The sequence below is a fragment of the Raphanus sativus genome, chromosome 6 (genome assembly GCF_000801105.2).
Source record: "Raphanus sativus cultivar WK10039 chromosome 6, ASM80110v3, whole genome shotgun sequence".
Classification (NCBI taxonomy): Eukaryota; Viridiplantae; Streptophyta; class Magnoliopsida; order Brassicales; family Brassicaceae; genus Raphanus; species Raphanus sativus.
In genome coordinates, this window is record NC_079516.1 from 27,213,838 (window position 1) to 27,284,027 (window position 70,190).

A 70,190-nucleotide genomic window follows, 5' to 3' on the forward strand; every position below is an offset into this window, starting at 1 on the left:
TGTTGATGCTCTTAGAATGATGGTTCCGAGAGATGAGAAGTGGACTCAAGTAAAAAAGGTAGGACAAACACATTCTCATACACAAGTTCAAACATTGTTTGGACCTATTGAACAGTTGTTTGATTGCTAGTATTCTATCCAACATTTATCTTTAGGGAGTTTAACTGACACACTTATGGTATTATGCTAGAATGTTTTAGTGTAAAAAGAGAGGGAACTGTTAAATCAAACTACTTCTCTGTTTTCAGAAAACTTTATTCTTGGACTAGAAAGTAAAGTAAATCATTGGAGATGTTCAAAAAGGATTCTGAGCAGCTTTCTTTTGCTATGGGAAGGCAGAAATAGTATTCTAGCAAAGTGAAGAATGCAAAAAGAATTTGAACTCATCCCATATCCATATCTTCCAAAGCTAATCTAATATTGTGTTTTATTCTGCGTCAATTTAGTGAAAATTTCAGATGTTAAAGTTGTCCAAAAACCAAACTCTTATTTTTTTTTAAAGGGAGCTTCTTAATACAGTATGTGGTGTCATGTTCTTGAAGCCTAGCAATTAGTCAAGAACACTCCTATTGCAAGGGAATCAAGTCCATAAAGTCTTATTATTTGTTCCAACCAGTATGTCAATAAGTAATGCCATAGAACTCAACGTGAGAGTAATAATCCAAGAAGCATCACATTCAACGGACAAGCCAATTAGGAGAAAAGAAAAAAAAAACAATAATTAAGACAGAGAGAACGAAGTAGTAGACTTACTAGGAGGACTAACCACAAATGACACCAAATAAAATGGTTTTATGATTGAATCAGAAGTCAAGCTTAACCGGGTATCGGTCAATGCAGTGTTCCCAAGGACTACTAACCGAAGGCTTGACATTGTGCAGAGCAACCCAAACCGCACTGTTACACTTAAACCCACTTCCAAAAGCAATCTGCCAAACCCTGTTCCCTTTCTTCATCCTGCCTTTGGCTTCTATGTAAGCCAGCTCATACCAAATAGAGCTCGAAGAAGTATTCCCAAATCTGTGCAAGGTCATCCTGGACGCCTCGACATGTGTTTGAGAAAGCTGCAGATTCTTCTCAAGCTCATCGATCACAGCTCTACCACCAGCATGGATACAGAAATGATCAAATGCAAGCTTGAAGTCAGGGATATAAGGCTTCATCTTAGCATTAAACAACTTCTTCCAAACCAAAGTCACAAAAAACAGAATCTGCTCACTTATAGGAAGAACCAAAGGACCCAAAGTAGTGATGTTCGCCTTAAGCGCTTCCCCAGCGATAGCCATAAGATCTTTCGACAAAGAAACTCCGGTTTGACCATTATCATCCTGTTCTTGATAAACACAATTGAAAGCCTTCTCATTAGCTCCTTTGTGAGTCCTCACCGTGTGAACCATCTTGTACTTGGACCGTCTACGATCACTAGCCTTGTTGGAAAGCAAAACCGCCGTTCCACCGACCCGGAACAAGCAATTAGGGATCAGCATTGCCTTCTTATTACCGAAATACCAGTTCTGAGTAATGTTCTCAGTGCTAACCACAACAGCATAAGTGTTCCTATGAACTTGCAACATATCTTTAGCTAAATCAATAGAGATAACACCAGCACTACACCCCATCCCACCAAGATTGAAACTCTTAACGTTCCCTCTAAGCTTATACTTGTTAACAATCATGGCGGACAAAGAAGGAGTCGGGTTAAACAAGCTACAGTTCACCACCAACACACCGATATCCCTAGGGTTAATCTTGGTATTCTCGAAAAGTTTGTCGAGACAACCAAACATAACCTGCTCAGCCTCCTCGCGCGCCGCCGCCATCGTGGTACGAGGCGGGACGCAGTGCAAACCCTCGGGGAGATACGTCTCTTCTCCCAAACCGGATCTCTCGAGAATCTTGCGCTGAAACTCGAGAGAAGAGTCGTTGAAAGCTTCGATGAGGGCAGAGTGATCCATGAACTTCTTGTAAGGGACTTGGAGACTCTCTTGAGGGAGGTAACAAGAGTAGTCGACGAGGTAAACGGATCTGGGTCGGGTCATGATGTAGACGGTGGAGCCGAAGACGGCTAAAGCGGAGAGGAGGATGAACGCGACGAGGTTGTATTGGAGATGAAGCCAAATCTGGTGAAAGTCGTCTGGGGTTAGACGAGAGATCTCGGTGATTAGGACAGCCATTAACGGAACCAGACAGAGCTTGAGGAGATGAGTGATCAGGTAATGGTAACCGAGCTTGACGTATTTCATGTTCACGCTCTGTAAGAAATTGGGAAGCTTTCGAGACCCATTCTCGCTCTGGATCTGTACGGATCCTCCATTGACGGGTTCCATGGTGTGTTGTGCATATAAATGTAGAAGAAACTGGACAAGTGGGTTTAGTGACAAGACGCCACTGATGAACACGTATTTGGAGAAAAGAGGAAAACAGTTGATCTGCCGAGAACTCGTGTTGTGTCTTTTGGTAGATTTGTTTTGTAGCTGTTTGTGTGTTTGTGTTTGTGTTGTGTATGAAGATGTATTTATATATAGCTAAAAGGGTCTGTGACAAAAAGAAAATATATGTATAGCTAAAAGGGTATTGGTCACAAGTCACGTTAGCGATATGGTTAGAGGGTAATGAGTGATTGCAATCAAGGACAGAGAGAGATAACGCTTTGCATTAAAGTTTGAGGGTCAAGTCCAAGTAGAAAGTGGGAAACCGTTATTAAGTTTGACAACTCGACAAAATCTTTTGGGTATCAAAATGAATTTATTTCCATTTATTTTGCTTTTGGGTAGAGACTAGTCATATATGTACTGCAGTTCTGTAGTGGGCCTATCATACTTTTCTTTAAGCCTTACTAATACAAAAGTAAAAATTTGTTTTAGGGAAAATAGCATTTTAATAAAGGAAGTTCCGGGTGCTGCGACCAATTCACCAATTGGTAATGGGAATACATATGTTTGATGATACGATACCTGATGCAATTGGGAATGAGCTAATGGTTGTAAAAGAGGATGACTTGCTACTTGCTAGGGATGATTATAAATCCCTGCATCCAATGGAGGAAGATACCAACAATGATCAAATTTGTGATATGATTACAAAAGATAGCAAAGCCATTGTGTTGTTTAGTGGGGACTCGGATTTGATATTAAATATCGCCGTCTGGGCAATTTTAGTCGGGTTTACCCAGAATCTGTTATACAATTATATATTTTCCACAAATCTTTAATATCTAATAAAATTTTAATATTTTTTTATAATGAAGGTGATTGGTTGGATTAATATATCTCTACTTTAGTTTTATTTATTTTTAAAGTACTAAATTTTATTAATCAAATTGTAGTTTTATTTTTAAAGTTAAAGCTTACAAAAATACACATGACACACACGTAACAAATCATTTTTTAGCCTTTTTGAAGCACTCTTAACTGTGTTATTAGGATAAGTCACCTTGTTATGACCTTCGACATGACAATTTGAGCATGTGATGACTCTCTTGTCTCGTGTCATCTTGGTAGCCTTGGATGAAGTTTCATTAAGGCATTTATTTCTATCATAATTACTTGGCCTTCCTCGATTCCCTATTCTAAATGGCGGTGGCAAAACTCTTAACCTATTTAACCGAGGCCATAACTTCATACCTTGGACATGTGTAATCCCACGAGAATATGTATGTCCCCAAATTTTGGCTGTGTAATAGCCAGCAACATAAGCAACATGTACACAAGGGATCCCACTGAGCTGCCATTTTATACACCCACATGTTTTGAGATCCATGTCCACACAATAAGAAACACTATGATCATCAATCTCATGCACGTTTTCACAAGCAATATACCCAGGCCCAGTTCTGACCCAATACCTAAGACACATTGATATGGAGCCTATGATTTTTACCCATGATTTTTACATCTTATAAACCTTTTTTGTTGTTGTTATCAGTAAAACAAAATATAAAATGGATTCTAAAAAGTATTTCAAACATTTTATAAAATAAATTTTGGAGTTTTGTTTCTAATTATAAACAAATAAATAGAAAATTAACTTTTAAAGCTGATAGACATGTATTAGTTTCAAAAAAAATTATAGTTTTAATCGTAAATTATTTTAAATTTTATTTATTTAATGATTTAGAGCCTGTAATTTTCATTTTGTATTGGACCCATAATATCTCAGGACCAGCACTGAATATACCTTCTCAATTCTTTGGCTTTCTCTTTGTTGAGTTCAATCTCAATGTGCACTTTCTTAGTAAAATGTGTTTTCAAACTATTTGCAAGAATATCTCTCTTTGCATTACAAACCATACATTGCCTCCTAATATCCTCTAGTATGTCAATTAATGTTTTTTGCTTCTTTAATGGTTTTATTGAAAGACTTACAGAGGTTGTTGAAGTTATCATTGCAAAATGACTCAACTCTAAAGAATCCCTTGCTTCATGTTTTTGGGTTCTGTAGTTGAAAGTGTCCCATGCACCTTTATTATATTTCTTCAGTATCTCTAAAGCATCTTCAAACACTCTTATGGTGTAGCAAACAGCTATTATCCAAAACATACGTTCTAAATCAGGATCCTTGTTGTCTCTTTTCCAATTCACTACAAGAAAACACGCTGATCCTGAGGGACTTTTCCTCGGTATGTCGTCGGAATAACCGTATTCCGACGACATACCGAGGAAAAAGTCCCTCGAAAAAAATTCCTCGAAATTTCATTTTCTCTCGAAATTTTCTCGAAATTTTGTGACGGAATTTCGAGGAACAACAATTCCGAGGAGATTTAGAGGACAAGCGTTCGTCGAAGTGGTCGTCGATATATATTGAGGAACCATTCCCTCGGTATATACCGAGGATTATACCGAGGGAATAGCCCTCCGAAAATTTTCGAGGAAACTGTCCCTCGGAATATTCCGAGGAAAACTTCCCTCGGTATATACCGAGGACAGCTGTTCCTCGGAATACATTGAATATAATTTTTTTTTTAAAACTATTTTTGAAAAAAAAAATATTTTAAAAATTTAAATTCGAAAATATAAAATTAAAATTTAAATTGAAAACATATTATCTAAATTTCAAAGTCATACAAATCAAAATAAAACATTTCGAGTTTTTGAAAGAAATTAAACTACGGGCTTTGGACGTTCGGGTCTGGCATGGTCGGGAGCTCCACGTTGGCGTTCGGGTTCATGCTCCTCATCATCACCATCATTTGCTCGTTCAGCTTCCTTTGTGCCTCCCAGCCCGCCTCTTGACTCGCCACCATGGACTCCAACGCAGATATGCGAGCATCCTTGTCCCTCATCTGACTCAGAAGGACTTCTTGATCAACAAAGGACGGTGGTGCAGAAGCAGACGGAACCGAGTTGGACCGACGAGTCAAACCGAACAAACGGCCTTTCTTCTTTGGAACCGACTGAAAAAGAAAGTGTCAAATTTAAATAATATAAAAATGAATTGAACTTTAAAAAAAGAACTTACCGCTTCAACGATTTGGTTGATCCGAACCCGAGGCAAGCCGGTCGATCCCGTCGAATTGTCATCCTCGGTTTGAAGCTGAGACACTTCCTCTTCCATCTGACTGTCGATGAGGGTGACCACATCCCTCACAAGACCATCATCAATCTCGCCGGTCTTCTTGTTGGTATACGCCGTCTTTATTAGGGTGAGATGATCAACCGGCTCCCCCTCATTTTCTTCTGCCTTGAAAAAAACATAAATTAAACAAACATTAGTAATTAAAAGAAATGCACAAAAAAATTAGAATCTTAAATAATATAATAAAAACCGACAAGTTTACCAAGCGATCCCCCAGACTGGCTAAAGATTGAGCACCCAAGTTATGGATGTACATGCCCTTCCCCTTACGGTCGCTCTTGCAGTTGGTGGAGTTGGTGGAAGAAGTTGCTCTCACTTCGTTCTTACTCCAATGCACACCCAACTTCCGCCAGACGTCGGGGTACATCCCCTTTGGAACCTTTAAAAACAAATTGTTAAATAAATAAAAAAATATTTTAATAAATTAAAAAATTGTTTCACAAATAAAAACCAACCTTGTTTATTTCCCACTTCTTCTTCCACGTGTGGATCTGCTTCCCATAGTTGTCCATAACTTTATGGACGAAGTGGTAATAGATAAACAACATATCATCGGCATTCCAGTTGAATTCTTGCTGAAAATAAAACACAATTAGTAGAAAATTAATATTAAAGATTAAAAAAATAAGTAAAAAATAGAATACTTACCGCAAACTGTTGAAAAACCACATATGCTACTTCTCGAGAGGGAAGTCGGTGAAAGTCGGATGTCCATTGTCGAGGGTCGAGTACATCATACGGTTGATCAATCCGCTGATCCCGTTCCCGGATCAGTCGAACCTAATAAAAAGAACTAATTATTTAAAATGAATCAAATTTTAATGAAAAAAAATAGGTTTAATTACCATGTCTGACCCCGTCCACATGGATACTGAGTGAGATATGGAAGATAGTCACGACCCAGCTGTCGAACAAACTCCGCAACTCTCAGAATTGCTGGATGAGCAGGAGCAGGAGCAGGAGCAGGAGCAGGAGTGGGTGCCACACCGGGAGCGGGAGGAGAATGAGAGGGAAATGGAGAGGGAGATGTATGGTAGAAGCTGTGGAGCGATGCGGAACCCGAAATGGAGCCGCTCCCCGTACCACCACGACCACGACGCTGTCGAGAGCGGATCTGTTCCTCTTAAGACCTTTATATAAATAATTTTTTTTTAATATATACAATTTTTTTTTAATTTGTTAATATATTAAAATTGTTTAATAATAACAAAAAAAAAGTTTAAATATATAAAAAATAGTTTAAATATTTAAAAATTATTAAATGATTACAAAAAAGTTTAAATATATTAAAAATATTTTTAATATTTAAAAATTGTTTAATAATTACAAAAAAAAGTTTTAATATATTAAAAATATTTTAATATTTACAAAAATAGTTTTAATATATTAAAAATAGTTTAATAATTAAAAAAATAGTTTTAATATATAAAAAATAGTTTTAAAAATCAAAAAACGTTTTAAAAAAATCAAAAAACGTTTTAAAAAATAAAAAAACGTTTTAAAAAATTAAAAAAACGTTTTAAAAAATCATATACACATTTTAAAAAATCAAAAAACGTTTTCAATTTTAACCAAAACACAAAAAAAAAAAAAATATAACAACAATCCAAACAACAATCCAAACATGCAAATCCTAAGCTATCCATTCAATCCTAGAATTTCCTTTCTAACAACCTAAATTTCGAGATCTATGAAGAGAGGAAGAGAAGAGAGATGAACTTACATGGGAAGAGAGGAGAGGAAGAGAGGAGAGGAAGGAGGCCGAGAGGAAGAGAGGAGAGGAGAGGAAGAGAGCCGCCGCGCAGGAGAGGAGAGGAAGGAGGCCGAGAGGAAGAGAGGAGAGAAATGGGGAAGAGAAGAATGAAAACCTAATTTATGAGGGGTCCGACGGAAAGGGTCCGTCGAAATTTCCTCACAAATTTTAATGTTGGTCGTCGAAATTTCCTCGAAATTCTCTTATCTGATTTTCGCGAAAAGTTTGGCGGCTAGGGTTGCCGGGTTAATGAAAAATAGTCCGAGGACAATCTTCCTCGAAATTTCCTCACAATATTGTGAGGAAATTTCGAGGAAAAAAGGTTTGGGGTTTTGAAAACATCAATTTTTTCCCCTATGTCATTTCTTATACAAATGTAATTTATAATAATAAGGTTTCTTTGTATAGATGATCATAAACAATGAAACAACACAATTACAAAAATTATTGTAAGTATTTCCTTTAACGTTTATTAAAATGTATAAGTGTTTATCTTATGTTGTGTGGTTTTCGTCTCAATCCGCAAAAACATTGTTTTCGGTTTAAAACCCTAAAGTTGGACTTCATAATCTGGCTAAGACACTTAATGAAGGTTATAGACGTGTTATTCAATCGACAAAACATCGTTTTCGGTTTAAAACCCCTTGTTCCTCGAAATTCCCTCGAAATATTGTGAGGGAATTTCGAGGAACTACCAAAAATTATGTTGGTCGTCGAAATATCCTCGAAATCTTTCGAGGAAATTTCGAGGAAATTCAAAAAACTATGTGTTCCCTCGAAATTTCCTCGAAATATTTCGAGGGAATTTCGAGGAACAAGGTGTTTTAAATCAAACCCCTAAACCGTTAAGGGTCATTCCGAGGAAATTTCGAGGAAATACAAAAAACTATGTGTTCCCTCGAAATTTCCTCGAAATATTTCGAGGGAATTTCGAGGAACAAAATGTTTTAAATCAAACACCTAAACCGTTAAAGGTCATTCCGAGGAAATTTCGAGGAAACCCTATTTTCCCTCGGTATTTCCTCGAAATTCATAAAAAAAAAAATCTACTCTGATTCCGAGTCATCATCACCAGATGAATCTGAATCTGGATCTTGGTGAAACTCTCCAATAATTGGTTCATCCTGTGCGTGAACGACAGCTTCCTCTGCGAAGTCGGTGAAATCTACTATAAGGCCAACTCATGCTACATCTTCTGCTGCACTTAAGTTACTGGATGTGATTGGTTGTAGTGGGTCTTCCAGCTCAGAACTCCCCTGAACTCGGCCTCTCGGGTTGAGTCTGGTAACAGTAACCCATGGATCATCTCTGTTCCTTACCCGGGGGTACTTGATATAACAAACCTGTAACATTTTAAAAAAATTTAGTACAAGTTTAAATTATTACACATGATGACCAATCATTCTGAATAATTAACATTTACTTACCTGGATCGGCCTGAGAAGCAAGAATGAAAGGATCATAATATTGCAGCTTTCGTCTCGAATTTACTAATGTAACACCAAATGCATATGTTCTCACACCTCGATCTGGAGTGATGTCTGAAATTTCTTCATTGATCATCTGTGCGACTATAGAACCTTCCACCCTATTTAGATTTTTCACCATCTTCTTCAAATGGAACATATACCGCTCATACAGATACATCCATCTATACTGCACAGGACCACCAAGTTCCAATTCTCTTGCCAGGTGAATAACAAGATGCTCCATAACATCAAAAAATGAGGGAGGAAATATCTTCTCAAGGTTGCACTGAATCACGGCTATGTTAGTCTTCAGATTTTCAATACCTTCAAGAGTCACTGATCTGGCGCATAAATCGCGGAAGAGAGCATTTATCCCTGCAATTGCTTCATGAACATTTCGTGGTAATAGTTCCTTGAAAGCAAACGGAAGTAAGCGCTGCATCAACACATGACAATCGTGACTTTTTAAGCCAATAAACTTTCCTTCCTTTCTGTCGACACAGTTACGCAAATTAGATGCGTAACCGTCTGGAAACTCCACATCGTTTGAAATCCAATCAAAGAACGCATCTTTTCCTTCTGCATCAAGTCGGTATATGGGAAAAGGAGCCCTACCATTCTCATCAACTTGAAGTTCTGAACGAGCACATATATCTACTAAATCCAGTTTTGACTTCAAGTTATCCTTTGTTTTACCTTGAACGTTAAGGATCGTGTTCATGAGATTGTCAAAAAAGTTCTTCTCAATATGCATGACATCTAAATTATGCCTTAGCAAATGATCCTCCCAGTATGGCAGATCCCAGAATATACTTTTGTGCCAGTTATGTAGGTTTCCAACAGCATCTACCGGAAAATGCGCATGTCCACCGATGTCTGGCGTCCTTTCTGCACCAAAATCTCTTAGTTGTGTCTTCAAACATTTCCCACTAATTTTCGCAGGTGGACTGTCAAACACCCTCTTGTTCTTCGTAAACAAATTCCTACTCCTACGATATGGATGATCAGGTGGTAGGAATCTCCTGTGACAGTCAAACCAACACGTTTTCCTTCCGTGTTTTAGTTGGAAAGCATCAGTGTTATCTTGACAATATGGACATGATAGCCTTCCATGCGTTGTCCATCCAGATAACATACCATATGCTGGAAAATCACTTATTGTCCACATTAGTACTGCCTGCATTTGAAAATTTTCTTTACACGAAATATCGTATGTTTCAGCACCTTCAGCCCATAGTTGTTGCAACTCATATATTAGTGGCTGAAGAAACACATCAAGTGATCTCTTAGGATGCTCTGGTCCGGGAACGAGAATGGAGAGAAACAAAAACTCTCGTCGCAAGCACAAGTTTGGGGGTAAGTTGTATGGTGTAACAATGACTGGCCATAGAGAATATTGTCTTCCACTCTTCCCATACGGGCTGAAACCATCAGTACATAATCCAAGGTAGACATTTCTTCTCTCATACGCAAAGTCGGGATACTTTGATTGGAAATGTTTCCACGCTTTTGCATCTGAAGGATGTCTAATCTCACCATCTGTTGAGTGCTCCGCATGTCATCTCATTTGTTGCGCTGTGCGTTCCGAAAGATACAACCTCTGCAACCTTTCCGTCAAAGGCAAATACCACATCCTTTTATATGGTACTGGAACTCTTCCACTCGTATCTTTATAACGAGGCTTCCCACAAAATTTGCATGTAGTCCGCTGGTCATCCGCCCTCCAATAAATCATGCAGTTATCGCTGCATATATCTATTACCTGATAAGATAAACCAACCCCAGCTACAAGTTTTTGAACCTCGTAGTATGAACCTGGAGCTACATTATCCTCAGGTAGAATACCTTTAACAAAATTAGCTATCGCATCCACACAGTCTTCAGCCAAGTTATAATCTGTTTTAATGCCCATCAGTCTCATAGCAGATGATAAAGCTGAATGACCATCTCTGCAACCTTCGTACAATGGTTGCTTTCCAGCATCCAACATTTCATAAAATCTCCTAGCTTCTGCATTGGGTAAATCTTCCCCTCTAAAATGATAATTTATCATCTGCTCAGTACCTACACCATAATCTACATCCGCTCTAATTGGTTCTTCTAATCTAACCGCCGGCTGAGGTTCACTAGTACTACCAAGTTCATAATCAGTTTCCCCATGATGATACCAAATTTTGTAACTTCGTGTAAACCCACTCAATAATATATGAGTCCAAACATCCCACTCTTTAATAACTTTTCTATTTTTACAATTAGAGCAAGGACATCTTAACTTACTTGTTTCTGCTTCCGGTTGTCGGCGAGCTACCCTCATGAACTCGATTATACCTTGATGGTATTCTTCCGTAAGCAATCTCGTGTCCGGATCCAAATGAGGTCGATCGATCCAAGAACGAAAATAATTTGAAGAAGACATGTTTTTTTGGAATCAAATTCGTGAGACTATGAGAGAAGAAGAAGAAATGGAGTGAATGAAGAGGAAGAAGGGTGGCTGTATTTATAGATGAAATCCTCCCGGCATACTGAGGAAATTCTGAGGAAATTCCGAGGGAAACCGACATTTCCTCGAAATTTCCTCGGAATTTTTAAAATCCCCCAACGGTTCTCTAACGGCTACAAGATGTCGTCGAAATATTAGAAATATCCGTCGGTTTTTCCGACGAACGAGGTTTCCTCGGTATTCCCTCGAAAAATACCGAGGAAGTTGGTCTTCCTCGAAATTTCCTCAAAAAATAGTGAGGAAATTTCGAGGAAACCACATTTCTTGGTTTCCTCGGTATCTCCTCAATATTTGGTCAGAAATTTCCGAGGAACTCATTTTCCCTCGGTATTTCCCTCACAATCAGCGTGTTTTCTTGTAGTGGTTTGACAATATGTGTTTCACACATTCGATGTTCTGCTCCTGGTAATTCATTTTTAACAGCATTCACTAAGCCCTACATAAATTATATATTAAGTATACATTCAATGCATTAATTAGAGAAAACAAAATAAAGTAACCTTTTAACCTTTTGTTTGTCTAAAATGATGGTGAATATGGAGCCATCTTGTAGTCTCAAATCTTCCTTCAACAATCTCACAAACCACTCCAAATTTATGTTTTTCTCGACCTCCACTACAGCCCAAGCAATTGGAACTATTCTATTGTCACCATCTCTTCCAACAGCAATGATGGGTCTACAAGTTCCAATACAGGTGTCTCTTTGAGCTGTAAAACACATGTAGGACGATCAAATCTCTGTTTGCTTACAGGCCCTAGAACAGTCTAAATCTTCATAGTAGATACTGATTAGATTTTAGGACCTCAGTTTGATAGTCCCAAATCCGAGAAAAGTGAGCTTCATGGCTGGCTTTCCTTTCTCTATAAAGCTTAGACTTCGCTTTTCCACACTGCTCCTCAGTGATGGTGAGATTATATTATGTATGTATCTCATCCGTCATCTCTATCCTAGTAAATTTTGGATTTATTCGTAGTCTTTCCTCAAAGAGCATGGCAATAGAAAATGTCTTCAACATCTTCGAGTACCATGACCTAATGCAACAATGCTCTTTCACAAATACCTTCACTTGCATCTTATGTCTTCTTCTTTCATATGAACAAAATTTTCTAAAGACTTTTAGACTCTACATCAGAGCATTTTGCACCAAGCGCCTTAGCACAAGATTTATAGAGCTTGATATCACACCTTGATCGAAGAGAATACCTAAGCAAGGCCACTTTAAAATCAGACGCAAAGATCTTCACAACCAAGTATATTTGCAACCTCTTCTCTACGCTCAAACTCTTCTTCATCGTCATCAGATGACAATGGGTCTGAGATTTTATCATCATCCGAAATACCATCACTACTGTCTCCATTACTCACATCACCCTCGTTTTGTACATCATCTCCAAAGTGAGCGCTTAAACCCTCGACAACTTCTTCTTCGACACCAATACCATTCTGATCAGCCTCATTGTCATCTTCTTCATCGGCTTGAGTCTGTTGCTCATTCTGTTCTTCTCTAGGTTCCTTAATACTTTCGCCTTCTGGTCCCTCAGTACGAAGAGCCCGGAGTAACCCCATCGTCCTAGCCATCCTCTGCGTCGTCAATTTCTTTGGATTTCGGAAATTACAAAACTGAAAGATTAGAGAACTAGGGTTTTTAATTTGAGAGCTATGTTTTTTTTATCTGTCTTGAAAGAGAAGAAGAAGAGATGAGAAAAAAAATATGGAAGAGATGCAAAACGACATAGGTTCATTAATTTTGAATCAATTTTTTTAAAAAAAAAACGTTGTTTAGTTACTTAATAGACGTTTATGAGTTTAACTATTGACTATTCTGAATTTCTAATCTGGTCTACTCAAAAAATATATGAGATTTAAAATAGCCATTATCTAAAAATTGATAATTTTTGCTCAAATACAAGTTTAAGGTTTTTTGGTTTAAATTTGAAAGTTCTATTTTTTGGCATTTTCTCTTAATTTTTTATATTTTCTAATTTATATATAATTTTAATCATTATTTTTTTTATGAAGGTAGTTATGTTTAAAACTGATCAAGTAATACAAAGGTATATATTAAGGCCCATATACATTTTTTATTATGATCTATTTTGTCAATTTCTCACAAAAAAAAATATTTGATTGAGCAGACGCCTAACTCTTTTTTTAAGTATTCCTCCAACGGTCAAAAATATGGAAAGCCGTCGTTTAAAATCCTCAGATCCGTCTTTCCAAACATAAGCAAGTAGCCGTTACGATTCTCTTTCCACAATCTCTCCCTCTTTCAAAATCCTCAGATCTGTGTTTCTTGATCTCGCGATTTCTAGGTCTAAATTCTTTTACTTGAACGAACAACAAAAAGATCTCTCATGGCTTCTCCTCCAATCCCAAACAGACCAAACCCTAAACCCAGAAACTCCGAGGCCGGTGATCCTTTGCGCCGGAGTTTCGGAGGCAACCCATTTCCGGTCAACTCTAAAGTCAACGTCCCCTCAGGTCAGGGTTTCTTTTCTCGTTTTGAAGTTTTCTTGGCTACTGAGTATTGTGTTGCTCAGATTAGGATTTAGCTTCCGAAATTTGTGGAAAGTCCTTAGCTTTGTGTCTCTTCAGAGAAAGTTTTCATTTCGAGTGTTGTGTTTCTCACATTAGGGTTTAACTTAGTGTTTTAAATCTAACTGTTTAGTTCACTATGATTCTTGATTGCTGAGTGTTTGTGATGATTGTGAGTTCCTCAGATGTTTCGCGGAGGAACTCTTTTGGTGGCAGAGAAAACAGTCGGCTTGACTTTAGCGACAAAGAGAACGAGACCAAAGCTTTTCCTCCAACTACTCCAAAAGGTTCCAAGAACTTCATGTCCCCAACAATCTCAGCTGTTTCCAAAATCAACCCATCTCCAAGGAAGAGAGTGATCTTGTCTGATAAAAACCAAGTCTCTCGTTCGCTATCTGATGTTAAAGGCTTAACCTTTGAGGAGGATACCAAAAGCCATCAGTCATGCGTTTCGTTTTCAGATGATGAAAAGAAGAAGCGGTTTGAGCGACCACATGACATGACTGTCACTGATTTCGATGAGAGTGAAGTTCTTGACGACAAGGGGATTGTTTATTCTGATCCAAGGTTCAGGATTAGCCCTCGCCCTTGTCTTCCCTACACATCTCCTGAGTTTCCAGCTGCTCCATCGTTGTTGCCTCCTTATGATCCCAAGAAGAACTATCTGTCGCCAAGGCCTCAGTTCCTTCATTATAGGCCTAATCCAAGAGTTGAGAAGCATTTCGATGAGTGTAAGCAGCTGGAGGAGCTTTTCATCTCTGAAAGCTCTTCTTCCGACACTGAACTGTCTGCCGAGGAACAAGAGAAGGATGTTTCTCATGAAGGTGGAGACGAGGCAGTAGCAGGAGAAAAGACTGAAGATGTGGAGCAAGTGGAATCAGAGAGTGATGAAGAAATGGTCTGTGAGAGCATTGAAGTGACGAGTCAAGTTCCAAAACAGTCAGGTTCCAGACCATTCAGGTTCATTGGTTGGTTTCTGGCTCTGTCTTTGGGGTATCTGTTGGTTTCAGCGTCATTTTCTGGACCCACCGGACTTTCAATTCTTATGGAATCACCTTTACACGAGTTCCATCTCCCAAACGGCATCAAAGAGTTTGCAGAAGGTAACAAGTTGGAGGAGTTGAGTGAAAGGCTCTGGACTTTGACAGAAGCATCGCTTGTGTACGTGAGTAAGATGATGTCACGGCTAGGAGGAGTAACCGAGGAATATGCTCCATTGCAGTTTCATAACTTGACGTATAGTTTGGAAGAGAGTACTGTTTTCCAGCCAACAAGAGTTGAAATCAATGGAGAACCATTACACGAGAAGGTCAGAGGTGAAGACAGTCTTGAGGATGACTATGAACATGAATTTGAGGAGGAGAGTGGCGAAGAGGAAAACTCAGAAATAGAAGATGGTAAAGTTGATGAGGAGACTGAGATGCCACCAGGCACAGACATAGAGTTGAAGGAAGGTGAAAAGAAATTGGAAGCTATTGTGATTGAAGAACCTGAGGTGATTCTTGCTGAAGTAAACAATGATGCAGAAGGTCTTGAATCTCAAGAAAATCTTGAAACTGGATCAATCAAAAAGGACCAGGTTGAGATAGAAGCTGATACTGAAGCTATCTACATTGACCAGCATGATGTTGAAACCGCTGCCATTAAAGCGCACCAGCAAATAGACAGTGTGTTGGCTGATGCTGAAAGTGGAGCAGAAGAAGGTTTCAGAGATATAACAGCTGAAACTAGTGATGATCTTCATCCTGAAGTGGCTGGTGCTGAAAGTGAACCAGAAGAAACTGTTAGAGAAATTGCAGCAGAAACTAGTGAAGATGTGCATCCTGAAGCAAGATCATTTAACAAGGCAATGATAGTATTGTCCTCGACCGTGATGGTTCTACTTGCAGCGGTTGCTTTCTTGTTCACTAAGAAGGCAAAGCATGTGACTGTATCTGCTTCTGAACCAGCACCTGAGCCAGTGGAGAATCTGGTGAAAGAAAAGCTATCTTCATTGAATATCCAGGCAGAAGTAGAAGAAGAAGTTGATGACAGAATAAGTAACAGTGTCCATAAAAAGAGCTCATCCCTCAGCAACAACAAAGGACCTAAAGAACAGGAAAGCTTAGGAGGCAACAACAGCAAGCTGAGGAGAGAATCAATGGCATCATCAGCATCAGAATACTCCGTAGGCTCTTTCTCATATGGAAGTTTCACAACTTACGAGAAAATACCCATCAAAAGTGTAAGTAAAAAAGCTTTTCACCGAAGGTTTCTTGCATCGTCTTAGCTAACACCAACCAATTTATATTATCTGCAGGGAGATGGAGAGGAAGAGATGATAACACCTGTGAGACGTTCAAGCCGAATCAGGAAACACCTCCAACCTTCTTCTATGCTATGAGAAAGAGATACGCAGGCTTGTCACTGCACTACTCTGCAATCTTTAGTTTCACATTGCACCACTCTGCAATCTTTAGTTTCATATGAATTTAGAATTAGCTTTCTTATGAGTGTTCTAATCTCTTGGATTGTAACTGAACTTGTTTGGATATGGAGTTTGTTTCCTTGTGTTGTCAATCACAATCGTTATGTGTGGAAGTTGGATGAGAGGCCTCTCATCCTACACCCATGAGGTTTTTATCGTTTTGACCGATCATTTGTTCACATTGGAAATTCGAGTAAAAGTGAGTTCTAGCGAGCTTATCTTTGTGTTCAAAGTTGACGGAGACAAATGGGAGATACGAGAATGCGGTGTAGATGAACATGTGGATGTCCTTCATTTTGATGAGTAGAAACTGTGATTTTAAAAACTCTATGGAGACGGAAGACTTGTGAGTTGTTATCACCGTTGATAGGTTTGAAAGTTGCTCCCTTCTTGTCTCTACAAACATTACTTACTTAGTTCAAGCGTTTCCAGAGGCCTTATGAAGAAGATTATGTGTAATGTTCGTCTTTGTTATGTTGTGTTTTGTAGAATACATAAAAGTGTATTTATTGTGTTGTAACAAAGTTGATTCAATCTAAAGATTGTTTCTCTGTGTCAGTTCCCTTCGTTCTCAGAGCAATCCAACAAAGCATCAAACGTTTTATTGTATTTGTTTTTACATATGGAGACCAAATAAACAAAAGATCAAAACCAGAGCCAAAAGCAAACAGAGTACAAATACAGGGCTCATTCTCTCCAGTTTCCACTGTCGGCTCGGCCACCGTAACCTCCGTCTCCGCCACCACCATAACCACCCTCACGACGCCCACCTCCATAACCACCACCTCCGTATCCACCTTGATCACGCCTTCCTCCGTAACCACCCCCACCACTTCCATAACCACCACCACCTCCTCGGTTATATCCACCGCTGTTACCACCGCGACTACTACGAGCTTGAGCCTCGTTGACAGTGATGTTGCGACCATCAAGTTCTTGACCGTTCATCCTTTCAATCGCAGTTCTCATCGATTCTTCATCTTTAAAAGTCACGAACCCGAACCCTTTAGACCTCCCTGTCTCACGATCAATAATGATCTGATCCAACAATAAACATAAAATCTTTAAATCAAACGTATTACACAAAACACAAGAATCGGATACGAAGAAGATGAAACATACAGACTGATGTAAAAACAGAGTAAAAGATTCAACAAAACTAGAAACAGAGTAAAAAAAGTTAACACCAAAAAAAAAAACAGAGCCGGGTCAGATAATTCCGATCCGGGTCGTCTTAAACGGACCTTGGAGTCGAGAACTTCTCCGAATTCACTGAAAGTTCTTCCAAGAGATTGCTCGTCGGTGGCCCAAGCTAAGCCTCCAACGAAACACCTGTACTCGCCCTCTGCCGAATCCATCTTCAAATTATCTAAGCTTTCTTTTTTTTTTCTGTCACACAAAAATTATCTAAGGCTTCTAAGCTCAAAATGAAGACAGGGAAACAAAACTCTTGGTGGTTCGGTAAGAAGAAGATTTGAAAGATTTTGGTGGTTCGGTAATTACGAGGACGATGACGTGTCCGAAGCATAGAGTGCAGACGTCGTTTCTAAATAGATAGAGGCGCCAATGACACGGCTTCCGTGCATCATAACATATGTGTTTGGTTACATGTTCAAAGATTTCTCGAGATATATTTATATCCGAATCCAAACATAAGTGTTGCTGTCACTTTTGATGCGGAGATTGTTGTTGTGCGTGTGTGGGTGACGATTCGCACCGCATGACTTCTTCCACGTCACCACGATCAAAATTAATATGTTGCCTGATCAAATGGTTCGTGTTTACTTTACATTTTTAAAAAGAAATCAAATTGTTTGAAATGAAATAAAAAATTATCTGAAACTATTTTTCTAAAAACTTGTATATATTTTCATAAAATGATAAAATAAAAAAATTATAGTAATTTTAAAAGTAAAAAATATAATTTAAATAAATGTTTAAAATTCTTAAAAAACTTCAAAAATTCCGAAATTTTCTCAAGTATTGATTTTTTTATTTAGGAGTGAGGGAGGGAATTAATAGGAGACAAATTTAGGTAGAGTTGATTGATTTTAAGAATCAATAAATTTGTTAAATTTATAAAAAATTCTAGTGAGTGTTTCATATTTAAAAAGTCTATAAAATTATTCCACTACAATAATTTTAAGAATCTTGAGTATAAATGCAAAACTTTGAAAGTTTTATTTCATGAGCTAAATATTAAGAATTCAACTTCCATAACAATATATTTTAATAGAATTATAGAATTATTAAAACTCAAATTTTTTGAAGAACAATGTATTGTATATGTCATTAAGGAATCATCAAACCAATAACACGGATCATCGGTTTGCTTGGATATTATGGTATATTTGGAAAGCAAGGAATAATAAGGTTTTTAGCAATTTGGATGTTGAACCTATGGATACTCTAAAACTAGCAGACACAGAATCAAAGCTTTGGAAGGAGGCACAAATTCCTCCTACACTAGTAATAGGTCAACAAAATTCGGATCTTCCGTCTGTTCCAGGACGGTGGTGTTTTATTGATGGATCCTGGAAGGATAAAAAAATCTTCTCGGGACAGAGGTAGTATAGTATACTTGAGGGATATGATGGTCTTATGGAAGCACGGAATGTCAGAGCTTCCCTATCTCCTCTCCACTCAGAGATAGAAGCTTTAATATGCGCAATGGAGTGTATGCGGAATCTGAAGCAGTACAGGGTTACATTTGCGACAGATTGTTCTCAATTGGTGAAGATGGTTTCGGAACCAGAAGAATGGCCTGCTTTTGCACCCTATTTAGCAGATATCGAGACTTTAAAAGGAAACTTTCATAGTTCAGATATTATTTATGTATCTCGCACGAAGAATCAAAAGGCCGACAGCCTCGCTAGAAATGATAGGAATCAACCGATTTTTGTCGTGCATATGGATGCAGAGTTACCCGTTTGGTTTACAGAGTCGTTTTGAGTCTGTAAAAGTCGATGACAAAAAAAAAAAAAATAAGAATGTTAGAATAAATTAACCAATGACTATATAATTTTAAAATTCAAACAATTATTATAAACGTATCTCCCTCTCACACTCCTTGCATAAATTTTGAATTTTCTCAAATCAAATCCCCTTTAAAGATCTTACTGGATCAAAAATTTGAGAAGATTTTCACCTTTTTTTATCAAATGCCCTCTTATTGTATTTAGAATTTATAAATTTTATATGAAATTCAAGTTTATTAATAAATATGGATTTTGTTAATATAATATATCAAGTGGGATTTGGTTAGAGTTTGGATGATATAAGCAATAAATCGAAACACCACCCCTATAATGATACAGTGAAACCTCTATAAATTAGTAACGTTGAGACTACACCAAAACTATAATTTTTTATTAATTTATAGAAATTATTAATTTATCGATATATTAATTGAACTAAAAATTCAATTTGAGGACTATAAAATTATATTGTTTTATAGAAGTTCTTAGTGTATATTAATTTACAAAGTATTAATTTAAAGATGTTATACTGTATTTGAAATTTGGGATCGTTTGCAAAAATGACTCAAAACTAACAATCAAATGCAAAACTAACTCATGATTTTTTTGGAACTTTCGTTTGTCATATTTATTCCAAAAATTTGGATTATTCACGAATATAATATTTTTAAATGTTTTTTTACTCAATCATCCTCATCCTCGGAAGATAAATGTCAAGTCTCCAAGATAATGATAACGATCAAGAAGAAAAAGAAATATTTCTGCGAAGCGATAAACTTGACCTATGGGCAAAAAGGAGAAAAGGGAACCGACTAATAAAGCATATATAAGGGGAGCTAAAGCTAAAAGCGGAAGGAGAGAGCTAGGAAAATACGGCTAGCTGAAGAACTTAGAATTTAGGCGGCTTGATTTTACTTAGACTCTTTTTGTCTGTGTTCTTAGATTGACTCGGCTAGCGTAACTCTGTTCATTTCGTCTTTCGGAAACTCTATAATCTGGAATCTCTGGGAAAGTCGAGTTGACTTTACTTTCCTTACGGAAAATTGATAGTGTGAATCTCGGTTCTCAGAATCACAATCAAATGCAAAACTAACTCATGATTTTTTTAGAACTTTTGTTTGTCATATTCACCCCAGAAATTTGGATTTCTCACGAAAATACCATTTTAAATGTTTTTTTACTCAATCATGCTTTTTATTTACAACATTGCAATTATCATCAATATACCAACCACCATGAACAACCAATTTCAAGCTTTAAATGCACGAAAAATCAACATTTACATCTTCATATTCTTATTTCTTCACATACAAACCATTTCCCTTTCATTTCCTCTCTTATTTCATCCCCAAATCCCAATTTTTTATTTCAAAATTCATAAACTTATTAGAGATACTCAAGTTCATGATTTCTGGTCAAGAACGAGTAGGTAACTTTCATTAAGAAGTGATGTGTACTTGGAGAAGTTAATCATGAACCTCATTAGATCTAAGAATGATTTTTGAATTTTTTCAGATCTGTTCGCCAACGAAAACTTCTGTATAAGTCTTCTTCAGAAGACTTATAGAGAAGTCTTCTGGTCAACGCACATGTTAGTTTTGTAATTAAATTTTTGTGTGTTTTTAGAGACGACTTCTCTGTAAATCTTCCAATTTTTCTTTGTTAACAAAAATATGAAAAGACTTTTCGGATAAACATGTTAGTTTTGCAATTGACCGAATTGTGTTAGTTTTCAGATAAAAAATGAGAAGACTTTTCGGATAAACATGTTGGTATCGTCGATTGTCATCAGAATTTTAGTATTGAAAATTTGATCCTGATATTTTTAATCTTAATGCTTTTAATCTCAATATTTTGTTCCTTAACTCTTTTCAGCTTTTCGGGAGAGTGAGTAGCCCTAGGCATTCGGGTGTTCGGTTCGGTTTCGGATAGAAACCATTCGGTTTCGGTTATCTCGAATATATCATTACTATACCCAATCAGTACTTATGAGATTTCGATTCGGTTTCGGTTCGGTTTCGGTTCGGTTATGCTTCAGTTTCGGGTCGATTTCGGATATCCGTTTAATATGTGAATCAAATATATATAGATAAAATATTTTAGTTAACATGTTAATCTAAGTGGTCTAATGGTTACATAGTTGCATAATCATTAATCCAAATAAAGTTCGAGTTTCTAAAATGTCAATTTTATAAGTATTTACTCTATTTTAATATAAAAATATCATATATATTTATAATATAAGGGAATAGATGAAAGATAATATAGTTTTGTGGTAACAATGTTCTCATCCTTCCTATTCAATTCAGGTTCGAGTGGTATTGATGACATTTTATCTTAGAGCAAAAAGGTTAAACTTAATTTTTCGGATATTCAGATATCCATTCAGTTATCGGTTCGGTTTCAGTTCGGTTTCGGTTTTTCGGTTACAGAAACATAGGAACCATTCGGGTATTTTAGGATTTCGGTCCAGTTTCGGTTTCAGGTATTTTGGTTCGGTTTCGGTTCGGTTTTTTGGATCCGGTTTTTTTGCCCAGGGCTAAGAGTGAGCTTAGGTAATTTTATAGCAACCGTTGTTTTAATTTATGAGTATTTACTTTGACAAAAAAAGAAAAAAAAGATAACAAGTTAAAAACCGTATAGAGAAACTTTTTAAGATGACTCAAAAAAATTTATATCACTAATATAGTATTCACGAGTCAAAATAACAAAATGAAGTTTCAATAAAAGGTAAATATATACTTATACATCTAGAGTTAAATAATCTAGATTTAGTACACTACTGGTTTTTCTGCTACCATTCGCAAATGTAAACTTTTGATTGGTAGCGTTTGATATCATTTCAAAACAATTATATAAACTGAATCACTTGTTACCGCTCAAAGTAAAAAATTTATGGACGGTTACAGTGAGATAAAAAATATGAGCTTTATATGAAATTTAGATTTCCTATATCCTTATTAATCACGTATAAACTAATCTAATCTATTTCGTTTATATATATGAAAATATACCATTCACGAAAACTCTAATTTAGTTTTTATCTATGAAATCATGGCTTTGATACAAGAATAAAGTTAAGAAACCAACATAAGTATATTACTATTTTCCATTACAGCTTTATTTTTTATGATTTTTGTTTATAATACGAAGATGTCTAGTGGACCGAAACTCAACCGGTTAATTTTATGTGGGTTTAACCATCGACGCAAGATAAACTCGGTTATTACTAGGAATTATATATCTATGTCGTGTCGCCATACAAACGGATAAATATGAGTTTGTGGGTGGATGTGAGATTAATGATTTTAATAAATAAATACTAAAAATTAAAACAAAAGTTTGAAAAATAGTTTTTTTTTTTTTTGTCATCAACAACACAGACTCATATAGACTCTGCACACCAAACTGGTAGCTCCGCATCCATGTGAACGACGAAAGACGATTGTTGTCTGGCACTGCGTGCTAAACGATCCGCCTTGTATTCTCCGTTTGTGGTACATGAATAAGCTGTGAACTTTGGAAGCTACTTTGTAGACTCTTAATATCCTCCAGATAACTTGCAAACGCTGGCCACTCCTCTGGTTCCGAAACCATCTTCACCAACCGAGAATAGTCCGTTGCAAACGTAACCTGAAACTGTCGCAAATTTCTCATACACTCCATTGCCCAAACCAAAGCTTCCACCTCGAGTGTAGGGGTGATATACTGGCTCGAACATTTCGTGCCCCCATTAATCCCTCGAATCCCTCTAAAGTGCTATACCAACCCTGTCCCGAGAAAGAATCCTTATCCTTCCACGAACCATCAATGAAACACCATCTTCCTGGAATTGTGATAGGTTGATGTACCTGGTGCGGAAGATTTCTTCTTACATCTAATTCTTGTGCCGCAGCCCACATGGTAGATTCCGTTTCTGCCAATTTTAGTGTATCCAATGCATCCACATCCAGATTACTAAACACCTTATTGTTCCGTGCCTTCCAAATATACCATAGTATCCATACAAATTGATGATCATTCATCTTTGGGAGAACTCGCCAGAACAAATGATCCATATTTGTGAACAGTGCTTCCGTAGGAAAGATATCTGGATTTATTGGTATCTTTGATAGTGCCCATACCTGCCGAGCTGGAGGACACTAAAAAAATACGTGGTTTAATGATTCCTCAGCGTGCCCACATCTATCACACCCAATATCCCCATGCAACCCTCGGGCTTTAAGATTCTTTTTCACCGCAATACACCCTGATACAATCTGCCATAAAAAGTGCTTCATTTTTGGTGGGCACCTCACCTGCCAACAATGGGCTTTCAAGCCATCCACTGTCGGGCCAAAGAGAAGTGGCGGTTTTCCTTTATCTGGGTAGACCCTTTCCACCTCGTAGCCTGATTTAACCGTATATCTTCCATTATTAGTAAAATGCCAACCATCCTTATCTTCCATGTTATTTTTGCTGAGTGGTATACTCTCAATAATCTTCGCATCCTGCGGGTCTACCAAAGCCCGAATGGCTTGAGAATTCCAAGTCATAGAACCTGGAATAATAAAAGAATCCACCGTAAGTTCCGGAAACAGATTGTGTTGATTTTTGTTTGTTGGTCTCGGCAGGACCGGCCCAGAGGGGAAGCCATCGAAGCCATCGATTGGGGCATCCGATTTAAAAAGGCATATTTCAAAAAAAATTTATTAATGTTTATAAAAAAAATTAATAAGATTTTGTAACACTAACATTTTTGTTATAATAATTTAAAATCATAATATTTAAACTTGAAAACTCCAAAATGATATGCATTAAAAAAATAATTGATGATAATATGTTTAGAGGATTAAAATTTTTATGAGAATCAATATAAAAAAAAATTACAAAGCCTAGTAAAGTATTTTTGTTAAAAAATGGAAGATTTTTATCAAACACAGTATTGCTAACTATTCTAATATCGATTATCATAGCTAAAACAGTTGCGGAGATTAAAATTGATATATATATTGATTAAACATGAGATTAAATGGATTAATTAAGACTGATATGATTAAAGATTTATTAAATTACTAAATGATTTTGCAAGAAAAATGTAATTATATTTTTAGTTTGTTTACTGTTTTTTAAAAAAATTGATGTGATTTGATTATTTTATAAAATTTTAGTTATTTTTATATTAATGTTTGTAATTTTGGATAAAACATAGAAATGCATAATTTAAAAGTTGGATTAGGGTAGTGTAAAATGTTAGACCGGCACTGGGTCTCGGGCGAGAGTTTGAAAAATAGTTTCAATTAAATGTTTTGGACTTTAAAACAAAATTTTGAAAAAAAATGTTGAATTTTTTTAATTTTCTTCCTAAAAGTACGAATTCAAAAACAAAATTATTAAAATATAAACAATTTTTTTTTCTATTATTTATTTAAATAATTATGTATATTTAAATATCTATGAAGTAAAAATATAAAGTTTCTTTTATTTTTAATGAAATATCTTTTGGTCATTTTTGTGGGTTCTTTTTAGTAAAAAAAATATTTAATAGATTTGTCCAAACGAGTATTGGTCTGATTTTTTTGTCAAAAGAATTGTATGCATTATCAGTTCAAAAAGGCCAAAAAATGTTTATTCCCTATTATAGATGTTTACTTCTTTCAGGCAAAGCTGAATTTACGACATGAATTATATATATCTTTGAAACGGCAAAACATTGAGTTTGATATAATAATTATAAAAAAAAAAACTAAGAAAAAATAACTCTGGTTCCCAAACTCTTTTAGAATATTAATTGCGGCGCTTAGCTGGCTTCCGGCGGGATCACCGGGAAGGTCAAACCAACCATAAAATGAAAGTTTCTTAAAATATCTAAAATCTTAAAATTTCAAATTAATTTAAACAAGATTTTCTCTGTCATTTATGCACAACGATAATTACTTGATTTTGTCCTTAATTCTTTCTCTTTTTTAATTTTTGAAGTTTAGAGGAGAGAGAGAGAGAGAGTGACAGTGTTTTCTCAACCATCTCAATCTTCTCTCTCTAATTTCAGTTCTAGTTTTAAGGACTAACTCCCTAATGATTTTCTCTGAGATTAGTAATTAGGATTTTGTGAGAGAGAGAGAGAGAGAGAGAAGGAGAGAGGGAGGAGGGGTTGGTTAATTAATGTATGTGAAGGTAGGAACCGTATCTGTCTTTGTTCGATATCTGTCTCTGTCTTCTCCAAACCATCTCTTAGGGTTTTAATTCTTCTGCTTACAAAATCTAGGGTTAGTTTTTCTTCTGTCAGTTGATATATATTATTATTATGATGATGGTGTGTGAGAGTGGAAGATGAGTGAAGAACAATGGTGGATCGAAGAAGCGCATTGTGTTATGTCTCATCCTTCTTCTTCTTCTCTTTGTTACTCTTCGACTGTGTTGCCGTTGCGAAACCACGGACTCGATTCGACGAGCTGCTCACTCTGCTTCGCCTCAGGTCCACTCTCGGTTTAAAAGGAACCGATTGGCCAATCAAAGGCGATCCCTGTCGTGTCTGGAGAGGGATACGGTGCGACGACAAAGGGAGCATCGTCGGGATCAACATTTCGGGTTTCAAGAGGACGAGGATCGGTAAGCAGAACCCTCAGTTCTCCGTTGATCCCCTCCTTAACCTCACTCGCTTAGCTTATTTCAACGCCTCTGGATTCGCGTTACCTGGTCCCGTTCCCGATTGGTTTGGTGTTAGTTTGACGACGTTGCGTGTCTTGGATCTTAGTTCTTGCTCCGTCAATGGTGTGCTCCCCGTTACACTCGGTAATCTCACCAGCTTGGTGAGTTTGAACCTGTCTAGTAACGGTCTCACCGGTGCTCTTCCGAGCGGTTTAGGGGAGTTGTCGAGTCTTTCGGAGCTTGATCTCTCTAGGAACACGCTCACCGGTGCTCTTCCTCCTTCTTTCAGCTCGTTGCTGAACCTGACGAGTCTTGATGTTTCTTCCAATTACCTAACCGGTCCAATCCCTCCTGGTCTCGGATTGCTGTCTAAGCTTCTCTACTTGAACTTCTCAAGCAATAGCTTCTCCTCTTCTATTCCTCCGGAGCTTGGAGATCTTGTCAATCTTGTCGATCTTGATCTCAGCATCAACTCATTGTCTGGTTCAGTTCCTCTGGAGTTTCGAAAGTTGACGAATCTGCGGAACTTGGTGATTAGTGACAACCTCATGAGTGGAGCTTTGCCAGCTGATCTGTTTGGTGCTAATAGCCAGCTTCAGAGTTTAGTTCTTAGAGAAAACGGTTTCTCCGGTAACTTACCTGATGCGTATTGGTCTTTGCCTAAGTTACGGATCCTCGACATTGCTAAGAACAACTTCACTGGAATGCTACCTAACTCTAGTTCTGGGATCAATGCAGATGTGGTGGACATCTCCTCGAACATGTTCTACGGTCAGCTCACGAGGATTCTCTCAAGGTTCAGTGCCATGTACCTCTCTGGTAACTACTTTGAAGGTAAGGTTCCAGATTACGTCCTCAGAGCAGTGAACGCGTCTCTTACCAGAAACTGTCTTCAAAACGAGAAGAGACAGAAGTCTTCTGAAGATTGTTCGTCGTTCTACGCAGCTAAAGGGTTAGACTTTGACGATTTTGGACGTCCTAACTCAACGCAACCTACTTCGGGAAAGGCTTCTTCAGGGTTAAGCCGCAGGACTGTGATTATATTAGCATCAGTCGGTGGTGGAATTGGTTTTATTCTGATTTTCATTCTCTTGCCTATTCTTGTGGCTCTATGGATGCGTAGAAGAGGCAGAGAGGCGCAGAGAGGGGGCAGTGACAGGCCTAAACCTGTAACCGAAGCTTCTCAGCCACCTAAAGGAGCACAGACCTTTGATTTGTCGCGTCTTGGGAATGCGTTTACGTATGAGCACCTTCTCCAAGCAACAGGGGACTTTAATGACGCTAATCTGATGAAACGTGGACATTCAGGTAGCTTGTTCCGTGGTTTCTTGGATAACGGGACGCCCATTGTTATAAAAAAGATGGATACGAAGGAGGGTAAAAACGAAGGAGGGTATATAGCGGAGCTTGAGCTTTTGAGTAAAGCTGGACACCAGAGGCTGGTTCCATGTCTTGGACACTGCTTGGAGAGTGAGGGACAGAAGCTATTGGTGTACAAGTATATGAGGAACGGAGATTTGGCTAGCGCTTTGTTTAGGAAGTCGGACAACGAAGGTGATGGGTTGAAGTCTTTGGATTGGATTACGAGGTTGAAGATTGCTCTTGGTGCAGCTGAGGGACTAGCTTATTTGCATCACGAGTGTTCTCCACCTCTTGTTCATAGGTACTCTAACTTCTCGTAAATAAACTCTTGGTTAGAATTAGCTTCATAGATGGAAGCAACACCTTGATTACTTGTTGCTCTATCTCATGTGTGTTTGTCAATGTGATAATAGGGATGTACAAGCAAGTAGTATACTTCTTGATGATAAGTTTGAGGTACGTCTTGGAAGCTTAAGCGAGGCATATGCTCAAGGTGATGCTTATCAAAGCAAGATTTCTCGTTTACTTCGTTTACCTCAGTAAGTACTCATGACATCAACCAACACTCTGTACGCTGTATCGTCACAACAATATTTTAAAAAAGAGATTTCGAGTTTACTAATGCTTCTTCCTCTTCCTTTCTTATTCTTGCAGATCGACTGAAGCATCCTCGTCAGGTATGTATGCTTTGGATCATAAAACTTCCATTACAAATAAACTTTAGTTTAAATCTTTGGAGTCTGATCTGTCTGTATATGAGAGTGCAGCTTCTTTTCTAGTACAATATTTAATAACAATGTAACATGTGTTTTAATGAAGCCGGTTCATGGATAGGAGACTTGTAGTTAAGTGTCTGAACCAAAGGAGTATTGCTTTGTAAAATTAACCAATAAGGTTTGTGATTCTTTGAAGCTATCTGATTGCTTTTCATCTCTTCTTCAGGTGCAGCAAATGCAACATGCTCCTATGATGTCTACTGTTTCGGCAAAGTCTTACTTGAGCTAGTCACGGGGAAGCTTGGAATCAGCTCGCCAGACAATGCAGAAGCAAAAGCATACATGGAAGAAGCTTTGCAATACATCAGCACAAGCGAGAAGGAACTGGTGACCAAGATCCTAGACCCGTCGCTATTGGTAGACGAGGACCTTCTAGAAGAAGTATGGGCGATGGCCATCATCGCAAAGTCATGCCTAAACCCAAAACCAACAAAAAGGCCGTTAATGAGACACATAGTGAACGCACTTGAGAATCCGTTGAAAGTGGTGAGAGAGGATACCAACTCGGGCTCAGGCTCTTCACGTTTGAGGACAAACTCGTCGAGAGGGTCTTGGAACGCTGCTATATTCGGGAGCTGGAGGCAAAGCGCGTCGGATGCAACAGCTGTTCAAGCTGTAGGAACAACAAGTGGTGGTGGTGGTGGTTTGATAAACTCGGGGTCGCAAGGGAGCAGTGGAAGGAATAATAACAACAATGGGAACTCGTCTTCGAGAAGAAGGCAGTCTAGTGAGATTGTGCCGGAACCTGCAGCTTATGGGGAAGATTTATAGGATAAAACATTTTATGATTGGTTCATCGATTCTTTGTGTCGTTTAATAACCGGAGAGGCAAAGAGAGTCCTCTCTGGTAGCAGCATAGAATATGTTTTTTTTCAAGATTATCATTTTTCTTCACTTTCCTTATTTTATTTTGTCTTTTTAATTTTTTTTTTCTTTAATTTTGGGTTAGGATTGGCGGGGGTTAGAATTGTAATTCACATTTTTCTAGATCTTTGTAAATTTTTATTCTTGGAGATTGAGTTTTCCTCGGCTGGTTAAAAGGGAAGATTGGTTTCGTTTAAATGTTTCAGTTCCACTTTCTTCGTTTTGATTCCATCTGATCTGATATCGCACGTGTGAATTAAAATGAACGTTCACAACTTGATTTCCGCAGTGTTGTTAAACCCGGACCGGACCGGCGGTCGGACCGGGTTCAACCGCGAACCGGACACCTATCCGGGTTGGTTTAATGTCAAAACCTAACTAAAGTTGAACCGGTTAAAAATCCATGTTGAACCGCTAAAAACCCGGGAACCGAGTGACCCAACGAACCGACGAAACCCTGGTTCGTATAAAAATCAAAATTTTGTTAATAAAATAATTATTTTTTTCTCCTTTTTTAACATATATACTATTTTGTTTGTCACAAATTGCAACCAAAATAGAGTTTTGTAACTAATGTGTATATAATTTTTATAGGTGATGAAGATTTAGAAGGACAAAGATTTGGAGAATAAACTTTAAATGTTTTTTTCCTATTGACTTTAGATTTGAACTATTAATTTTTTTATTATTTTTATCACATTTCAATTTGTTATTTTTGAAAGTTTTCTAAACATTATAACTATTTTTTGAAAAAATATATATAATATTTATAAAATAATAAATTAAGTTTAATCTAATCGACCCCGGTCGAACTAGGTGGAACCACAATGACCCGTGACCCAAAATATTTCCGGTTCGCTCGCCGGTCCGGTTTTAAAAACACTGGATTTCCGAAGCTTCGCATTATATTTGTACAAAAAGACAATTTAAAAGAAAAAATGTAGGTTCTACCGAGAATTGAACTCGGGTTACTGGATTCAGAGTCCAATGTCCTAACCGCTAGACCATAGAACCACGTTGTCTAATTCACTACTTGCTCTCTTCTTTAACAATCTGAGGGAAAATATCCATAATTGTTTATGTTTTGTTGATTTTTAATGGGAAATCGGCCAGAAAAACACTGAACTTTGCAGGAATTGCCAAAACAAACCTGGACATATTGGCTAGCCAAAAAAACATTGAACTTGCTTTGACTTTTTCGGTTTATTAAGGACGTTACGATTGACTTTCCAGATTAGCACACCGTTAACCGGGTTAACAGATAATTAAGATGACGTTAATTTTGGGTGTTAAATCATACGACGTCGTTTTGTCTCTTTGTCTGATTAAAAAAAAAATTAAAAATATGTGCTTCCATCGGGTATCGAACCTGTGTACTCAAGTTAAATTGAACGGGTTTTTACCACTGAGCTAGTGGACTTTACAATAGATTGACAAACATCATTCTTTATATTGGCTTTAATCCTAGTTAAATGAATCAAAAAGAAACGACGTCCTTTTCTCCTCATAAACCCTAAATTCCCAAATCATAAAATCGATTCTCCATTGACGAACAGAGCTCGATTCTCTTCCATTTCTTCCTTAAGAAGCTCGATTCTCTTCCATTTCTTCGAGTGTCACACGATGAGTTCGGGTTGTGAGGATTCGTCGGTGAATACGATGGGTATTCGTGGTATCCCAGAGCAATGCGGATGTGGTCGAAGAACTGAGATTTACACATCAAAAACGAAGGAAAATCCAGGAAGAACTTTCTTTAGATGCCCAACGTTTCGAAATGTAAGTGTTTAATTGTTTGTGTTTCTGTAACCTTGTTGTGTTCTGAAATGTAAAGCTTCAATGTTTAGGTAGTGAGAAATTGTCTGACAATAGATTGTGTTCATGATTTGTGTCCAGGATCACTTGTACAAATGGGTAGATGAAGCTGTCTACGAAGAGGTTCACGATGCATTGCCTAAAGTTGATTGCTTTGCATCGGATTTGAGGAAGCTAAAAATGGAGATCGACAACCTCAAAAATGTGGAGGAACAGCTGAAAGAAGATGTCAAAAAGGCTAGCAATGAAGTTAAGAAGCTGAATGTGATCATCAAAGTGGGTTTTCTAGTGGCATCAGTTTCATGTATTGTGTTCATCATGAGAAAATAAGCACTAGGAATGGGTTGTCTTTGAAATGAGTTGTCTTTGAATATGTCTTGTGTTTGATTTGTGTGTTTGTGTAATTCTAATGGTTTCAAGACTCTTTATGTTATGGTTAATGTAAGACTTGTTTACTTCTTGATCATCAACACAGCAAAACAGAACAAAATAAGTAAAAGAAAAAGATAACATCACACAACCATCATCATTGTTTAAGAAAACAGCAAAGAGAGAGACAATATCACACAACCATCATCATTGTTTAAGAAAACAGCTAAACAAAAGAAAAAGAAGTACATCATCCATCATACAACAAAACATAAATCCGAGAGAGACAACATCACACAACAAACAAAAGAGTAGTTCTAAGAGAACCATCTTCCCCACGCTCCAGTCTGTGATGCTTGGGTAGATTGAGGAACTTCCCATCGTGATGCTTCAGTTTGTGAGGAGTGAGCTTGGGAAGCTTGTGATGAGTGAGGTTGTGAGGATTGAGCTTGGGAGGTTTGAGCTTGTGACTCTTCAAAATGTAGTCCCTGTATCATCCCAAATGAATTGTCAATAACCTCAAAAAATCTCAGAAACATTACCAATAGCTACAAAACTAAAAACCTTACCTGATATTTCCTTGGTCTGCCTCTTGGTTTCTTAGGTGAGCTCGGGACAAAAGCCTTCCGACATGTATTCTTGTAGTGCCCTTCTTCTTTGCAATTAGAGCATGTCATTATCCTGTTCGCACGGCTCAGCTTGGTAGTAGACACTGTCTCATTGGTTCCCTTCTTTCGATCATGGTTTTTAGGCCTACCAGGCTTGCCATTTCGATTAGGTGGTGGAATCACACCTAATCTATTGGTCTGAGGCCACTCTATCATCCCATTTAAAGGACTGATCCCATAACTGTAGGTTTCACGCCACTGGTTTGTTGTGTAGCAAGGAGCAACAAACTCAGAAAGCTTCCTTTTCGCACCAAGGATGACCTTAGCAGCATGGATGCATGGAATACCATTCATTTGCCAGCTTCGACATGCACAAGTCTCCCTCTCCAAACTCACAACATACGTCTGCTCTTGGTCCTCCACCTCAGTCTCTGGCCCAATTGCCCAACGCAGTGTACACTCTTTAGACTTCTCCTCAACCCTGGCTAACTCTTTCTGTGTCTTCTCCGTGAACCTAGTCTTCCTGGCCGTAGCCATCTTAGACCTTAAGTAGTTCCTAGTCATACATTGGCGCCTTATCTCCTCTAACATGTCGAGCAGAGGCTTCTTCCTAGCCTCCCTGATGGTCTTGTTGAAGGACTCACACAAGTTGTTCAGATTATCATTGCAGTTGGAGCCTATCTTGAAGAAAGCTCTAGACCAAGTCTCTGGCTTTGTCTTAACCAGAGATGCATGTGCGCCTGGATCATATCTCTTAAGCTCATCCATGTTGTAGTTGAACATACCAGGAGTGTAGCACCTTGCAATGTACCAGAAGAACTTCTGTAACCTTAGATCTTTTCCACCTTTCCTCCAGTTCTCGTAAATATGGCGACAACACTGCCTATGCTCAGCTTCTGGAAGGAGGTTATGAACTGCCTTCACTAGTCCCTACAGAAACACAAGAATCACAAAAAGGAATCAGAAAATATAAGAATCACAAGAATCACAAAAATATAAGAATCACAAGAATCACAAAAAGAATCAGAAACTCGTTTACCTTTTGTTTGTCAGACATTACAACAAAGCCTTTCCCAAGTTCCAATCCCAAATCCATGGCCAAATGCTGCACAAACCAATCCCAGTTTGTATCATTTTCTATCTCCACTACAGCCCAAGCAATAGGGACAATCCTATTGTCTCCATCTCTTCCAACCGCAGCCAACAACTGTCCCTTGATGTCCCACTTCAGAAAAGCTCCGTCTAAGCCAATAACTGGCCTACAAGTCTTCTTCCATGATTCCTTTTGTGCTTGGAAACACATGTAGAGCCTGTAGAACCTCTGCTTGCTTCCAACTGTGGCTCCTGGTATGGTCTCAATGTCCATGGTGGATCCAGGATTGCTCCTGAAGATCTCTGCTTGGTAATCCAAGATTTTATCAAAATGCTCCTCATGGGTCTTCCTCCTTTCTCTCATCAATTTCGTCTTGGCCTTAATGCATGAGTTTTCTTTGACTTCCATCTTATACTCCCTCAAGATCTCCGCCTGTATCTCCTTTGCTGTGATCTTCGGATTCAGCCTTAACCGCTCAGCAAATAAACTTGCAATTGCTGACCTCTTAAGTATCCTTGAGTGCCCTGTCTTCTCACACCTATGGTCATTGACGTATGTCTTTACCATCAATTTCTGCTTCCTCCTATCATAAGAACAGTACACCATCCAAGGACATGGAGACTCATCGTCTCTCATCTCAGCAGCACATTTTGCACCCATCTTCAAGCTACTGGATCGGTAGAATTTGATGTTGTATCTGGTTTTGAGGGTATACCTGAGACAAGTATGTTTGAAGTCCTCAGCATCTGAAAATACTTTGCCAAGCAGAAGTAGTTCCTCTGGATCAGTGTCTGCTCTGTAAGCTTCCGCAGGTATCATCTCCTCTTCATTCTCATCATCTGAAGACATCGGATCAGGGATTTTATCTTCATCCCAAGCATAATCATCCCCTTCGTCTTCATCAACCTCACAGTCATCATTTCTTGCTTCCTCACCAAAATGAAGACCCAAATCTCCGCAGTTTCCTTCTTCGATGCCAGCAAAACCATCATCTTCTTCTACATCAAGCCTACCATCTTCTAATGCTAACATACCATCTTCTAATGCTAGCGTACCATCATCACCTATATCTCCAAATTCCTCTTCTTCACTTCGAGGATTCAGCTCTTTTGTCTCTTTCTGTGGACATTCTTCTCTATCATCAACATCATCAACATCATCATCTTTTGTCTTCGAGTTTCGAGTTGACCCACCAGTAACCTTCTGCTTCTTCATTTGTCTAGGAGAAGGAGTAGAACCACCATATGGTGTCCCACGCCTTGTAACCTTCTCCGGAGATGCCACAGGCGACCCATATGGTGTCCCACGCCTCGTAACCTTCTCTGGAGATGCCACCATCGTCTTCGCTTCAACTCTTTTACTCTTCCTCGATCTCCCCGGCGATGACTGACTCACAGAGGCACCGCGATTTCCACCTTCCTTCGCCGATTTCTTTGGTTCAGAGACACTCCCTTCACCCTTCTTCGACGGCTGAACCACTTCTTCACTCTCATTCTTCTTCGACTGAACCGCTTCTTCGCTCCCGTACTCGAAATTCCTCATCCCTCCAAAGATCGTTACCGTTTTTCCGTTCCTTGTGAACTTCGTCCTTGCCATCCACAAGAAATCCCCAAATCGATTTGGGTTCTGAGAAATTAGGGTTACGCGTTTTGTTTTAACTGAGTCATCCACATCTTTTGAACAATAAAAATAAACATGTAGAGTAATCTTCCGAGAAGTCCACTAGCTTAGTGGCAAATAACCCCTTTCCAGAAACACGAGTGCCTGAGTTCGAATCCCACAACCAACATCCTTTTAATTAAATAAAACGACGTCGTCTTGGGTTTTCGTCTTAAACAAAACATCCAGATCTTTTAATCAATAAAGAAAAATAAGTAGAGTAATATTTCGAAAAGTCCACCAGCTCAGTGGCAAAAACATCTACCTGGAACCCCGAGTGCATGGGTTCGAGCCCAACCAAAAACCATTTTCATTAAGTTAAACGACGTCGTTTTGAGATTTTGTCTTCACAAAGATCTTGATGAAAACGACGTCATTTCGTTAAACGGCAATAATTAACGGTGAGCTAACACTGTCTTAACTCTCTGTTAACGGTGTGTTAATTTGGAAAGTCAATCATAATTCTTTTAATATACTGAAAAAGTCAATGATAGTTCAGTGTTTTTTTGGCCAGGCTCGAGTATAGGTTTGTTTTGGCAATTCCTGCAAAGTTCAGTGTTTTTCTGGTCGATTTCCCGATTTTTAATAGGAATTGTTTATTATTTCTACCACACGCATAGATGTTTTTACATTTTTTTTTTCTAAAAATTTCTCATCAACAAGTTAGTTTGATACTTTTTTTCTGTTTTAATTTTATCAAATGTCTAAGATTAAATACAAAATCATAGATAACAAGTGTCAAATGATCGAAATCAAGTTTTTCTTTACAAACTAACACATATTGTCCAAAATGGTTCACTTAGGCCATGATTACGGCACGTCCCACACTTCGTCCTTAGGTGATTCGGCGTGGATCCCAGACATAATGTCCCAGACTTTTTTCATTTGTCCTTAGATTAGATACGTTCCATACTTCCTCTCTCTCACTCTCTCTCTCTCTCTTTCTCTCTCTCTCGCTTAACAGAAAACAAAAGAAAAAAGAAAAAATTTAAAGACTTTTAAAAGTCTTATCGATGCAGATGCTGTTAGATTTCATTAAATAGGTAAATGACCATTGTGTCTCTCTCGAAACTTTTTAGTTACATCAGAGCATTAGCATTTACAAGAGCTTATATTACTGTCTTTTATGCATAAAATATTCATATAAATTAATTTTTCAATTATTTTTTTTAAAGTTGTATAAACAATATAGTGACATATGTGAAAGAAAGCTCTTGAGTTTATGTGAAGTATTTTCAAAGAAGAGCACTTTCTTATTTTTTCTCTTAAAATCTATTTAATTTCATTATTTTTAATATAAAACACATGTGAGAACACATGCATTACTGATGTTCTTATATTTAATTACGCTTAAAAATTTTAAGTTTGAATATTTGATAATTGTACTCTCGTTTTCATTCGTCATCACCGAACAAGATTGCCATAGTCTTCCTCTTCACTAGGACATCTTTTTAATCATCACGTCAGCTCGTCGCCATCCGACTATATAATTCAGATCATCGTCGTCATGTGATCTTTGTTGACATCAGAGAAATCGTCCAATGAATAGATCATTGGTGATTACATCATATGACTTTTCGAATCATTTGTATCTATTACTATATCAATTCACAGCTCAGATGTCACCAGGTCTGTCATCACCGGACAAGATTGTCATAGTCTTCCTCTTCATCGGAACATATTTTTCATCATTATGTCAGTTCGTCGTCGGATGATACTATATATATCTTTCAGATCATCATCGTCATGTGATCTTTGTTTACATCAAAGAAATCGCCAATGAATAGATCATAGGTGCTTCCATCATATGACTTTTCGATTCATTTGTATCCATTATTATATTGATAATGGATTTGCAATTAGGAATCAAATGAAAGTTCTCAATTTTGATGGAATTGTTTGTTTTAGTCAGATTGATTATATTGTGTGTTAATAGATTTAATAGTGTTGTCAAAATCTTCTGTTTTGTAGTCAAGACCTTTATTTACAAATTTGTAGCTAATGATCTATTTAATAGATTTCTATTTATAGCCGACGATCTCTTTCTGGTTAAAATTACCTGTAAGCATTTGAGTTGTTTTCATTTACTTTACTAGTTGTTTTGATCTAATATACAATAGATTTGGATTAGCTAAGTGATGAACTGATTATTGTTGATTGTTTCTCGTACTCTTTTATTTCGTTTTTGTAGGTTTTTAAAGATGATTGATATATATTGTTTGCAGAGAATGAACTTCAAAAACAAATTTTTAATGGGAGTTCTTTGTGGACACAGATAGAAACACATTTATTTTTCCTTACAAAATGATGTGCAATATGAAAACTTAATTAAAATGATTACTGAATATTCTGTTATTCAAGAAAAAAATATCACTTTTAGCTACGATATTACCTTCGGATGAAATAATAGCAGAAGATGTTCCACTTGTTTCTTTATAATATAGTCACCAGGTAAATATATTCATCACCAAAATAAAAAGATATACTGAAATTAGTCATTGTTTTGTAAATATTAGCTTTAACCCTTGTTCGGAACTATGTTAGGGTTAGTAGGACGGTAATTTCGGACCTAACGAGTTATTAAAAACTAGTATTATCATCCATGCTCCGCATGGATCAGTTTTTGTTGCATTAATATTATTTTGTTTTAACCAAATTTTAGTGTTCATTTTAATATAACAAAAAATAACCAGTGAAACTTCAATTAAATATAAACTATAAAAAATTAAACTTTTATTGAATTCTTTCTGTTCAGAAGTTTTTAAAATTACGAATCTTTGTTTAAAGAACACTGATAAATGCCTGATTAAAAATAAAAGATAACACATTTTGGTTGAACTTACTTTTTGGGATTCTTCTCCATGGCCTTTTTTTTGTAGCCATCACTAATCTTGAAAATCAACAGTAAGACAAAAAAAAACAGATGAATAATATATAGACTCATAACCAGAATTTCAAATAGTTGTAAAATAGGTAAACCATTACAAACAGATTAGTAATATTCAATTTGTATATAGCAGATTCAGATGTACATATTATTACCTAAAATTGCTGACAAAATTCTGAGTTTTCATTTCTTGCTTGAAGAAAGCTTTGAAAGGAGTACATTTAAAAAGAATGAGCGAGAAAGATGAAATGAAAATGGAAGAAAATTAAATCTGAAATAAAAACGTGTACACACTTTTTACTGCACTCAAAACAAAAGAAAAAAAACAGAGAGGAAGAAGAGTAGACGATGATTGTAAAAGAAATAGACTGGGAGAATAAATTAGTTGCTTGAGTTTATGTAAGAGTTAGTTAAAACTTTTTGAAACCGTGACATGATTTTTTTAATTACAAATGACAGTTTTTAAGAAACATGAACGTGGTAGTGGCATGCGAAGATTTAGGATTTCTTTTTTTTTCTATATATAATTTTTGGAAAATTGTAATATAGAAAACTATTTTAATTAATTTTTTAAATTCTACATGTCAAATTCTGATTGCACAAGTGACTTGTGCTTTAGTATATAGGGGATCAGGAATTAATCGAAGATTATTTTTGTACTTTATTATATTTATGTGTATATATATTAATATATGCATAGTAAAACAAGGAAGCCGATGTTTCCCACTGAATCTTGACCCTTGTGTTTATATATCTATGCCCAAAAGAATGGAAAACAAAAGAAAAGTAAACCAAACTGAAAATCTAATGACCCGAGATAATATAATATATAAGACTAATTAGATCTTGACCTGCCCAACCGAGCGGGTATTTATTTTATGTTTTTAGTTTTTTTTATTTATAAATGATATAATATTTATTTTATGTTTTTAGTTTTTTTATTTATAAATAATATATTTGTAATATTTAAACATAAATTTAGATTGAAAATTAACATTTGTAGTTATAATAAAAATTAAAAGTTTTAAAAAATATTTTGATATAAATTTTAAATTCCTAATTAAAATAATATAGAGATGGATCATAATTTTCTCCAATTCTAAAATCATAGCATTATTAATAAAAAATAAAATAATTTATAAATAAATAAAATATATAAACATATTTGAAGTTAAAATAATTTTGTTAAAAAAAATCTTACGCCATTGTTGTTTATTTTTATTGTTTGACCCGTGGCCGTATAAATATTTGCTTTCACTTCAATTTTTTTCTTTGTTCTAATGATAATATGATGTGCTTCTACAAAAGAATATGTTGTTTTATGCATTGACAGCTCTATGCATGTGCCTAAGGTGCAAATGCATAGGGTCCAATTTTTTCACCTCTTTTTACTTCATAATTAAGGGTTCAATTTAAATAAACTTCAATAGCTTTTGCAGCAAAATCTGAAAAATACACATAAACTTAGGGTGGTCCACTTTATAAATGGAACAGGGACAATTGGAACTTGAAGCAATGAAATTGTGTGCATCTCCATAAATATTGAAGGAGTTACATGAAGCTTTTACTATTGGAATATTTTTCAGCTACTGAATCTCATCGAACAACTTCGTAGTCAATATATAATTAAGAAAACTTGTCTAATCAACGAAAGAAAGAACGATGACTATAATTCAAAAGAATATTTATACTAATGTTAACAATAGCATTAATCCAAAAACTGTTGAGAAAAAATGAACCACCATCAAAAGACCAAAAGGGCAAAACGTTGCCAACAAATCTGAATGAAAGGATAGTTATGACTCTCAATGTATTTGATCGGTCGCAAGAACACTTTTAGCCGCCAGAAACAATGGCGTGAATGGCTTCGCTGACAGATTGATCATCTGCTCTAACAGCCAGTTTCATTGCAATTTCCTTTCTGTTGTCCATTCCAAACTGCGCCTTCACCAAGACTTTCACGTTCCCTATGTACAAACCTGACAGTAAACTTGTGTGTGACCTTGCGTTACTTGCAACTGTCTCCGTCCCCTGAACACAAATAAAACAATGCATTAAGAAGGACAACTCGAGAATTGTATTCAGAGTAGGGAGAAGCTCGCCTAACCTCACAAGACTGCATGCCAAGAACATCAATTACAGCTTTTACTGCTTCGGCCAAGCTCTCTCTTGGCCCAAGCCCATACTCATCTTCAAGCTCGTTCTCTGGGTCCATGTTCTCCCATGCATTCCTGAAATTTGAAACACCGACGTTCACCATGTAGTCAGCAGGGACAATCTCAAGGTCCTCGAGCTGGTACTCATCTTCCACACCATCGTCCTCTGCTTCACCTGTGTTTGGGTCAACCTGTTCATACATTGAACATGTGATTATTTACACTAGTCAACCAAAAGTGGGCGAAACTGAAAGCTTATGAGGCATGTACGTACCTCCTTGACAACGAAAGTCAATGTGTTTGAGAACTTTCCAACAGCGGGGACTCCTTCTGGCTTCTCAAACGCCACAAAGGCCTGACCAGGAGAATCGTAAGGGAGCGAGTTTAGTGGCTTCGAAGATAGTTCACTGAACTCCTCTGCTTCTGAAGCATCTACAATGACATTGACCTGCAAAACAAGGGACGAAGAAAGGAATTGTCAAGGAGAAAGGCTTCAAGTAGCTTTCAACTAATATATTATTATGCTCATTACCCTCTCCAACAATTGCTCTGGTACTGTGTTTGTACAGTTATACTGAAAGACAACGTGACTCTCGAAGATATGCTTTACAACATTGACTGAGTATTCTGTTTCTGCTTCAGTTAGTTCCACAGGTGAGGAAGACTGAGAATAACCACATGTTTAACCAATAAGGATGTGTGAATAAGAGTAAACTCAAACGAGAAGCGCGTGCAGAAAATTTGTATACAAACCTTGAAAAGTTTGCCAAAGGTAGCAAACTCTGGAATAGATGATAGAAGTCTTTCATATGCATCAAACCCAGACACAGGTGCAGGTGGTGGAGCACCAAGACCTGTGGGCTTTTTACCCTTGGCTTTCTTCTCTGCAAGTGGCTGCGATTTGACTTCCTTAGGCACAGAGTCAACATCAAAAGCTTCTTCAGAGGGCTCCTGCAACATCAAAGATACAATAAGGTAACTGTCTTCCCAAAGTATATATAGAGTAGAAAACAAGGACGTCATAAGCTCACATAGTTTTTCAGACTTGTCTCCATGTTGACTAAAGGGGCCTCCAGAGAACCAAAGAGGAACTCTCTGCTATCTTTGTCGGTTTCAACAAGGCCATCATCGTTGCCAAGTATGCTCAAAAAGAGTGTTGCTCTATCACGAACCTGGAGATAAAGACGTTGAAACTCGAATTAGACCGAAACCCAAGCATGCAATCGGTATATAACGAGACATGCTGATATCCATAGGACCACAGATTTACTACTGCAACCAATGACTAGAAGGCAACTTTTCAATACGACTAGGCACAAACCTCGTCATCACTGTCATAGATGCAGCGCTTCAGCAAGACCGTAATCCGGGGCTGCAAGACAATTATTGATGCAATATATTTGTCATTAACCGAGGATGATATATAAAAACCTTAATGACGCTTAATAAGATAACTCTATACCTTCAAAGCTTCAACCATAAACCCAAACTTCGCAAGTGTGCAAACAGCAGCTGCTCGAACAGTTGCATTCTCCAAATGCACACGGTTGTATATATACCGGATATACTTGCTAGGATCTGAGGTGTTCGGCCCTTCAATTCCCAAGAAATGAAGGATCTACGCAAAAAAAAAAAAATTAAATAACAATGAACACAATGAACAGCTACAATCCCAGGTAAAAGATGGCGAAAAGCAAATTACCTGAGTTGAAAGGTAAGTGAATTCACAATCTTCGATAAACTCGCAAAGATGGAGCAATCCATTTTCCTTTGCATCTGGAATATCTCTGATTATGGTTACAATAGAATCAACAATTGCCCTTTTATACTCGAATCCACCTTCTTCCCTAAGAATGTTGCTCAAGAAGTTCATCCTACAAAGGAAAAGAGTGAGGCAGAGTTACCATATGCCAGTGATACACATCTTGACACCTCGATAGAATAGTAACTTCTACAGACCAAAACTACCAATAATAAACCTAAACGTTCACTTACAATGATCTATACTTCAGTGGAAATTTCACACACAACGATCTTATGGCTTCCACTACCACAATTTTAAACTCATCTGCGATATCTGACATGAAATTAGTTATCTGCTTCATCAACCGTTCCACACTAGATTCATTCCCTGTTTTCAGAAGTGTGGTGATCGCAAGTGTAGCAATGCTTCTATTCTGATCAGAAATTAAACTCTCCATATCAATGTTGCAGTTGGTGACTGCCATAGGATGAGTCATTGCAACCTGCGCAGTTCAGACCTCGATTCAGTATACAGTGTACATAGGGAAGATTTTTCAGTGTCTATCACTTGTACAGCATCTCGTTATCCTCAATTAAAGACATTGATGAAGCTAGGAAAACTCAGGAACAGGCTTTCAATTTTTCTGTCATGAAATAAAGAGAATAGTTTTGTAGTGAGGTGTCCAAAAAAAGAAATAAACGAATTGTACACCTTGTTCAGTGTCCGGACAGCAGCAAATCTCAGCACTGGTTTAGGGGAACTCAAAAAGAGCTGGAGGACAGTGATTGCTGGAGTCAATTCTCGGCTTGACACACCATCAAGCTCCGTGATAGCCCTTGCAGCCTCAAGGATCACCATTTCTGCCTTGTGGCGAAGGCAACTCTCCAGAAAATCATAAAACGGACGTTCCCCAGACTGGCTATGGTTGCCCATGTCCCGGATAATCTGAATAGTAAAAATTAAAGTTGATCAAGCCAAGACTTTCACACACATCATATTATCACGAAAAATAGAGGCCAAAACCTGACTGGTGTAACGTATCAAGAGACACTGGGCCAAAGGAGAACGGACAGCTCCCCTGGTCAAAGTACCAACCAACTTGCTGACAGCCAGGCGGTCATTTTGGCGTATCTGGATATGATAGATAATCAATACTAGTAAACGTTCATTAGATCACTTCTCCTATGATCTACAAGAAGACCCTACAGCAGAGTGACATGATATGTAGTCACTTGGAGCTAATACAGAGTGAACAATATAGGTAGATAAAGCAGGTCAGGATTTCAACTCTGCATATGTGGCATGGTCTCATGAAACATTAGCAAGAAAATGAAGCATACGCATCAACATAGACATATGAAAGGTATGTAGCAATGACCATACTATATAGAAGTAAAATACTATAAAGCTTATTTTTATGTTTCTACTTAATACTTTAGTAATATGCTACAAGGAAAAAGATGTTACTTGTCACTTGTCAGTGAATGACTAAATCCCCATGACCAGAAAAGAGGAAACGATTAACTTTCGGCTGACACAAGATCAAATAATGTACCTGATGAAGCAAAGCGAGGGCATGAAACTGAACAAGGGCTGCTCTTGACTGTACAGCTTCTTGAACCTCGTTACTCCATCGTTTAACAATTTCTGGGTTTGTCTGGAAACAAGAATGGAAGCGTATCAGTCTAAATCTCACACTAGGAAACAGGTCAATTAAAGTTGGTGATTTGGTGGTTAAAGGGAGACCTTTAGCATGTGAAGTCCACTGACTAAAGCTGCACTGGAAACAACAGGGTTCTTATCCACGATAGCTTGTTTCAAGTAGCGCTCAATTTGAGTAAGAAGGGTTCCGTCAATGATTCGGCAGAGGACACGAATAGCATTTGCACGGTACATATCAATCTTGCTGTTCATATCCTTCATCAGGGAGCTTGTCACAATAATAACCTATAGAGAAAGAAAACACCTAAATTAGAAATTGTAGCGACAGTGAAGTGCAAATTCTAAGCCAAAGATGGAGCAGGAACCTCGTCCGATCCTGGAGATAGTTCCTTAATGATTAAGTAGACCATTCTCCTCAAACCAGTGTCTTTAGATTGGAAAAGCTTTGTAACGGAGAAGAAGACTTCTGTTGCTTCAACCTGCACATGAAGCAAAATGTGACAAGTGCATTCCAAATAATAAACGTCGCTACAACAAAAAGAAACTGACCTTGGTGAATGACTCCCCTTGGTTAAGAAGATAAAGAAGTTTCGTGATGACCTAACAAATTCCATTCAAAAACATTTATGTGCTAAAAATGCCACAGAAAGAAACAGAATAACAAACAATAAAAAAAAAGACTTATTACCTGAGAGCACCTTCTAGGATCAAGCTGAGGGTCATTGAAGACTCTGGCTTCTTGAAGCACTGCTCCTTTCTCAATTCCCATGAATGGAGAAAACTCCACTGATCCACAAACAACAGTAAATACCGGATCCAGATTGACACAAATTAATCACAACATAACAACATTCTTCACGATGATATTCGAATCTACATTTCCATACAAGGTCGTGCAGATCTATCTACGCATCGATTACACTAAATGATAATGCGCACAGATCTAAAAACCAGAAATGGTTGAACCAAAGAGAGAAAGAAGGAGGACATACGCTCATCGTCGAGATCATCGTCTTTCTTCACGAGTGGTTGAGCCATAGCTGATGAATCTTCTGATATCTCGATTTCCTCAGATCTCTTCCCTTTGATGCAAATGCGCGGAACGGAGAAGGAATAATATTTTGAGAAGACTCAAGAGTAGGGAGGATGAAGGGAGAGCAGCGATCAGCTGCATCCGCACTTGATTTGGTTCCCGAGTACTAACTGCTCCATCTTCCGCCACGTCATACTCTTATTTGACGGTCTAGGTGTTTCGGTTCAGTTTTTTTTAGGACAATCTCCTAGATAGACCAATTTCAAATCTTTATCACAAAAAGTCTTTAATGAAGAAAAATATCCAAATATTTTATTTAATATGTAAAAAACTTTTATATCCTAGCTATATATATACACAAATAAAATAAAATAAATTAAAATAATATAATTATTTTTATAGTTTCCGAATTATATGTTTTTAAATTCAAAATTTTTATAATTTTTATTTTGAAACTTTTTTGACAATTTTGTTTTCCAAATTTTTTTTTGAAATTCAAAAATAATTTTTGAAATTATTTTTTAATATTTATTTTCAAATTTTTAATATTTATTTTTATTTTATAAAATTTTAAACTTCAACCCCAAAATTCTACCACTTAACTCTAAATCCTAAGGTTTAGAATCTAGATTAGTTAACTCTAGTAAATGTTTATTTGTCTTTTTAATAAAACATTTTGGTTATTTTGATACTAAGAGGCTATATTTTTGAAACAAACCTTTTTAAGGATATCCTAGGATATATATATTTTTAATGTTCTTATTTTCTCGTTTTCTTTATATATATATAAATTTTTTTTACATCAAATGGTTATTTTATTACTTAAACTAGGTTCTTGTACCGTTTAGTGATTCGTGTGGATTAATTTATTTGAATTTGTTAATTTTATCAGTTTTTACTTGTATATAATATTTTGTATATTTTCTGCTGGTTTTAGTTTAATCTACGTTTCCTGATTTAATATTCTTTTTACCTTATTTATAAGAACATTTAGTGAACAATTCACCAAAATTTGCGTGGCAATATATTGTGGGAATTTGCCTAAACTACTATATTTCTTGTATCATATTTCATTTTTACCTTAACCAATTTTACAATTAAATTTAAATAGGAAAAATACAATTGTATCCCTAACTAATTAAACACAAAACTAATATTTTTTCTCACAATTTCTTCAAATCACGAGCTCCACCAAATCAAATGATATCTTAAATTCTTTACGATGATCAGATTTGACGAAATTTGACGAAGTTGACGAGTTCTCCGGAGAAATTTGACGAAGCCGGCGAGTTTTGGCAAACTTTGCAATCGCTAGCGAACTTGACGAGATCTAGACGCTATCCGGCGAACAGAGGAAGAAGATCAGAGAGGTGTCTAGATAATTTGAGAAGGAAGCATCAAAAAGTGATTTTTATCTTTTAATTATGCTTTTCTGAAAACGATTTGTTTAATTATATTTTAAGTTGAAATATTTCAAAAATGATCTGTTTATGTGATGTCGACAAAGCTTCAATGTTGAAATTATACTCCGAGATATTTATAAGCCTTTATGAATTTCATATTATAGAAAGATATACCGTTTCTATAAGTTTTGATGTTTGAATATATATTTTTATATTCCCTGATCCAGTTATAATGCCTGGAATTTGTTCTATTTGTGGGGAATGGAAATTAATGTTTTCTGTTTTTATTGTGCCAAACAAGGGTAGCTGTATTAATTTCGTTGAGGTATATTAATACTCCTTTTACATTTTCATAAGAAATTATAAAATTATTGTATATCAATTATTGGATTCAAGTTTTTACGTTGCAGATGGAAATATAAAATCCTCATTGCTGGAAGTATCAAAATCCTTGAGGTATTAATTACAACTTTACATTTATGAGGACTTATAAAATAATTATAAGCTTATTAATTTGTGCTTTATGTTGCAAACAGAACACAGAGATCACCATTACTTGTGTCAAACATGATAGAACTCCGAGATAAGTTTCTAGTACACAAAACTTGCATATTCATTAAAAGTAGTAATATTTTTGAGGTATATATTACAGTTTTACATTTATGAAGACTTACAAAATAATGTTATGATACTTATTTACTTCATGTTTTGTGTTTCAGGCATTGAAAATTTCTACTACTCAAGTTCCTAATTTTGTTGAGATATTCTTTTTCAAAAATATTTGCTTAAATTTTATATTTTTGAGGGTTTACAAAACTTATTTTGGAACAGATTTATTTTTTAGTAATAACTCCATGATTAATGTTGCAGAGAGAAACTCACACACATCATGAGACTGAATTGAGAAATATTCAAAGAGTTAACCAAGTCCGTGGTATAGAACATATTCATATAACCAATCCTCTTATATCTCCTTCAAATAGTCTTGTTGGCAATAAGGTATGTATAAGGTTTTATAAATATAATTCTAAAACATTTATTTTTCATCTTTCATTTTTGATTGTACCCCTCTCTATTATTCTTAATTTTCTTATTAGATTTACACTAACATATTCAGAAAGTATATATCTTGTAGCATATTGGGATATTCCTTCAAATATTATTTTTTTGTCATCCTCCATCTACTCATTTTCTCAGTGGAAGGAGTGAAAAAAGAGAGGATACTTAATTCGTGGGAGTATAGAAAATATAGGTCGAAATCGATTACATACAAATGTAGCAAATGTGGATGACAAGAACAGTTTATTAAAAGTGAATTTTATTTTATCATTACTATAAAGTTATAACTATTATCGTTTATCATTTTTTATGAGGTGAGAATTGTTACTATCTGGTAACTTCTTTTATTATTTAATAAGATTTATTTACCAAGTTTTACAGGTTTTTATAAAAACTTAAGTTATTTAACATCAAAGTAGAATTAATGTCAGCTTAGATTTAACAAGTAGATTAAAGCCTCATGAAATCTAATGTTATTTCCTAATCAAATGATTAAAATACAGATAAAAGATATTCTTTATAAAGTCATGAACAAACAAATTGTTTACATACATACCCTTATAGATTCTTTTTAAATGATTTATAAATCCTTAAAAATGGTTTATAAAATTTATATATATTTTATAAACTTTTATAAATGGTTTATAATCCTTACTAATTATTTACATACATTTATAAATCCTTATTAATTACTTCCATACCTTTATAAATCCTTATAAAATATTTTACATACCCTTATAAATCATTTTATAAGCCTTTATAAATGGTTATATACTCTTATAAATAATATAGAGACCTTATAATTGGTTTCTGCACCAATATAAACCCTTATTAATAGTATACATATCCCTTATAAATTATTTATAAACTTTTATAACTTTCTTATAGACATTTATAAACCGTTTATAGACTTTATAACTTGTTTTATAAGCCTTTATATATGGTTTATAGATTATTACAAATAATTTTGCATATCCTTATAAATTGTTTTACAAAATTTTATAATGGTGTATAAACTTTATAATTTTTTTTATAAACCAAATTATTTACATACCATTATAAACCCTACATTGTTTTATTAGCCTTTCTAAATGGTTATAATTTTTTTTAAATGATGTAGAGACCTTTAATTGATTTCTAAACGTATATAACTCTTAAACTTGTATATATACCCCTTATAAATTGAATATAAACTTTCATAATTTTAATGAACATTTATAAATGGTTTATAGACTTTATAAATTGATTTTTAAGCCTTTATAAATGGTTTATAGAATCTTATAGATATTTCATTAACCTTTATAAATAGTTTATAAGTTGTTTTTATAAAATTTTATAAATGTTTTATAAACCCTTACTAATTATTTACATACCCTTATAAACTCTTATAAATTATAAATTGTTGATAAGCCTTTATAAATTATAAACTGTTTATAAGCCTTTATAAATTATAAATTGTTTATAAGCCTTTATAAATGGTTTTATTAAGCTGTACAGTTTTTATATAGTTGATAACCTATCTTTACCAATATGAATAATAACCAAAGTTTGTTCCTTATCAAAATGGGAGAATTACCAATTGTGACTCAAAACTTGGAGTCAAACCCAAAAGAGTACCCCAACTTGGGTCAAAGGCAAAAGTAACCTAAAAGGCTATTGAAATTACAACTATCTCCTTGTGAACAAACAAAAAAACGGATTTTTTTTTACGTTTCTACCCCTCGCAAGTCGTCTGTTTACAGACGACTTGAAAATAAGTCGTCCAGACGACTTTAAGTTAAGTCGTCTGGACAGTTATTCTTAAACATAATTTAAAAATTTTGTAAAAAATATTTTGATAAGTGAAAAATTGGAATTATGTAATTAACATATGTCTTAAGAGATATAAATTAATATATAACAAATTTCAATTGTTTTCAGCCCAGATGAGTAAAAGTAGTGAGTCATGATATTCTTTAGTTTATGTTTCATCAACATATGTTGTAGTATTGTATGTGTTCTTAGGGTTAGATTTTGGAAAGCATTAAAACCGTTTTTGAAAATTTTTAAAATTACCTAGGCGTGTTCATTTCTGTGTATAGTAAACACTATTGAAGTATAATTTGATTTTATAACGTGGTTAGTAAGTTAATTTAGTCATTTTAGTTTAGGGGTTCATTTTAGGGTATTGGACGACTTAATATTTAGTCTTCTGTTCCCAGACGACTAAATATTAGGTCGTCTGATGTACATTATCAGCCAGAATAAGTCGTCTAAACCGGACCAAACCTTAAAGTTTACCAATGTACTTTTAAAGCTAACCGGATTATTTACCCAATATATAAGGTGATTTTTTTTTTTTTTTTCATTTTCCGCGAACAGAAACCCTAACAGTTCTCTCTCACCGGTGATATCAAAGGCGATTCGAATTCCCACTATTTCCGAACAACCATCGTTCTCAACGTCGGCTATCTATCTCACTTCATTCTCACCGTTGTCGCCGCAGCTTCTTCTAACCCTAGCGCCGCCGATTCCTCTAAACCCTAGCGCCCCCGCTTCCACTATTTCCGAACAAACCGTCGCCCTCGCCACCGTGCTCACCAACGTTCTCACCGCCGCTTACTCTAAACACTAGCTAGCACCGCCGTTTCTTCTAAACCCTAGCGCCGCCGCTTCTTCTAAACCCTAGCGCCGCCGCTTCTTCTCTGTAAACCGTAGCGCCGTTTCTCTGTAAACCCTAACGCCGGTAAGTCATCAAACTCGTGGAAAAGATGAACATAAAACGTTGTCTCTTTCAATTTACTCATTCTCACCGTTTCACGTTTATTTTTTCAGATCTATAACCACAATGACGAGTACTCGAACTCCTTCTGCGACTAATCAGGTCCGCTTGAAATTTTTCTACTGGAAGACTTGTAAGTAAGTCGTCTGGAAAGTCTTCAACCTGGACGACTTAGTACGTCCATTTGGAAGACTTTCCAGACGACTTAAATATAAGTCGTCAACTAAGTCGTCCAGTTGGACGACTTTCTAGACGACTTATATTTAAGTCGTCTACTAAGTCGTCTGGAGTAACAATTAAGGCGTGATTGATTTAGCTTGTGTTCTGACTTCTATTGTTGTCTTTGATTATTTTGCAGACAAAAAGGATGGATATTCCAGAACTCCCCCGTAGGTTATACACATTAGGGGAAGAGCCAGAACCCCACAATAGCATTTCGTATCATACGGATAACACGAAGTTGCATACTGCTCTTAGGGAAGCTCTCACTGATGCTGAATTTGAAGAGCTCAAGGAGTCGAGATTGGGAGTTTTCATCAAGTTCAAGGAGCAGGGATTTGGTTGGGCTTCAAGGCTGGTTCACCACTTGCTCGGTTTAAAGCTGGACATTAAGAAGAAGTACGAGATGTGGTGTCTCGTTGGTCCAGAACCTGCGAGGTTTTCACTGTTAGAGTTTGAAAACATCACTGGTCTAAACTGCGACTACATCGAGGACCTTGAGACACCAGAATATGAAGTTACCCCACAGATGGTTTCTTTCTGGGAGATGATGGGAGTTCATCGGGAAGCTGGGCCAAGTACTGATCAGATAATAGCAGCACTGAAGAGATGCGGGGATTGGTCCAGGGAAGATCGCAAGCGACTCGCGTACCTTTCCATCTTCACTGGATTCATTGAAGGGAAAAAGTTCTCAAGCGCTACACGAGCTACTCTCGCAAGGCTAGTGATGGATTTAGAAAGGTTTGAGAATTATCCATGGGGGAGAGTCGCGTTTAAGGTGCTGATAGACTCTTTGTGGAACAAAGATATTACAGGTTGTTACACCGTGGATGGCTTTATACAAGTTCTTCAGGTCTGGGCGTACACAGCTATTCCGGGATTGGGTGCTAGTATTGGTCTACCCAGAGCAAACAGTCCGTCTCCACCGATTCTGGCTTACGACGGCAGCAGAGGCCGCAGATTCATGAAAGCTGCTATCTTGAGTCAGGTACCTTTCCATCTTCACTTAATTAAGTCGTCTGGAAGGTCTTCCAGCTGGACGACTTAGTAGACGACTTATTATAAGTCGTCTGGAAGGTCTTCCAGCTGGACGACTTAGTAGACGACTTATAAGTCGTCTGGAAGGTCTTCCAGCTGGACGACTTAGTAGACGACTTATTATAAGTCGTCTGGAAGGTCTTCCAACTGGACGACTTAGTAGACGACTTATTATAAGTCGTCTGGAAGGTTTTCCAGCTGGACGACTTAGTAGACGACTTATTATAAGTCGTCTGGAAGGTCGTCCAGCTGGACGACTTAGTAGACGACTTATAATAAGTCGTCTGGAAGGTCGTCCAGCTGGACGACTTAGTTGACGACTTATAATTAAGTCGTCTATTTAGTATTTTGTTTCAAATATCTAACTCGATTCTTCTTCTATTTACTGCAGACCCGCGTGATCAACTTTGTTGAGAAGGACATTAGTGAAATGTGGCCAAAATGGGACTCTGAGGTTGATGACGTGCCCGCGGAGAACATCATTAAAGTCATGTATGATCGGAGACCGTGGAAGTGGACCATGGATTGCTGGGAAGTCACTGGTACAAAACCCAAGTTTGTGACTCCATCGAAAAGAGCCAAAGAGATGGTTGTGGAGGAGGTGGAGGAAGACAATCAGAGACCTCGGAAGAAAGCTCGTAAAGAGGCTCCTAAAGAGGCTCCTAAAGAGGCTAGAGAAGAGGCTCCTACAGAGGCTACAGAAGAGGCTACAGAAGAGGCTAGAGAAGAGGCTAGTTGGGTGACCAGAGAGGAGTTAGAAAACATGTTCAATGACTTAAGAAGTGGCTTAGGTGACATGATGAAAGATGGGTTTAAGAAGTGCATCAGGGAGATTAGGAAGATCTCCGATAGATTGGAAGCTGTGGAGAAGAAGGTTGGTGTCACCAATCAGACTACCCCTCAAGCCCCAGAAACCGGGGTTAGTAAAAAACACCCTACCCCACAAGCCCCAGAAACCGGGGTTAGTAACAAACAGACTACTCCTCAAAAGGATCAGCCTACACTTCAAACCAATCATCCTACTCCTCCCACCAGACAGCCTGCTCCTCAAAAGGCAAAGCCTACTCCTCAAAAGGCAAAGCCTACTCCTCAAACGAAACAGCCTGCTCCTCAAACGAAACAGCCTGCTCCTCAAACTAAACAGCCTGCTCCTCAAACGAAACAGCCTGCTCCTCAAACGAAAAAGCCTTCTCCTCAAAAGAAACAGCCTTCTCCTCTGCCCAAAGAGGTTATTATCAAATCTTTAAGTCATCTGGTAACTTGTCTTTGTATAGATTTGTAAATATATAAGTCTCTGGAAGGTTTTCCAGCTGGACGACTTACAAATAAGTCGTCTGGAAGGTTTGTAAGTCGTCTGGAAGGTTCTAACTTGTATTATTTTATATGCAGCATATAGATGCTTGGATGAATGTGCTGAGGCAGAGGTATAAGGAGAACCCACAATGTTTCCGGAGCGAGCGAATGTGCTTCCTGGATCACAACTTTACCCAGTCTTGGAGAGAACAGTATCTGGTCTTCAAAGCATCGTCGTCTGATCACAATGGTTTAGGAAAAATGCTACCTAGTGGGGCGGCGAGTTTGTATGACGGATCAATGCCTTCATTTTGCCAATCAAACAAGAAGTGGGGGGAGGACATTGATGATATCTATGCGCCACTGAACTTGGACAACAAACATTGGGTGGCTATTTGGATATCGATCCCTAAGAGGCACATAGTCGTCTGGGACAGCATACCTTCAACTACCATACCAGAAAGATGGGATGAGATAATGGAGCCTTTTCTCGAGATGGTCCCTTATCTGATTGTGGAGTGCGGAGACCAGATGCATGGGTTGGAGCGATACACATATGAGAGACTGCTCAAAGATGTACCCACGGCCAACAATGGTGATTGTGGCGTGTACGCTGCAAAGTACATTGAATGTCATGCTCTTGGGGTCCCCTTTAGCCCTAAAGACTTTGCTAGGTCCAATGCGAAGACTATGAGGGATACTATGGCTTTGGCTATATGGACGGAGCTTGTTGATCAGCATCTGAAAGATAATGAGGATGGTGGTATGTTTGTGGGCATGTATGATTAGATACACAAATCAATTTGTATAGATTTTTTAACTTGTATAGATTTTTTAACTTGTATAGATTTTTTAACTTGTATAGATACACAAATCAATTTGTATATTTGAACTATTTGTATACACAAATCTATTTGTATATTTGAACTATTTGTTTACACAAATCTATTTGTATGTTTGTGGGCATGTATGATTTATTTGATTTTCTAACTTGTATAGATTTTCTAACTTACAAATAAGTCGTCTGGAAGGTTTTCCAGCTGGATGGAAGGTTTTCCAGCTGGACGACTTACAAATAAGTCGTCTGGAAGGTTTTCCAGCTGGACGACTTACAAATAAGTCGTCTGGAAGGTTTTCCAGCTGGCGACTTACAAAATAAGTCGTCTGGAAGGTTTTCCAGCTGGACGACTTACAAATAAGGTAGTCTAAAAATAAAATACACTGGACGACTTCGTAAAAGGTCGTCTAAAAAAAAATACACTTGAAGGGATAGTAGAAGGTAGTCTAAACACTGGACGACTTAAATACACTGGACGACTTAAATACACTGGACGACTTCGTAAAAGGTCGTCTAAAAAAATACACTTGAAGGGATAGTAGAAGGTAGTCTAATACACTGGACGACTTCGTAAAAGGTCGTCTAAAAAAATACACTTGAAGGGATAGTAGAAGGTAGTCTAATACACTGGACGACTTCGTAGAAGGTAGACGAAACACTGGACGACTTAGAAATTAGTCGTCTGGACGGGTAATCAAGACTGGACGACTTATATTTAGGTCGTCTGGACAACTAGTCAACTGGTTGTGTACATTGTGGTTTCGTATGGCCAGTTTCCTTGCAGTTTGAGCATCTCCGTGCCCTGTGTTTCTTCCTGGGTTTGTGTCCCCTCATCCTAGATAGCTCCAACCAAGATTGCCATCTTGATTTCTTCTGTCTCCCCGGACCACGCTTTACGTTTGGAGGAAAGCATTCTCGTTCCTCAATATGTTGTGACACGATAGGATATATATTCTCTGAGTATCCTGCATACAGATGATTCTTTGAGTAAAGTGGACATACAAGTGTGTCGATATGCACACCAGCATGTGTTCCAGCTGCTATAGCATGAGAGCAAGGTATTTTCTCCACTCCATAGACACCACAACCACACTTTACATGTTCCAAATCAACCGCACAGTCCATTTTGCCACCTTTGACAAAGAAACGCCATCCATCAATTGGTTCGACCGTCATCGTATCCGCTATCTCTGATCGAACAGCAAGCAAGTATTCAACACCCCGGCTATGTACAGTTGGGAGACTCAAAGCATCTTGTCTCCTTTTCCAATACCATTTTCCTAACTTCTGCCTTATGAACTCCAGCAGGAACGGAATCGGAAATCCTCTTGCTCGCTTCAGTGCGGAATTAATAGATTCAGCGATGTTGCTTGTTTTTATGTTGAACCTGTTCCCCTTACAATAAACCCTTGACCATAGCTTGGCGTCGGCCTTCTCCAAATACGTTGCAAGTTCCGGGTTTGCACTCCGTATCTCAGCCATGTACCGGTTAAAATCGTGAACCGTGTGCGCATAAGCAGCCCCTTTCACCAAGTACATGAGATGTTTCCCTTTAAACTTTTTGACAATGTTATCTTGAAGGTGATAATAACATATTCCTCGGGTTGCCCAAGGAAACACCTTGTCACACGCACTTTTAATGGCCGCGTGCCGGTCAGAGACTATCACCAGAGGCTTGTCATGAGATATACAACTAGCCAATTTTGTGAAAAACCATTCCCAAGAAGGTTCATCTTCAGCATCCACGATCCCAAAAGCCAATGGGAATATCTGAAAATTGCCATCTTGTGCGGCTGCAACTAACATAACACCTCCATACTTTCCACTTAGGTGAGTTCCATCCACCACAATGACCCTTCTCTGATACTTAAAACCTTTGATAGAAGCTCCAAAAGAGAGAAATAGATACTTAAATCTTTTCTCAGAATCAAGTTCTATAGCCGTGATAGAATCAGGATTTGCAATGGAGATTTGCTCGAGATATGAAGGCAGACGCGAATACCCTTCTTCTGCTGATCCTCTCACCAATTTCTGTGCATATAACAGTGCTCTGTATGAAGTGGTGTAATCAAGCGTCATGCCAAACATGTTCTTCATTGCATCAGTGATATGCTGTGGAGTTATCCCATCAATGATCCCAACACGATCAATGAAAAGACTACCAACATACTTTGGAGTACAGTGTCTCCGCTGAGCGATTCGGTCTCCAATTGAGCATAAATGTTTTTCCACATACTTTGTTACCCAAAACGTGTTTGACCCATGTTTCACACTCGCTCTGATCTTCCATCCACAACCGCTAACCCGACATATTGCCACAAGGAGAGTTTTTGTTGATTTGTATATTCTGAAAGAAAACCTATCCCTCACTGCTGTCAACCGCAGCTCTGAAAGCAGTGCATCCTTGCTAACAAAACTCTGGTTGACATAGATGCTGGTACAATCCGATTTTCCTCCTTCAATAGCATTTGTCTTAGCATATGTCTTTTGAATTTCTTCAAAACAAATATTATCATCATCTTCCTCGTCCTCATCTAGAACCTTTCCATAAAGACTGTAATCCCCACCATTCTGATCCGTTTCACCAACAATAGTGTTATCAGCATCCTCCTCCCCATTTTCCTCCTCCCCATTTTCCTCCTCCCCATCTTGATTTTCATCTTCAACAGACTCATTATCACCAACATCTTCAAAACATTCATCAGCCTCATCATTATCACCAACATCTTCTTCCCATTCACCAGCTTCATCATTATCACCAACATCTTCTTCCCATTCACCAGCTTCTTCTCTTTTCTCTGAAACCGTTTCCACCTTGCTGCGGCTTGATACACAAAGACATACTCTATGCGTTTTGAGTATCTCGAGCAAGTTTCGAACTTGTCTATCACTTGTAACATGAATGGGAGGACTGCTTGGAGTCATCATCATTTCTGCTGGTAATGAGTAGCTAATCTCCACAGTCACTGATCTCATGTCCAGGTTATAATCTTCTTGAGCCATTGCAACAAGTTCAGCATGTGTTGAATCTTCATTCAATAAAAACAATCTTGCTCCTTTGAGATCATCAACCACAAAATCCCAACGGAAATCTCTCAACAACCATTCTCCATACACTGCATGTAACTTAAAATCATCTGCAAATATTCAAAATAAAACACATTAGTAAACATAGAGAAAATGAAGAAGTTCAACAAACATTATCGCAGACGACTTAGATTTAAGTCGTCCAGAAGACTTAAAGGTAAGTCGTCTAAAGAGGTCACTTTTGCAATTGAAAATTAAAAGGGACGACTTAATTCTAAGTCGTCCGGCTTTGTTTGTTAAAAAAAAAATTTCAGACGACTTATATATAAGTCGTCTACGAAAAACGGGCTAGTTTTGCATTTGACCGAATCGTGTCAGATCTTTGACTATTTCTGGACGACTTATAAATCAGTCGTCTCTGGAAAGTAAAAATTTCAATATTTTATTCAAACTAGACGACTTACACGTAAGTCGTCCCAGGTTAGTTTTGTAATTGAAAAATAAAACTTGAAAATTTAACTTTCTCCAGACGACTTAACTAAAAGTCGTCCAGCTAGACGACTTAATTTAAGGTCGTCCGGGATAAGCAAGGTTTGGACGACTTAATTGGGAAAAATTCTGGACGACTTTGCTTTCCCCGGACGACTTTAAATTAAGTCTTCTGACGGGACGACTTTATATTATGTCGTCTGGTAAAAATTAAATTATGAAGTTTTATTTTTCAACTACAAAACTAACCTAAGACGACTTACACGTAAGTCGTCTAGTTTAATAAAATATTGAAATTTTAACTTTCCGAGAGACGACTGAATTATAAGTCGTCCAGAAATAGTCAAAGATCTGACACGATTCGGTCAAATGCAAAACTAGCCTGTTTCTCGTAGACGACTTATATATAAGTCGTCTGGACTGTTTTTTTTCACCAAACAAAGCTGGACGACTTAGTTTAAGTCGTCCGTTTGACCAGAAGACTCATCAGTAAGTCTTCTACATACAGATGACTTACTTGTAAGTCTTCTACGCGAACAGATTTTGAAAAAAATTCAAATTCGTACCTTAAACTAGGTGAGATGACTTTGTTTGCACACAGGGTCTTCTCCAACCACCCAGAACCTCAAACGAAAGCAACCGTAAGTCAAAACGAAAGAAATATGGCTCCAAACAATTTTGAATCAAAAGCTTCAGTTTTTTGGATGAATATGGAGAGAAAGTGAAAGAAATGTTGTTTTTAGTTCATAACAATTGAAACAGAGAGAGTGTAAAGAGATTTACGTGCATTAAAGGGCATTAAAAGCTCCAAACAGTTCGTACAAGGTTGTTCCCACTATTCATGGCAGTGGCAATATTGTAAATACTTGAAGAAAATGAGGTTGAGACAGTAAAGAAGCCATTTTCGAAAAAAAAAAAAAGGGTTAATGGCATTTTCGTAGATAAAATGCAGATGTGGGGTTAAAAACTCAAAAAAAAAATGAGTCAAAAGAAAAGGTTAGTTTTCTGTTTGAATTCAAGTTTTGAGTCACTTTTGCAATAAGCCCTATCAAAATATCAAAGTACAAACCAAAAATGTTTTTATCAAAGACAACAAAATAAAACAGTTTACCAATTAAAACACTAGCCATTGTTATTAATTAAGAACTAAAAGAGCTTCATTTCTTCAAATTTCTTCCTCATTCACCGTTTCTAGATCTTCCTATACATTATCTTCCTATACATTTAGGAATTTCTTCAAATTCCTAAAAGTCTCTTTGATTACACACCGTAATGACTGCAATGTTCAATCTGGCCTATATAAATCATCTAGATTCTCTCTATTCGGCTTCATCTGAGCTTTCAAGTAATCAATTGCAGGGTTTTCTCCTTTCTTCTTAGTTCTTCTTCGTCTAAATCTATGTAAAATTTTTTGTTTTATTGCTTGAAAAAGTTATGTTTAGTTGTCTATCTTATTTAACTTCTTTATATTTCGATTTCAGTTAGAAACTTGTTTAGGATTTAAGTACATCTTCTGTCTTTTTCTGTTTGTATTTCAGAATTGAAATAGATATTGGTTTGGACTTGTGATCTGATATGTTGTTTCTGTTGAAGCAGATGGATCCATCACCATCACTTGATCAAGAAACCCGTAGCAAAGAAGATGAGGCAGAGTGTCCAACTCCCGACAGTAGCAGAGACAAAAGGAAACAGTCAAGTGCTGCGATTTCTCAACCATCTAAGGTTAAGCGGATCCTTCCTACAAGATCAGATGTGTGGGAACATTACACAAGAACTAAGGAGGACAGAGACCAGTGTCTATGCAACTACTGTCAGAAAAAATTCTCGTGTCTCACCTCACCGGGGACCACGGACCTGAGGAAGCATCTTGAGGTTTGCAAGAACCATCAAGCTTGGTTAGCAGTTCAGAAAAACAAACAAGAAAATGTCTCTGAGGATGGGAAGCTGAGGGTGGGTAAACTTACTGAAGCTGTGTTTAGAGAAGCAACGAATGAGATGGTCGTGATGGCCCAACTGCCTTTAGCGTTTGTCGATAGTCCTGCATGGAAGCATTTCTGTAAAAAGGTTTGTTGTTCTTAAGTGCTATTCATCTTACTGTAAGTGTTTGTTGTTATTAGTTTCATATAAGCTTATGTTTATGTTTTATTTGTTTGTAGGCAAAGCTAGGATACAATCCTCATTCAAGAAGGACTTTAACCAAAGACATAAATTAAGTCGTATGTGGAGAAGAAAGCGGCACTGATGAGATGGTTCTTATGCAACAAACAACGTGTGTCCATCACTACAGACATGGGTTTCCCAAATCACAGGTAATACATTAGAAACATACTTGATTTACAAGTTAATGTATATGGGTTTCACATTCTTTCTGTCTTTATGTTTTGTAGGTGCTAGTTACATGGTGATTACGGTGCATTATATTGATGCTTTCTGGCGACTGAAGAAGCTGATCATAGGGTTCAAACATATCACGGATCAAAAAGGTCAGACTATAACTTCTGTTTTACTAGATTGCTTGGCTGAATGGGGAATTGAGAGGATCTTTTGTATTACCGTTGACAATGCAATTGTGTATACATCAGTATTAAGGAAGTTTCAGAGTGCATTTGCATTAGATGGTGAGTTCTTGCATATGAGATGTAGCGCTCATATAATAAACCTGATTGTGAGGGATGGAATGGCTGAAATAGATCAGAACGTGGCTGCTATCAGAAATGCTATCTCGTATGTTAGATCACATACAAACAGGTTGAGTTCTTTTGAGCTTAAGGTTGACTCGGGTAAGATATCAAGAGGAAGCTTGCCTTTGGATGTCAAGACAAGGTGGAATTCAACATACCTGATGTTGACAACAGCTCTGAAGTTCAAGGTGGCATTCAACAAGATGGTGGCAGAAGACAAGCTGTACAACGACTATTTCTGTGAGATTGAAGCTGGTGCTAAAAGGATTGGTCCTCCTGAGAATATGGATTGAATGCAGTTGAGAAATTGTGCATGTTTCTTGTGATCTTTTACAACTCAACCTTGGTGGTATAAGCTTCAACTTCTCTTAACTCCCACAAGTGTTATGAAGAGGTGGTCACCATTGCAACAAATCTGATTGCACTCGTCAACAGCTATGATCCAGAGTTGAAGTCCAAGGCAACAGAAATGTTGAAAAAATTCGAGAAGTATTGGGATGGTCTCAAGAATTTGAACAAGATGCTGATGGTTGCTATTGTCTTTGATCCAAGCAAGAAGTAGAGTTTGTGAAGTTGTGTTTTGAGGAATTGTATGGACATGACACTGTCTACTATAAGGAGATGTACGACTCCTTACTCACTGTCTTGAGAAGTTTGTTTAAGGAATACAGTACAAGATTAGGAGGTGGTACTGATCCAGATGACTAATCGTCTCAGCCTAACAAAACATCACAGTATTCTCCAGAGAAGTCTATTGAAAGAATGGAGACAGTGGATGATTGTGCTGGCTACAAGCGGATTGCTCGAGATGTTTTGGCAATGCAGGTTTCTTCAGTTGCTTCGGAGAGTGCTTTCAGCACTAGTGGGAGGATGCTTTCACCACATAGGAGTTGTCTTACTCACTTTATGGTTGAAGTTTTAATGTGCTCAGAACAGTGGATGAAACAAGATCTGAAGATGGAGTCAAGAATGCCTTCACATGCACAAATTCTTGAAGATCTTGAGGAGGATGACAAGCTCGAAAGAGGTAACACTGATCACTCTTACTCTCTTACTATTTACATGAATGAATCACTTTTACTCTCTGAATGAACAATTTTTCTTTTATTTTGCAGAGAATGGAGATGCATCAACAGTCTTGGAGTAAGAGTTCTACAAGAAGATTGTCTTTTATGTTTGGAATTTGAGCATTTTGAATTTGTTTCTTTAGTACTTTTTATGCAATTGATTTCGTTATGGACGTTAAGTGTTTTGGTGTGTTCAAACTTATGTGTGTTTGGTTTCGGATTTATAAGTTATTAAGTTATTTTCGGTTTTTAAATGTCTTCTTTGGTTACTTTGGTTACAAAATAACTGAAATCGAACATGATCAGTTTATATTTCGGATTTACATGGTTCTTGTACAGCTGCTCCAAACCGGTCTGAACCCGATGGGTTCCGAACAGATACCATACTGAAAATGTAAAAATACCGAATGGGACTTTTATGCTTTCATCCGAATAACCAAAATCCATAATAACCGAACCGAACCCGATCGGTGTACCGAACGCCCAGGCCTAATTATAACCCTTGCATTTATAACTTTACAAAACCATCGAAATTACATGGACAGACTTAACCAGAATCAATTCCTGCAAAACTGACTAACATAAAGTCACGTTATTCAAAATCAACATGCCACGGTTTGTGTTCCTATGCATAATCAAACGCAAATTGATTATGTGTTCCTTCCACTACACTAAAAACAATTGTATAAAACTATAACCACATAATTTTATCTAATATATATAATGATTAAGAGTGAATTACATTATGAAGGAGCTGTTTCAAATTTAAGTTTGGTTTTCATGTAATGTTCTGTTTACTCGGGTTTTGTTTATTTGTTATGAACAATCGTATGGTTTATCAAACATTTATCAAATTATCTATCCAGTTCTTCATACTTATTTTGTTTAATTAAATTCATAAAATATTAAACCGCTTTAAATAAAATTCTAAGTTAAAGATGTTATAATTAATCATTAGATGTCATCGGCGCACAAAATACGAAAGGGAGATAATTTTTTATTTTCTTAAACTCAATAACATTCCAAAAACTTTACTTATTTCTACGCTACCATCATAACTAAAAATATATCAATCAAGTAAAAAAAATTATCATTATGTTTTCAAATAATATTGCTTTAAATCATATATAATAGTTCTAAATAATATATTTTCGAATATAATAAAAATAAAATTTGATCTTTATATAAAAATTTCAAATTTAAATAACCATATCTAGATTTAATGTAATAAAAGGTATATTTAAAACTCAAATATGCTGCATTTTAGTGTTTTATTTGTCAAAGAAAGAGCAATGAACACACACAGTTGAAAAAAACAACCATCTCATTGGAAAATAGTTACTGTAGCTAAATATGAACAAACAATTTGTGGACGTTCGATTTCATGTTTAAAACTATCCTTGCAAGTTCGGTTTTCTGAAACCGAACAGAATCGAACCGTCGGTTTTTTGTTAAACAACATTTTGAAAATTGATTCTGAGATTAATCAAGTTAAATTTTGATTCGGTTCTGTTATCATTTATTTTCAGTTTTCACTTTTGTTTCCGAAAATAACAATTTTTTTTATTTTTTGGTTAAATTCAGTATAGTTTTCCAAAAATAAATTTGATATGTTTGGTCATTTCGATTAAATTTGGTTTTATTCGGGTTTTCCATTTAAATTTGGTTCGATTTTCGGATATTTTTGGTTATTTTTGATAATCCTATATTTTTCACAAAATAAAATAAAAAACCGAACCGGACCGATAACTGAACCAATTTTAAAAACCATTCCGAATAAAACCGAAATCAAGACCATAATCGAACCGAAAACTGAAAAATTCGATTTGGTTCAGTTTGGCTTGATCGGTTCGGACCAAAATCGCATGCATATTTAAAACATGAAAATATAGCCATTTTAAAATGTTTAAAACATATATAATTAAGGAAAACACTCGCACGGGCGCGCGGGTCCGATCCTAGTTGACAATAAAAATGCTGGCACATTTGTAGTTAAAGGTGGAACGAAAATTGCTACAGAAGTGAGTCATTGTTATTTCACCACACTTCTCCAACATTGACCACGAAGATTGATTTTCAAATCATAAAATTCAATCAGACCACGTATGGGAGATCAGTTTTTTTTACTTGGTATTGTTTTATAATTTTGTTTCTAGCTTTGTTGCTTTAGTTTTTATACTTACTAGTAAATAATAGAGTAACTATTTATTTTGTAATGGCACTACATGACTCATATGCTCACTTGTTCTTGTTTAGTAATTTGGTCTCATTTTTATCTGGTTTTTTGAAGATAGACAACCCATATAAAGGTAAATTGTTTGGAATTGGAACAACACAAATACAGAATTATGATCCCATTGATCTACCAGTCATTGTTTTCCCTTTTCATGCTCTTTTGCAGCGAATTTTGATCAATTTGACCAGAGCTTTCATCGTGATGAGCAAGAAACTGACTGATTTAGTCGAAGCTAGATGTGTCACAGTACCACCAATACCAGAAGCTAAGCAACCGCCTAATACATCTCAGAATCCCCAAACAGAAACATCACCAACTGAAGTGGCTGCTACATACTCTGTTCCATCTGAGCCTCCCATAACCAACAAGCAGAGAATCAAAATATAGCCACCAACAAACAAACAAAAAGTTTGATGCTTCTTGCCACAGCTTGATCATTTGTTATGTTTTTATTTTTCAGTACTTATAAGCTTAGCTTCCTGTGTGTGTACTAGAAGTTTAAAATCGTCATTTATGTTTGATAATTTCAGACTTATTATAATATAATATTTAAAATTATTTATTTTGTATATTAAAAAAATAAAGCTTTGTTCGTTTATATATTCAAATCCAGCATTTGAATAAAATATGTAGCCATGTCATTGCAATTAACTACGACCATTGTTCTCATAAATTCGTTGCGAGCTGGCTACAAATTGGCGACGATTCACAGTCAAAGTTGGTGCTGTGATTTCATTCTAGATACTAAAAATTCAGTAACCATTTCACTGATTTCTTGTAGTTGCGTGATCGGCTACTGGACTCTCGCCATCTAGGGTGCGGCACTCCACCGCTTCGCCTAGCAGCACGGCTATATCTTTGTATATGTGCTTGTCGTTACAAAAAAAAATAGCAGCAGTTGGGGTTGAACTCACATTCTTACGAAAATAAAATTGTGCTTAGTTAACAAGTTGAGCTAGATGAATACATTAAAGTATTTACACATGTTAATTATTTTTTGTATTTAAATATTCGGCACATCCCCAAAATTATTTTCATTTTAAGAAAAATTGACCCAATATTCACAACAACATATTTCATTTCTTATCATTGTTCCTCAACCACTTCTTTACCTTCCTTCGTAAAATTCTTCTTCTTGTTTGCAGTGTAGCTCCCAAAAAGACTCTCCATCTCTTCCAAAGGCATACCTCGTGTCTCTGGAAGGAAAGTAAAGAAGAAGGCCCATGCAGCGGCAGCAACTCCAGCAAAGAGAAGGAAGGCACCACCAATGGTTAAACCTTTAGAAAGCGATAGGAATGTCATTCCGATAATACCACTCATCAATCTATTCAACATCACTCCCAAACTTGCCCCTTGAGCTCTTAGCCTCACAGGGAATATCTCTGAGCAGTAGACCCACGTCACTGGTCCTGCACCTATTGAGAATGTTGCAACAAACGTCATTACCATCGTGACGCTAAGCCCAATAGCCCACTTGATGGTCTGTCCTGGGTTTCTGTCGATGACTGTAAGACTAGTCCCAAGCGCGGTCAAGGAAAGAAACATTCCCCCCATACTCGTGAGAAACAAGGCACGACGTCCAAACCGGTCGACCACGCAAGTCCCTACAACGATAAAGAGTGTTTTGACAACTCCAACGGCGACAGTTGCCAAGAGCTGGTCATTCTTGGATTTCAGTCCAGCTTTTAGGAAGATGGTCGGAGAGTAAAGGACAACCGCATCAATCCCGGAGGCTTGCTGAGAGAAATGGATACCAAGACATGCAATTAGGATATGTCGGACAGCAGGGGTTGGGCGGACAATAAGATCCTTCCACACACCTTTTCCTGCAGTCTTCCTGTTGGGAACAACTATAACATCGTCTGTCATGTCCTCAGGAATTCCGGCAGCCCGTTTGATGTCATTGAGCCTAGAGATGGCTTCTTCTCTGGTGTTTGAGGTTTTGTCAAGAACTTTAAAAGCATCCCCAAGACGACCCTGGAGGACGAGCCATCTCGGAGACTCAGGCATCGCCAACACTCCAATGGCTAGGCACACCGCGGGAATCGCTCCGATACCTAACATGAGCCTCCATCCAAGATGTTCTGGAAGCTTGGAGAAAAAGTAGTTCGATACGTACCCCAAAAGTATACCAATGTTGATAAATATCTGCATACAACACAATGTAACAGCATTAAATTTAATTTACAATGTGCAGTTTATCATATTTAAAATTAGAAAGCTTCAAAGTAGGGTAGCTATTGGTTTCAAAAAAATAATATAATAATAATAATAATAGATAGATCAAATTTTGGACCTCAGGGAAAGAGCTGAGAAAACCACGAGAAGAAGCAGGAGCAACTTCAGCGGTGTAAACTGGCGCAATCATCATAGCATAACCGACACCAATACCAGCTACAAAACGGCCAACCATAATGAAAGGATAATTTGTGGCAAACCCCATGAGAAGGGCACCACAAAAGAAGAAGGCTCCTGCCAAAACTATGGTGTATCGTCTCCCGATCCAATCAGAAGTTCTACCCGCGGCGCCTGAACCTACCAGAGAGTAGATGTTTAAAATTCCCATAAGGATCTCAAGCTGTACGTCGGACAGTTTCAAATCGTCTTTTATAAAAATCGCAGCTCCACTCATCACTCCAATATCTGCAACATCCATAGATATGTAAGGACGGTTACAGAAACCTACTATGACATGGATTGTTAGAATTAAATTGTACCATAACCAAGGATGATTGAAGTCATGGAGGCTAAGATTGCACAAGCAAAAGCAAAACGGCTTCTATTCCCCCTTGGTGGCTCTATTTCTTCACTGACAACACCTTTTTCTATTCCAGAGGAATTCATTGTCTTGGCGATGGTTGCAAGACAATGAAATTAGTTAATAGAAGAGAGTATGAAACTGGCAGATGAACTTTGTTTCTTATGGATGATGGAACATTGGGAGGATGAAAGGGTTTAAATAAACATGTAATGCTCACAACAGAAACTAACCAATATCGACTGTTAAAAGCAAATACTTAGTTACTTGATTACCTGTTATGGTTAAACAAGATTTCAGGGATAAAAATTAGATTAGAAGTTTGCTCTTATCTACAAGTTTTTTCCTAAATTGGTTGTTTACACTAAGAAAGGATTTAACAAGATTTGTCTCTTTTTGTTTGTTTGTTTTTTCTATCTATCCTAACGTTGAACAGAAATGAATACGATTAATATAAATCTTAAGATTGTACTATATATATATTTTTAGTAATGAGAAAAGATTATGATATATATATATATATAATTATTTTAAAGAGTTTTAAACTATATAAATATAAAATGAATAAATATGATATGTTAATAAAAATTCATAATCACAATATAATATAATATGCTTTTTACTAATGTTCTTCTCTGAGCTTGACTCGTTTTTAACTCTTTTATCTCATTTATGATTTTTAGAGTTTTGTTTCATTCTATTAAACTTATCAGTGAGCCATTTTTATCATTTATGGGGTTTTGTATCACCCTTTTTGGTTATTATTTTGTTCTGCTTGTTTCTCTACCTTTGCAAGTCATTTGGAAGACATCACGACCCTACAAGAAAGTTTTCTCAGCTCGGAGATCATTCATGTACCACGAACACAGAACTTGAAGACGGATCGTTTAGCACGAAGTGTTAGGAAACAACTGTCTTTTGTCGTTCACATAGATGCAAAGGTACTAATGTGATTTACAGATTCAGTATGAGTCTATTTATTTCGATAAAAAAATCAGCATGCATAAATAACCATAACACTAAAACAATGGATTAAGCAGTTACTTAAATGCTGCCAGATAATCATAATATATTTAGTCGGATATGGAAGAAGATATAAAATTCAGAACTCCTTAAAATAGCACGATTGGTCATATCCCTAGAACCACAAAACTAAATGATCTCTATAGAACCAAATCCACCACCAAAATAGAAATCAACGAATCGCAAAAAAACATAAGTAAATGTAATAAACAATATTGATCATTAACCTTCCAAATCTAGAGACATGCATAACAAAATAATAACCCAAAAGAGTGATACAAAACCCTGTAAAATGATAAAAATGGCTCACAGATAAGTTGAATAGAATGAAAGAAAACTCTGAAAATCATAAATGAGATAAAAGTTAAAAACGAGTCAAGCTTAGAGAAAAATATTAGTAAAGAAGATCATATTATCTATATTGTGATTCTGAATTTTTATTAACATATCATATTATTCAATTTTAGATTTATATAGTTTAAAACACTTTAAAAGAATTTTTAATATATATATATATATATATATATATATGTCTCTCATAATCTTTTCTCATTACTAAAAATATATATATTACAATCTTTAGATTTATATTAATCGTATTCATTTCTGTTCAACGTTAGGATAGATAGAAAAAACAAACAAACAAAAAGAGACAAATCTTGTTAAATCCTTTCTTACTGTAAACAACCAATTTAGGACAAAACTTGTAGATAAGAGCAAAAAAATGACTCTTGACATCTTCTAGTCTAATTTTTATCTCTGAAATCTTGTTTGACCATAACAGGTAATCAATAACTAAATATTTGCTTTTAACGGTCGATATTAAATAGGATATAAAAAACGCTCTAAAAAATAGTGCGACAAGAATGGCGAGTTAGGGTTTCGATGGATTCGGTGGTTGCGACGGCGGTGTGCGGCTGGGATCCGGGGATCGGGGGGATAGATGAGATTGCTGCGAGGCGAAAGGGTGATGACGTTCTCGAGGAAGAGAATCTCAGATCACAAACGAATCTTCGGAGATTCGCAATGGAGGAGGATTTGGGGATAACTGGTTTGTTAAGGAAAGTTTCGATTCAAACGGTGTGGATCTCGATCTGGGTGTTCCAAACGACACAATCGATATTTCACAGAGAGTCATTTGATTGGGTCTTCTGGTATATAGTGTGGCTTATTATGGTTTGCTGTTGGTTGGGACATCAATGGTTGTACTGGGTCTCTTCAAACCTTGTAGTGACTATAGATGTACGGATATGGTTATGGTTGTCTCTGGTAATACAAATGGCAAGGCACAATCGGAAAGATGAAAGGAGAAGAAGCAACGAACTTCAATTTTGGACTTTTATAGTGGTAGTACTGATAATATACACTAATTCTTGGGTGATGTTCCCCAATGACATAAGCTGGACTTCTCGTAAAAGGGCTTGTGATTGGAGTAAAAGACATGTTTTGGATTGTGTGTTTAATGGATCAATATTTTGGTGTGGTTTCGAAGTTTATATAACAGGTTACAGATGGATATTAGAAATTTTAATGGGTTTCCTTACACCCGGCCTCTCGCTCGGAAGAGTAAAATCAATTTTTTTAAATGAGGGTTCTCAGCTGGAATTGTAGAGGTGCGGGAAGTAAATGTACGATAAGTTACTTACGGGAAATATGGCAAATCCATAAACCAGAATTTCTATTTCTATCGGAAACGAAACAAGACTTCATGTTTCTTAAGGGGTTTCAATCTCATTTTGGTTATGATAATTTGGTGACGGTGGATCCTGTTGGTACAAGTGGTGGACTAGCTCTTTATTATAATAATGAACATCAGCTTAAGATACTATATACAAGTAATCGAATGATTGATGTGGAAGCGGTTCTTATGGGGAAAAAGGTTTTCATGACATTTGTATACGGTGATCCGGTTCAGAAACTGAGGGATCAAGTATGGGAGAGATTGACTAGATATGGCTTGGCAAGAGATGACCCGTGGTTTGTTATAGGAGATTTGAATGAGATAACCGGAAATCATGAAAAAGAAGGGGGCAATTTGAGGAGTGCAGACTCGTTTTTATCTTTTAATAATATGATTAGGAATACCGGACTATTGGAATTTCCAGCCAAAGGAAATAAAATGTCTTGGCAAGGGAGAAGGAATAAAAAGATGGTTAAATGCCGATTAGATCGAGCATTAGCGAATGAAGATTGGCACACACTTTTCCCGTGTTCTTATACAGAAAACTTAAAGATGGTGGGATCGGACCATAGGCCAGTGGTGGCATATATGGAAAACAAAATTAAGAAAAGGAGGGGACAGTTTCGGTTTGATAAAAGATGGATAGGCCACGAAGGTCTTTTAGAAACAATCGGGAGAGGCTGGAGAGAAAAGAACCGGGGCGGGCCGGGATAGGTCGGAGGATTTTGTATCAAAAATAATTAATTGTCGTCATGAAATCTCTACATGGCGAAAGAATAATCCACCTTACGGGAAGTAGAAAATAGGTGAGCTTCAAAAGGCGCTAGAGGAGGTACAAACGGATGATAATAGAACCCAAGAAGATATTATAGAGGTGTCAAGGAAATTACAAGAGGCTTATAAGGATGAAGAGGAATATTGGCATCAAAAGAGCCGCAATATGTGGAATATAGCAGGAGATAGAAGCACGGCCTTCTATCATGCTCTTACAAAGCAATGCCGAACTCGCAATAGAATCGTGGGACTCTATGATAATGATGGAAATTGGATAATAGAGGAACAAGGGGTAGAGAAGGTAGCAGTGGACTACTTTACGGAGTTGTTTGAAACAAGTTTCCCTACGGAGTTTGAGGGTTTCCTGGAGGAAATCAAGCCTACAATCACGCCACAGATGAATGCACGATTAATTCGGTTGGCTACCGAGGAGGAAATTAGGCAAGCTTTATTTCTGATGCACCCAGAGAAAGCTCCTGGACCAGATGGAATGACAGCTCTTTTTTTTCCAACACTCTTGGCATATAATTAAGAAGGACTTACTGGATATGGTCAATACGTTTTTGACCACCGGGGAACTGGATTCAAGGCTAAATGTTACAAATACATGCCTGATTCCTAAGAAAGAGAGACCGACTAGGATGACAGAACTTAGACCTATCAGTCTTTGTAATGTTGGATATAAGATAATCTCGAAGGTCTTATGTCAAAGGTTAAAGTCATGCCTGCCGGCATTGATATCGGAAACTCAATCGGCATTTGTACCTGGACGTTTGATTTCAGATAATATTCTTATTGCTCAGGAGATGTTTCATGGTCTAAGAACAAATAAATCATGTCAGGGCAAATTTATGGCTATCAAAACGGATATGAGTAAAGCATATGATAGAATTGAATGGAGTTTTATTCAGGCACTTCTTACTAAGATGGGCTTTGACACTCATTGGGTCGAATTAATGATGGGTTGTATTTCCTCTGTACAGTATAGAGTACTCTTGAATGGACAACCGAAAGGAAATATAATCCCACAAAGAGGACTTCGGCAAGGGGATCCCTTATCTCCCTATTTGTTTATTATGTGTACAGAAGCTCTTGTAGCAAATATTAACAAGGCGGAAAGGGGGAAGTTATTGACGGGTGTAAAGGTTGTGCGGGCATGCCCACCAATCTCTCATTTACTCTTCGCAGACGATAGTCTGTTTTTCTGCAGAGCACAAAAGGAGGAATGTCAGACAATTCTGAGAATTTTGAAGGAATATGAAGTGGTAGCAGGGCAGGAGATTAATTTTGAGAAATCATCAATTCAATTTGGTCATAAAATTGAGGAGTCTATCAGGCAGGAACTTCGGGATTGTTTAGGAATACAAAATCTGGGTGGCATGGGATCATATTTGGGTATTCCGGAGAATTTGGGAGGACCAAAAACACAGGTGTTTGGATTTGTCCAAGAGCGTTTAAACAGCAGAATAAATGGATGGACTTTTAAATTTTTCACGAAGAGAGGGATGGAGGTGATGATAAAATCAGTGGTAACGGCCTTACCAAATCATGTAATGTCATGTTTTCGTATTCCGAAAACAATTATTAAGAAACTCACAAGTGCAGTTGCTCAATTTTGGTGGAGTCCATCGGGTAATACGAGGGGGATGCACTGGCAATCATGGGACAAAGTGTGTAAACCCAAAGAGGAAGGAGGTTTGGGTTTTAAGGATTTCATGGACTTTAACACGGCTATGTTGGGGAAACAACTATGGCGTTTAATAGAGAAACCAAATACTTTGTTTTCTCGAGTTTTCAAGGGGAGGTATTTCAGGAATGCTTCGCCCTTGAAACCAATTAGGTCATACTCGGCGTCTTATGGATGGCATAGTATTATCTCTGCTAGATCTCTGGTTAGCAAATGACTAATCAAAA

General features: G+C 36.9%; 8 protein-coding genes, 1 long non-coding RNA gene and 1 other non-coding gene across 10 annotated transcripts; 4 read left to right on the plus strand and 6 right to left on the minus strand.

The window, feature by feature from the left end:
• Window positions 1-567: 567 nt before the first annotated feature.
• Window positions 568-2,501, minus strand: LOC108813228 (3-ketoacyl-CoA synthase 9). Its single transcript, XM_018585720.2, has one exon. It carries the CDS (start codon window positions 2,325-2,327, stop codon window positions 804-806), a length of 1,524 nt encoding a protein of 507 aa, XP_018441222.1. The 5' UTR covers window positions 2,328-2,501; the 3' UTR covers window positions 568-803.
• An 11,010-nt stretch (window positions 2,502-13,511) lies between these two features.
• On the plus strand, window positions 13,512-16,478 carry LOC108812629 (uncharacterized). Its single transcript, XM_018584942.2, has 3 exons — window positions 13,512-13,778; window positions 14,018-16,056; window positions 16,132-16,478. The coding sequence occupies exons 1-3, from the start codon at window positions 13,652-13,654 to the stop codon at window positions 16,213-16,215; spliced, it is 2,250 nt and encodes a 749-aa protein (XP_018440444.1). The 5' UTR covers window positions 13,512-13,651; the 3' UTR covers window positions 16,216-16,478.
• Window positions 16,479-16,879: 401 nt separating this feature from the next.
• Window positions 16,880-17,910, minus strand: LOC108812630 (glycine-rich RNA-binding protein). The gene is made up of 2 exons (XM_018584945.2): window positions 17,544-17,910; window positions 16,880-17,337 (listed from the first exon to the last, which is right to left on the minus strand). Exons 1-2 carry the CDS (start codon window positions 17,655-17,657, stop codon window positions 16,987-16,989), a joined length of 465 nt encoding a protein of 154 aa, XP_018440447.1. The 5' UTR covers window positions 17,658-17,910; the 3' UTR covers window positions 16,880-16,986.
• Window positions 17,911-25,017: 7,107 nt separating this feature from the next.
• LOC108813505 (probable LRR receptor-like serine/threonine-protein kinase At2g16250) lies at window positions 25,018-29,104 on the plus strand. The gene is made up of 4 exons (XM_018586079.2): window positions 25,018-27,567; window positions 27,680-27,805; window positions 27,921-27,943; window positions 28,209-29,104. Exons 1-4 carry the CDS (start codon window positions 25,601-25,603, stop codon window positions 28,811-28,813), a joined length of 2,721 nt encoding a protein of 906 aa, XP_018441581.1. The 5' UTR covers window positions 25,018-25,600; the 3' UTR covers window positions 28,814-29,104.
• A 744-nt stretch (window positions 29,105-29,848) lies between these two features.
• On the minus strand, window positions 29,849-29,920 carry TRNAQ-CUG (transfer RNA glutamine (anticodon CUG)). Its single transcript has one exon. It is a non-coding gene; the product is annotated as a tRNA-Gln (tRNA).
• A 583-nt stretch (window positions 29,921-30,503) lies between these two features.
• Window positions 30,504-31,048, plus strand: LOC130494623 (uncharacterized protein At1g43920, Chloroplastic-like). Its single transcript, XM_056987152.1, has 2 exons — window positions 30,504-30,682; window positions 30,800-31,048. Exons 1-2 carry the CDS (start codon window positions 30,530-30,532, stop codon window positions 31,046-31,048), a joined length of 402 nt encoding a protein of 133 aa, XP_056843132.1. The 5' UTR covers window positions 30,504-30,529.
• A 331-nt stretch (window positions 31,049-31,379) lies between these two features.
• Window positions 31,380-34,384, minus strand: LOC108809736 (uncharacterized). Its single transcript, XM_056987154.1, has 3 exons — window positions 32,735-34,384; window positions 31,652-32,625; window positions 31,380-31,575 (listed from the first exon to the last, which is right to left on the minus strand). Exons 1-3 carry the CDS (start codon window positions 34,382-34,384, stop codon window positions 31,380-31,382), a joined length of 2,820 nt encoding a protein of 939 aa, XP_056843134.1.
• Window positions 34,385-38,978: 4,594 nt separating this feature from the next.
• LOC108812799 (coatomer subunit gamma) lies at window positions 38,979-44,049 on the minus strand. The gene is made up of 18 exons (XM_018585164.2): window positions 43,889-44,049; window positions 43,585-43,682; window positions 43,446-43,496; window positions 43,262-43,375; window positions 42,981-43,181; window positions 42,790-42,891; window positions 42,258-42,365; window positions 41,946-42,179; window positions 41,486-41,736; window positions 41,193-41,364; window positions 40,953-41,108; window positions 40,812-40,862; window positions 40,522-40,662; window positions 40,244-40,441; window positions 40,023-40,154; window positions 39,765-39,938; window positions 39,442-39,681; window positions 38,979-39,365 (listed from the first exon to the last, which is right to left on the minus strand). The coding sequence occupies exons 1-18, from the start codon at window positions 43,932-43,934 to the stop codon at window positions 39,171-39,173; spliced, it is 2,664 nt and encodes an 887-aa protein (XP_018440666.1). The 5' UTR covers window positions 43,935-44,049; the 3' UTR covers window positions 38,979-39,170.
• Window positions 44,050-57,210: 13,161 nt separating this feature from the next.
• LOC130496312 (uncharacterized) lies at window positions 57,211-60,040 on the plus strand. The gene is made up of 5 exons (XR_008935424.1): window positions 57,211-57,401; window positions 57,653-58,120; window positions 58,213-58,365; window positions 58,444-59,764; window positions 59,853-60,040. It is a non-coding gene; the product is annotated as an uncharacterized LOC130496312 (long non-coding RNA).
• Window positions 60,041-63,126: 3,086 nt separating this feature from the next.
• Window positions 63,127-64,884, minus strand: LOC108810891 (putative polyol transporter 1). The gene is made up of 3 exons (XM_018582963.1): window positions 64,758-64,884; window positions 64,337-64,683; window positions 63,127-64,188 (listed from the first exon to the last, which is right to left on the minus strand). The coding sequence occupies exons 1-3, from the start codon at window positions 64,882-64,884 to the stop codon at window positions 63,127-63,129; spliced, it is 1,536 nt and encodes a 511-aa protein (XP_018438465.1).
• Window positions 64,885-70,190: the final 5,306 nt, after the last annotated feature.

Bases quoted from the DNA above. Each gene is read 5' to 3' on its own strand.
- LOC108812629 (XM_018584942.2), top strand. From the start codon at position 13,652: ATGGCTTCTCCTCCAATCCCAAACAGACCAAACCCTAAACCCAGAAAC. The intron at 13,779-14,017 runs GTCAGGGTTTCT...TGAGTTCCTCAG, and splicing joins TAAAGTCAACGTCCCCTCAG to ATGTTTCGCGGAGGAACTCT. The intron at 16,057-16,131 runs GTAAGTAAAAAA...TATTATCTGCAG, and splicing joins AGAAAATACCCATCAAAAGT to GGAGATGGAGAGGAAGAGAT.
- LOC108812799 (XM_018585164.2), bottom strand. From the start codon at position 43,934: ATGGCTCAACCACTCGTGAAGAAAGACGATGATCTCGACGATGAGC. The intron at 41,365-41,485 runs GTAAGTGAACGT...TTTCCTTTGTAG, and splicing joins CCACTGAAGTATAGATCATT to GATGAACTTCTTGAGCAACA. The intron at 39,939-40,022 runs GTAATGAGCATA...CTTGTTTTGCAG, and splicing joins CAGAGCAATTGTTGGAGAGG to GTCAATGTCATTGTAGATGC.
- LOC108813228 (XM_018585720.2), bottom strand. From the start codon at position 2,327: ATGGAACCCGTCAATGGAGGATCCGTACAGATCCAGAGCGAGAATGGG.
- LOC108812630 (XM_018584945.2), bottom strand. From the start codon at position 17,657: ATGGATTCGGCAGAGGGCGAGTACAGGTGTTTCGTTGGAGGCTTAGCT. The intron at 17,338-17,543 runs GTCCGTTTAAGA...TTGTTGGATCAG, and splicing joins GAGAAGTTCTCGACTCCAAG to ATCATTATTGATCGTGAGAC.
- LOC130494623 (XM_056987152.1), top strand. From the start codon at position 30,530: ATGAGTTCGGGTTGTGAGGATTCGTCGGTGAATACGATGGGTATTCGT. The intron at 30,683-30,799 runs GTAAGTGTTTAA...ATTTGTGTCCAG, and splicing joins GATGCCCAACGTTTCGAAAT to GATCACTTGTACAAATGGGT.
- LOC108810891 (XM_018582963.1), bottom strand. From the start codon at position 64,884: ATGAATTCCTCTGGAATAGAAAAAGGTGTTGTCAGTGAAGAAATAGAG. The intron at 64,684-64,757 runs GTACAATTTAAT...TGGATGTTGCAG, and splicing joins TTCAATCATCCTTGGTTATG to ATATTGGAGTGATGAGTGGA. The intron at 64,189-64,336 runs GTCCAAAATTTG...TGTTGTATGCAG, and splicing joins TTCTCAGCTCTTTCCCTGAG to ATATTTATCAACATTGGTAT.
- LOC108813505 (XM_018586079.2), top strand. From the start codon at position 25,601: ATGGTGGATCGAAGAAGCGCATTGTGTTATGTCTCATCCTTCTTCTTC. The intron at 27,806-27,920 runs GTAAGTACTCAT...TTATTCTTGCAG, and splicing joins CGTTTACTTCGTTTACCTCA to ATCGACTGAAGCATCCTCGT. The intron at 27,944-28,208 runs GTATGTATGCTT...TCTCTTCTTCAG, and splicing joins GACTGAAGCATCCTCGTCAG to GTGCAGCAAATGCAACATGC.
- LOC108809736 (XM_056987154.1), bottom strand. From the start codon at position 34,384: ATGGCAAGGACGAAGTTCACAAGGAACGGAAAAACGGTAACGATCTTT. The intron at 32,626-32,734 runs GTAAACGAGTTT...GTGTTTCTGTAG, and splicing joins TAATGTCTGACAAACAAAAG to GGACTAGTGAAGGCAGTTCA. The intron at 31,576-31,651 runs GTTTTTAGTTTT...GGGATGATACAG, and splicing joins CCAAGGAAATATCAGGTAAG to GGACTACATTTTGAAGAGTC.